We start from the raw sequence: 72,089 nt of genomic DNA, 5'->3' as shown, positions 1-72,089 counted from the left end.
GGCCGGCGCCGCCATTACTGTTGTCATTACCACATGGATTACAAACCAAACTTCCCTCCAAGTGTCTGCATGGGCGCAGCCATCTTGGATTCTGTCAGCTGATCATTTCCACCAATCTGTTCTCAGTATTGATAATCTGCATAATTGCCTAGCCAATCCCTTCCTTGCTGCAGGTATAAATACACTGTGCCTGAGCAAGGAAGGCGTCAGTGCTTTGGTTGTCAAACCTAGTTCCTGTTTGTCTCTCTCCTGTGATTGTCTTCCAGGTTCCAGCTCCTGTCTCAAGACTTCCACCATAGAGACCCGCACCAGCATTCCACCTGCGGTGTAGCCTGACTCTCCGATCCATTGTGGATTCATCTGTTTCCAGCTACAACATTACCTGCTTCCAGCCCAGCTTCCAGCAGAGTACAGCTTCTCTTAAAGGGCCGGTGTCCTTTCTACACTTTACCACTCTCCACCGGTATTATTATTTCTCCGTTCTCAAGTTCTACATTTCATTCATATTGCATCGCTCTCAAGCTTCATTTATTATTTAACTGGTTCCAGCCAGTATCCACTCCGTGCCAACATCTGTCTGGTTCCAACCAGAACCCACAGCAGCTATTTTATTTACAGCAGTCCAGCTTTCCCTGGAACACCAGCTGGTACGATCCTGGGCTTTCTTCATTGCTACAGTCAGGCCTGGTAAGGACTTTCCAACTCGCAGATAATAAGAACTGTCTCATACTACCAGAGCTCTGTGGCCCCTGCCACCCTGTAGTACCCAGGAACTGTATTATTTCTCTGCTGATTTTATGTTTCTTTTACTGCTACTGTGATGCATGGAGTTTGTCATAAATAAACATCATTGACTTTTATTCAAGTTGTCGTGGTCACGCCTTCGGGCGGTTCTTCTTCATGTTACTTACATGTCCAGGGGTCTGATACAACCTCCCAGGTTCCGGTACATCTCAGCCCCTACAACTGAGGCTGCCTCCCGTCAGCTCAGGCCCTCAGTTGTGACAATATATTTGTTATTAAAAGGATATGGATTCAATATATTACAATGTACAGTATACCTATAGTTACGTGATTACAATTTATACAGTAAACAGTTAATACATACAGTTACATACAGTTACAGGCCAGCATACAATACCATTATCTTTCTCATATAAATTTGTCTCTCCATATCACTCTCTCTCTCTGTAAAATCATGCAGGAACTCCATCTTCGTCTGAGACAAAACAGCAACTGACCTCCTGTGTGATCAGCAATGTGTTATCTAGTTTTTTGGGGGGAGGGGACTTTCTCATTCATGATGAGTCACTGGTTTGTTCGTGTGCTGAACAGGTTCAGCCTTGGGGACGTCTGAGGGGGCTGGCCTGAGCTTCCTGTCCACTACCTGTTTGGAATATCTATTGTTCTAACAAAAGTGATTTTAACTTACATACATTTAATCATAACTATTTGTTGCAATGTCCTACAACTTAATAACAAGTATCAAATGAATCTACACATTAATCTGGTTGCTTTATTAGTAAATATGACAGGTCTATCTTGCTTCGTTCAAATAATACACATACATGACATAACTTCATTATATAATTTTAAATCATCATGATATCTGGCGCTTGATATTATTATAATTATGTACTGTATGAAATAGGTGTCGAATCCATCTCTGTGGCATGTCCGTGTAAATGTGTGTGTTACCATATATTGCTGTGCTCGTTGCGCGTATTTGCAAGTATAGCGACTTATAATGTGTGTAGTTTGTATGTTCTTTCTATGTAATATTTTTTACTTCGACACTCCACCCTTTGGCAGTAAACAATAACTGCCATCAATTATTAACGTAAGAAAAAATATTTCAGACAATAATCGGTGACCTAGACACAAGTATGTATTCATTTTGCAAATCAGACACTTGTCTATATTTGGGGAAGACAGGGAGGAGGACGAGACATCCTCTATATGCACTCGGCAGTCACGGGACCACTGGTTGGGTGTGGGACAACATTCAACCTATAGAGTATGCTGGGACAGTGCTTTGGCCTATAATGTCTGATTTGCGACGAACATTTCACACATACATGTACCTACGTCTTTGTACACTGATGTTTGGATTCGATTGAGCTTCTGCTGGGTAGATGAAGAAGACACAAACAAATCGTGAAAGTGACATATAAAATTTTCATGATCTACATATTCCTATCATTTTCTGAACATTGTTTCCATTTCTGGAACGTATGCTAGGTCTGTTTAATAATTGAACAAGGGTTATAAGTAGTGTCCTTCCTAAATAACATAAACCTTCGGAGTTCGGGGAGAGCCACTCATAAACCTTTCTTCCACATATATTAATGAGCTCTTTATCTGCAATGTGTATATAGCCATTGTCTGATTGTTCCTGATTACCTCTGAACTCCATAACTACTAGACCTTTGATTTTTCTCTGACTTTAACAAACTGATCGGCTAATCCTGGGATCCTATAAGGAAATCACTCCTTCCTCCAGAACCAGTTCCAGTCCCACACTCGACTCCTCATAAAAAAACCTCGCAAAAATAGAATATCCTGAAAAAAAATGTTTGTCAGCGGGAAAGAGAGAAAAGAGAAATAGAACAAAACAACTCTTGTTCATAACAAATCAATTACAATGACTGGTCTTTCTGTGATCCTTTAGCTCGCTCAGGTAGTGTTCAACAGTGCCGCCTCTCAGTCTTCACGGAACAGAGTCTCTGGTGATACTTTTGCGATCTCACTCCATTTACGAGTTCCTTCCGGACTAACGACTTTCCTGCAATGGGAATCGTGGACCCAAGTCTCTCTCTCGGCTACTTTCACTGGGATAGTGCTGTCAACAAAACTTGGTATTGTCCTTCCCACCTGTCTAATAGGCAACCTGAGCGTAACAACAATCACACAGTCTCTTGGTTCACAATCAAGACAGTTAGTATTTGGCATACTAGCAATCAACAGTTTCAAGTTCTTTTGTCAAGTTCTCAAATGCTGGCTCATCTCAATAAGGTACTGTACTGTCACCTCATTGGTGTATTTCTGATCATTGTGCGGATCAATCATGACATGAGGTTGTCTTCCAAAAACAACCAAAAAAGACACAAATACCAAAACCAAAACAAATTTCGAAGAGGGTGATTCGTTGAGTGAAGATCTGGGAGTGGTTCCGATGCTACATAATACTAGTGGCAGTATCTATGATCACAATAGTACAATTTCAAGCTTTGCTCCTACTTCTAGCGGTACCATTATCTACACACAAATTTCTGCGCAATTTTTCTTTGCGGTAAACACAGCAGCATCCGTGGCGGCAGGAAATTCCTCTACCCAGTTTGAGAAAACATCAGTGCACACCAATACATAACAATAATTCCTAAAGGGTGTTAACTGTACAAAGTCGATTTGTATTTCCTGAAAAGATCCGTCTGCAGGAGGGATATGGGATGGCTCTGTTGGTATTGCTTTACCAATATTCTTCCTCAAGCAAGCAAGACAAGTCATTGCTCTCTTACCTGCATGAGAAGAGAATTGTGGCGCACACCAGTAGGCTCTCATCAGCCTGCACATACCCTCTTTGCCTAGATGAGTCAGACCGTGTGCCACCTCAGCTAGACTTGGAAGGTATGCTCTTGGGGCTACTGGCTTACCGTGTCCACCTGTCCACAGTCCTGAGGACTCCTGGCCATACCCCTTTGTCCTCCAGACTGCCTTTTCCTGTAGGGAACACAAATTTTTCATTTTAATTTACTATTGTGTGTTTGCAATGTAGAGTACCATGAGCATAACTCAAAAAAAAAAAAAACATCTCTAGAGGAGAGAAAGAAGAAAATGAAAAAGAAAATGTCAGGTTTGCCATTCACAAACAGGCATATCAGTGTCTATACAAAATTTCCCTTCACCAGTATTCCCATTCTCCACCCTTTGTGCATGACAAGGCACACTGCAGTAATACTGGTGTTATCGTGCTGTTGAGATATACTGGGTTTGGGCAGAACTCTGAAGGACCTAGGCATGTGGAGTTTGAACTGTAATTGGGTCCATGTATTGTACCACCCTGTGTGAACGCAAAAGATGAAGAGGAAACTGTAAAGAAACAGAATAGAGGTTGGTGACAGATGAGTTTGTAGAGGTGAAGATTTTATAAAAATTTGACAACTGGATTGGGCACTACGGGGAAGTGATTCTCTACTTGGTCTACTCCCCTTAAAAAAAATTCTGTGTTTATCGTATCGCTATTGGGACTATCCCAGCCATCAATCCAGTGTCCTGTCCATCCTAAGTTCATAGGGAACCCGGTATCTGTGGGATAATTTCCTCTAACTGTGATGGACATGCATCTAGAACATTAGAATGCGACATTAGTCTTTGTGGGTGTCTAACATACTTTGTACTTCCTGAGCGGGAGCACAGTATATGTATATCATATCTAACAAAATTAAGTTAATCAGGGGCCATTTCTGCTAGGAAAAAGAAGCAAAAGTTTAGAGGCCCCATCTTAACCCCAGCAAGTTTTGTCAAAGGGTAATGTTGCATTTATTTTGTTCTTCCCATTAGCCGAATCTGTGTTTTCTATATGGCTTATGATTCCTTATTATATGTCCCTTGGTCTCGTCTATGTGTTTAATAATGTGGCTTGTGTTTTCTGTCTAGGGGGTCTATATTGACTATGTGTCATACTACTCTTACAATCTCTGGCAAAATGCCCTTCCTACCTACAAGTGTAACATATTATTGACCATTAAGTATCTGGGGTTTGGACTGATGGGTCTTTCCTGAATGTGCCAGTATACTTACCGTCCTCAACCTCTCCACCTGTTGTTCTCTGCGCCTAGCACTATTCTTGTGATGTTCAATAGCACACTATCTAAGATTAGCTACTGTGACCCCTTTCCAATTTTGCAAAGAAGTCTGCACCCTGACACTCAATGCCTTATTGAGCCCGTCCATTTGCACAGAGACAGCCACCTCCCATTTGCCGAATTAGTGTTTACCAGTGGTCTTATCCAGATGGAGAGTTTTCTATTACTGCAAAAGACAAAAAAGTTTAACAAGCTTCTAGGTCATGCGAAGCATTCATTCAATCCTTCTCATCCCGTATTAAGGGTCTGTAGATGGTCCAACAAACATTTCCGAGCTCATCTTGACTAGGGGCATTACTAGGAATGAATACTTCTTATATAGTAACTGAAATAAATACCCTGGGGTTACCTTGTCTCTGTCCGCTTTCCTACTGGCAAATACTAATGTGCGGACAGGTTTTTCTCCATTTCTGACGTTACTTTCTTTATTATTATTTTTTTCGTTTTATTTTTGAGTTTTACTAAATATGTACACGAATGATACCATACTTACCTGTTCCACTGGTCTCAGCCACTTCCCTCACAGGCTACTGCTCTTCTTTTACCAGTTGGATACTCCTCTGGGTGCATGAGAAATGGCTGAAAACAATCAGGTCACCTTCTCCTCCTAAATAAAACTTCAACATTCATTAGTACATATATAGGTTACAGTCATATTTTTCATATTTTTATTATTTTCTATAGTTTGTATGCTGGCCGTAACTGCTTCCACATCTACATAAGGCGGTGTACTTGCATACTTTTTTTTTTTCTTCCTACTTGTTTATTGTTGCTACAAGTTCAAATAGTTCTTATATTTCCATTCTTGTCTTATATCACTTTGGTTAGACATACCACCTGCAATACCTTAGGATCAAACTCACCAACCCCTCTTGCTGCCACAGGTTTAAACACTTTGTATGTCTGATCCTTTGTTTTCTGGATTTTATCAGACATATTTTACTGCTTACATTCTGCAGTACCTCTGGTTCAAAGCTGCCCACCTTAGGGAAAGATACCCTATCATTGTCAGTCATACGTACCCATTCAGACAAAAAGTCTTCAGCGTGTGGACCATATACACATAATACTTTTTCCTTTCTGACCTTCTCGGTCCCGAGTCTGACCTTCTCAATCCCAACTCTTCTGCCTGAACCCTGGCTACCATACGTCCCTTAGTTGAGCAACTGGCTCCCATAATTTGCGGGTCTTGCCTTCTCGGCTAATCCCACAAATACCAAAATACTCAATATAAGGCGACGGTGAAAGTTCTCTGAGCGCTTTCACCCACTCTCGCCCACGCTGGCCATTACTACCATACACTGTTGATAGCGAAGGCAATGTACCCAACTTAGGGCCCCTAATTGACCTATATTTACTGGAAGTTTTTAGGAGTGACTTACCTTTTCCAGTAAATATCTGCCATTGGAGATTTTCCTGAGAGAGACCAGCGAAAACTCCCTATGCACTTTTTATACACAAATCACGCTTGCGTATGCTGTATACAGTGCTAATGATACCGCGATTTTACGCAAAAAGCTCATAAAAGGGATATCAAATTGCGCTATATATCGCACCCACAAACGTGCGGTCCAATCGCACAGCGTATAGATACTTGTTACTTATCTGCCGTACGACCACTGGAATCGAATCACAAGCTGCGAAACCTCAGCCGAAGCATATAAAAAAACGATATGGGTCACAACACAATTCCCTACCAAGCTCCTGTGTAAGTCTCCTCACGACTTACGTATTTCAATCTATACTAACGTGAGTCAGCCGCCTCACGCCGCCAAGCCTCCACTTACTTGGTGTACAACACTACGGGATCCCGAATTCCTGGGGTTCAATACGTTCACTCTTACGTTCGCTCACTCAAATACACTTTGGTTTTTCTGTATAGAAAATTTTAATTCATTCAGATTGGCAGCTTTACCCCCAGAGGCAATACAGTTTAAACAAAAGTTTTATACTAATCTGCTTTAGAAACCGGGTAGTTTTGTGCTATTGTAGCATGGCTACTGTCCCACCTTTAAACTAAATGACACTATTGTGTAATTTGTACTTAGCGCCAGCACTCTTACGCACTTTGCGTAAACACGCGACTGTGCGTGTCTCTTACGCAGCGTGCGCAGTCCAGTACTTTGTCCGAGACACGTGTACAAAACCCTGCATCCGCAATAAAACAAATCCCACAACTTCTATAAATGTGAGCAATACTAACTATAATCGCTTACTTAACACAACACCGTTTTTTCTGTATAAACCTTTACAACCAGGCCAGAACTGCATTTGTGTCTTTACACTTACTTCCTTAAACACTGTTTTTTTGTTTTTTTAACTATATAGCCACAAATGTATCCGGTTTCACACAGATCTATAATGAATGCAATAATCTATAATTTAAATGATATGATTCAGATTGGATAGCTATCCTGCAGAACATACACTGATATAAATATACAAATAACTATAATAATATTATATATATGTACCATGCACTAGCCTTCTATGTGACTAATTTACCCATTCAGTGCTTCTAATTTGCATATCAAAGCTATTTGCTTTTCCACTGCTAAGAAAAAGCAGTTACACAGGTTAATTTGCATTTCAATGGCTTATCCTATAGCAATCAGATTCTACAAGTCATGGAAGGAAAAAGAGAAAAAAAAACCCTTTCTTTCCTTTTTCTATCTGTGTGCAATTTCTTACCCCAAAGCATTTATCTCACCATTAACTCTCACTAGGCCCAATTGAAACTATTTGTAATTGACTATGGCATGGGTTAAATAAATGCATTGGTAACTCATAAATGGTGCTTGATGTGACCAAAGAAAATGATTGTTCTGAGCAGACTGAAAAGCAGCTATTTAGAAAATGACCTTCCTAAAATGGCCACTGCTCTTCCCCCTTCCACATCCATGAGGTTTACACAAAATGGTGAACAGGCCATGTGGTTAGTCCAAAATGGAGGACAGACCATGCGGCTTCCTTTGTCACAAAGAAATCACACATTATACAAGCACCAGAAGTTATTTTAGGCCTGAGTTTAAAAAAAAACTATATCAAGGCTATGCAGCAACTTTTAAATGTACTTTTCAACCTACTTAACAGATAAACAATCCAATCTGAATCAAACACAATAGGACTTATTTGAACTTTGTTTTTCAACAATAAAAATACATTTTAGCATTTTAAATATTATGAGAAACGCATTGTCCCTTGAAATTTCATATCATTGGCTTACTGATATTACAACAATACACACGGATATTATTTTCTCAGCTTTACGATGCGTCCACCACAAGCTGATCGACCACAGCGTCGTGTTTATAATGTACAGTGCATCATTAAGACCATGATATCCCGGACGAGCCCCCATCTGTGAATGCCAAATTGTTTTCTTACAAATATTTAAAATGCCCGCTCTAATATATATTGTAAACGCCTGCACCTCTTATTACCATGTGCCATGAATGTGCGCTATACATAGCAAAACACTGCATCCCATAAGAGAAAACAATACACCCACACATTATCTGAGTTCCAAAGCTCATTGATGTATATATTTATTATTAAAAGGATATGGATTCAATATATTACAATGTACAGTATACCTATAGTTACGTGATTACAATTTATACAGTAAGCAGTTAATACATACAGTTACATACAGTTACATACAGTTACAGGCCAGCATACAATACCATTATCTTTCTCATATAAATTTGTCTCTCCATATCACTCTCTCTCTCTCTGTAAAATCATACAGGAACTCCATCTTCGTCTGAGACAAAACAGCAACTGACCTCCTGTGTGATGAGCAATGTGTTATCTAGTTTTTTTGGGGGAGGGGACTTTCTTATTCATGATGAGTCACTGGTTTGTTCGTGTGCTGAACAGGTTCAGACTTGGAGACATCTGAGGGGGCTGGCCTGAGCTTCCTGTCCACTACCTGTTTGGAATATCTATTGTTCTAACAAAAGTGATTTTAGCTTACATACATTAAATCATAACTATTTGTTGCAATGTCCTACAACTTAATAACAAGTATCAAATGAATCTACACATTAATCTGGTTGCTTTAATAGTAAATATGGCAGGTCTATCTTGCTTCGTTCAAATAATACACATACATGACATTACTTCATTATATAATTTAAAATCATCATGATGTCTGGCGCTTGATATTATTATAATTATGTACTGTATGAAATAAGTGTCGAATTCATCTCTGTGGCATGTTCGTGTAAATGTGTGTGTTACCATATATTGCTGTGCTCGCTGCGCGTATTTGCAAGTATAGCGACTCATGTGTGTGTAGTTTATATGTTCTTTCTATGTAATATTTTTTACTTCGACAGTAACTACCTGGCTTAGGAGACCAGCAATGTTTCATACGACTGCAGATACTGTATATGACACTGGGAACCCATGTTCTTCTAGATTTCCTTTATATAGCATGTCGTTATTAATATACCATGAACTTGTATCTTTGGACTGGACTTCGTCTATTTGGCTTGATTCATGTTTGCAAGTAAAACAAAAAAGCAAGCAACTGGGCAAAAACATGTGCACTGCAGGTGGGGCAGAAGTAACATGTGTAGAGAGTTAGATTTAGGTGGTGGGTGTAAAAACAGAAATCTAAATTGTAGTGTGGATATAAAGCTGTCTGACATTTGTGGGCTACATACAAAAGCAGCCAGTGTTTACCCTGCACAGAAACAATATAAGTGTATTTGTTCCCCTTGCATGGCAGCGTGGTTTGCTCCAGATGCAAAATGACTTGCTTATTTTGTTTTACTTACAAACAGGAATCCGGCCCAGTGTACTGTGTGGTACCAATGCCAGTCCATCGTACACAGCAGTGCTGTCAGTCTATTGGGGTGTCAGAAGAGGGCTGAGTGGGAGAAGGAGGGGAGACTAGATGACGTAATAGTCTTGATGAAATACAGTATATAGTTAATGAGGAAGATCTCCACTCAGAGCAAAGTGCTTCCTCAGGCTACTGTGTATCTTATAACTATTGTGTTGTATTTTTATTGATGCCTTCAAAGGGGTTGTGGTCAGGATGCCAGCGGTCTGGATGCTGGCACTCAAAATTCCAGCATCACTTGGAATGCCGACGCCTGGATCCCAACAGCCAACATCCTGAATGCAAGTTTGCTGGGGACTCCTATGGTTAGGCCGCGGGGGGTTAGGGTTAGCGGGGAGAGTAAGTATACTTACCCGATCCTTAGGTCCATCACACGTATCGCAACCCTTAAAAGCAAGAGTATGTTTATTTTAGAAATGCGCGGCGAGTACTTTCGTGTTTTGTGTTTTGCTTTTTGATCTGGATCCCCGCTCGTGTTTTGGATCTGGCAGGGCCGGTTCTTGCCCTTTCGGCGCCCCGGGCAAAATTTAGGGGCGTGGCTTAACATGGGGGCGTGGTCAGTCACGCTTCCCATTTGTAGCGCTGCTGGGAAAAAAAATAAAAAAAAAATTATACTTACTGTACCCCGCTCCTGTTTCCAGACCCTGCAGACCGGCGCCGCTCTTCTCCTCGGATCTATGGGAGAGACGTCAGTCATGACGTCTCTCCCATAGCACAGCATAAGCGCTAGAGGTCAATTATGACCCCTAGCGTCTATGCCACAATGCTGTGCGGTGCGCGATGACGTCATTGCGCACCGCACACCAAAGGTCCTCTCCATGAAGGGAAACTAGACGCTTAGCGTCTGATTCCCTTCAGAGCGGGGGAGGACCAGCGCCACGAAGGGAAACCAGACGCATAGCGTCTGGTTCCCTTCTCACAGCGGGAGGGGGGGCACAGCGGGGGGACACTGCTGGGGCGCACACTGACAGTGGAGGATCTTGCCATGGTGCGGCGCCCTCCGGATGGCGCCGGCGCCCTCCGGAAGGCGGCGCCCCGGGCAAAAGTCATGCTTGCCCGTGGCAAGATCCGCCACTGGGATCTGGATTGGTTTTGCCAAAACCACCCTTTCGGGTTTTGGTTTTGGATCTGGATGATTTTTGAAAAAACACCATAGAAACAGCTAAATTCACAGAATTTGGGGGTAATTTTGATCCTACGGGGATATTCACCCCAATAACATTAATTTCCACTAATTTCCAGTCTATTCTGAACACCTCACAATATTGTTTTTAGGCCAAAAGGTTGCACCGAGGTGGCTTTATGACTAAGCTAAGCAACACAAGTGTGCGGCACAAACACCTGGCCCATCTAGGAGTGGCACTGCAGTTACAGACAGGAGGACAGTTTTACAAACTAGGCCCCAAAGAGCACATAATGCAAAGAAAAATAAGGAGGTGCAAGATGGAATTGTCCTTGGGCCCTCCCACCCACCCTTATGTTGTATGAACAGGACAGGCACAGTTTAATAAACCCATCATTTCAGCGACATGTGGTCCCCCTGGAAAAAGCTCGCCAAGTTCTCCGAATCATAGCTAGCTACAAACACACCACCTCCATATTTGATGACTTTTCACATTATGAGAAGAGGCAAGAGGAAGAGGACAGTGTCAGGAAGGTGATTAAAAATTAGAGAGGCACACGCAATCAGGAACAACACACAAGCTTTCACCTACACTCCTATATTGGTGTGGAACAGAAAAGACTTCAACCAAGCAAATATATAATTACCACATTTCTGGATAAACTGAAAAACTAGGGGCCAAAGCCTCCAAAATTGTACCCCAGTCTCCATTTTCAGGGATTAAGATAATCTCAGATGTAATGCTGGGATGCAAATAAACTGGTGCATACCACAGGATCAAGATTGGATATTTTCCCCACCACGGAGTCTGGAGACTTATTTTGTGAAAATCTCGAGGGTTTCTTTTTCCCCCATTTTTTTTATTGGCTTTTTTGTGGCAGATACCACTGTGTCTTGTTTATTTTATTCATACTGAGTACGACTGTGCAGTAAAGATTTTTTGTTATTGAGCACCTGCCCTAGTGGAGAATACCACTCTACAGTCCAAACTCATTTCATACTATAAGTAGGACTGTGGGAGAAAGCAATGCTAACCTCTGTGCCCACAGTATGCCTCAGCCTGGAGAGCCAGACGTCTTCCTGGCTGTAATCCACCATAAGACGCCATACTGGGCCTTATTCAGTAACTGTTTGTGCCTCACAAGAGCTCCTGGCCCATCTAGTGCTGCAGTGCAATGGAGAGCTGATGCAATGCAAAATCACTGAAACTCTGTTCTTCTAACACCGCAAGGTCTTGCGATAACCCTACACAGCCCTAAGGAAAAGAAGATTACTGTACAACAAATGCGCATCTTCTAAATAAATAATCCCAAAATGTGGAACATCAATAATAAATCAAAATTAAGGTTGAGTAATTGGAGCCATTCATTTGAGTGAGTCCCTAACTTGAAATAATTGAGAAGAACCTTTCTTTAATGCTCCTGCAGAAAATATCACGTTTACCTCTCCGGCAGTTGTGCTAGATTATGATTCAGTCTCTTCTGAGTCACACTGACTTTGGCTACAAATGTGGTGTCTTCCCACTTTATTTAAAAACACATTGGCAATTTCCACCTTTGCGGCTAGTTTTCACAAATCTGTTTGTGATGTTGAAGCTTGTTTCATATCTGCTCTAGGCTTTCATTTAAACCTAGGATCAAGTACAGCAGCACCCCTGGACTTATATAGCATAGGCAGCACCCTTGGGGAATTGCACAGCACAGCAGAAAGGCAACAGCACCCCTGGACTTAAACAGCAGTGGGGCAGCACTCCTGGACTGATGGAACAGAGGGGCAGTAACCCATATAGGGCAGCACCCCTGGAATGATGTGGCAAAGAAAAGACGTGCAACATGGAATTGTCCTTGGGCCCTCCCACCTACCCATATGTTGTTAAACAAGACATGCACACCTTAACAAACCAATCATTTCAGCGACAGGGTCTGCCACATGACTTTGGCTGAAAGGAATGGTTTGTTTGGGCCCCCACCAAAAAAGAAGCAAATCTCCCATTGCACAAACTGGCTCTACAGTGGCAAGATGTCGTCCTCATCCTCAGATTCCCCCCATCAGTGTTTACATCCTCATCCACACAGAGAAATAATATTCAAACAAACAAAACTACATAATTTAGGTGTCAGTGGACTGCTTACGCTATTACCCAAAGTTTCTGAACTTGACAATGACTTATGATGAATGTGCTGCACTTCACGTATAAGAGAGGATGTTCCTAGGTGGTTAACGTCCTTACCCCTACTTATTAAAGATTGACAAAGGCAACAGATGGCTTGACACCTGTTGTCCGCATTTGTAGAGAAATAATTCCACACCAAAGAGGTGGCTTTTTTGGTATTTTGCCCAGGCATGACAATGGGCTTTTTCATCCCATGGCCAACAACTGTCTCCACTGGTGCCTTATTCAAACAAACCACATTACCATCAGAATCCTTATCAACTTCCTCCACAGCGCCAGCTACCCATATCCTCCTCATCCTGGTGTACTTCTACAGTGACATCCTCAATCTCAATATCACTAACTTGCAGGGTGTGTACAAATGGTGGTAGGAGCCTCCTCTTCCCATACAGTGTTGTGAAGGTCAGGCCTAGACATCGCAACCACAGACAGTGCCAGCACTCCTGTAATTTTACAGCATACAAGACAGAGCCAGTGTACAGTACAATGATTTTCACTGTGCCTAGAATTATTACAGCATATAAGACAGGGCCACTGTAAATTGATTTTCACTGCACCCTAAAATTATTACAGCATACAAGAAAGGGCAAGTGTACATTTTCAGAGCTCCTCTGAATTTTTATAGCATACAGGGCCAGTGTAATGTTATTTGATCAGCAACACCCCTATATTTAACAGCATACAGCGGTGAGCTTTTTATTTTTAACAACTGCACCCCTGATTTTTTATAGCATACAGGGCCAGTGTAATGTTATTTGAACAGCAGCACCCCTATATGTTACAACATACAGCAGTGTGCTTTTAATTTTTTTGCCTTGTTCTGGTTTCCGAGTCTGGCGGGAAGACCTGTGCCGGACTCGTATCCGGGCCCGTCACAGGATGTTCGAGGGGGTTCGGTTCTAAGGCAACCGAACCCGCTCATGTCTAGTTTATATATTTTAAGCTTTTTTTTATACACTGCAAAATATATATATTAATTTAAAAAATGTCTATGTTTTATGGAACCAGCCTGGCTTGTGTGAGTGTCGTGTGTAAGTTCCATGCAACGTTGTATGGCAAGGGGAAGCCTGATTCTGCTGGATCTCTTGTCTGTTATTCTTTCAGACGGTCAACAATGTTAAGGTCGACACTCATTAGGTCGACCACTATTTTTTGACATGGACATGATCGACGTGGACAAATGGTTGACATATGAAAATGGTTGCCACATGAAAGGTCGACACATGAAAAGGTCGACGTGGCTTTTTAAAAAAATTATTCGATTTTTTACTTTTTCATACTTTACCATCCACATGGACTGCAATTGGGAATAGTAACCTGTGCCAAGCGCAGGAAGGTTCCTTGTCTGCAGCATGGTGAGTGAAGCGAGCCATGCAAGGGGACGCGGTACACTAATTGGGGTTCCTGGTCATGTTACGGAAAAAATGACACCAAAAACAGTAAAAAAAAATCCATGTTGACCATTTCACGTGTCAACCATTTTCATGTGTCGACCATTTGTCCATGTCGACCAATAGTGGTCGACCTAATGACTGTTGACCTTAACATTGTCGACCATTCATACCGGAACCCTCTTGTCTGCTATGGGCTTGTGCAAGTGCCTGTACTAATAATGGTGGCTGTGGCAGTTGGCGTACATTTGAGTGGCACAGACCCCCATGTTTGCTGGGCATAATCTGGTATTCACACAAGGCAGTATGTCAGGCTTCCACTGCCTGCAGCTATAGTGGTATGTGCCGATACAGCATACCATTAAGAGATTGGAAGCCGGTACACCATACTGCCTGAACACCCGACCACCATGCAGCCAATATTAATTAATACTGCACTGCTGAGCGCTGTACTCGGTAGCGCGGAAGATACCATGGGGCGAGGGCTGTTGGGAGTGCGACGTCACACCATGCGTTGTTCCCTGTCGTGTCCTATCTTGCAGCTGCCATGAAGAGGAGCATGCTGAGAGTAGCAGGAGGGAGATGACATGTGGCTGAGAGATGCAGGTGGGAGATGACGGTGTGGCTGAGAGACACAGGCGGGAGATGACGGTGTGGCTGAGAGACATGTGGTGGAGATGATGGTGTGGCTGAGAGACATGGAGAGGGGTTATGATGTGGCTGAAAGATGCAGGGAGGAGATGACATTGTGGCTGAGAGATGTGGGGAGGGGAGATGGTGTGGTTGAGAGATGCATGGAGAAGATATAGATGTGGCTGAGAGATGCGGGAATGAGAGATGGTGTTGCTGAGAGATGCAGGGAGGAGATGATGGTGTAGCTGAGAGACATTGGTAGGGGAGATGGTGTGGCTGAGAGCCACAGGGAGGAGATGACGGTGTGGCTGAGAGATGCGGACAGGAGATGATGGTTTGGATGAGACACATGTGGGGGAGATGATGGTGCGGCTGAAAGACATGGGGAGGGGAGATGGTGTGGATGAGACACATGTGGGGGAAATGATGGTGTTGCTGAGAGATGTGGGGAGGGGAGATGGTGTGGCTGAGAGATGCAGGGAAGAGATAACAGTGTGGCTGAGAGATATGGGGAGGGGAGATGGAGTGGCTGAGAGATGCAGTGGAGGGGAGATGATGGTATGACTGAGAGACGCAGGGATGAGATGATGGTGTGGCTGAGAGATAGGGGAAGGGGAGATGGTATGGCTGAGAAACGTGGGGAGGAAGATGGTGTGGCTGAGAGACCTGGGGAGGAGATGATGGTGTGGCTGAGAGACATGGGGAGGGGAGATGGTGTGGATGAGAAACATGTGGGGGAAATGATGGTGTTGCTGAGAGATGTGGGGAGGGGAGATGGTGTGGCTGAGAGATGCAGGGAAGAGATGACAGTGTGGCTGAGAGATATGGGGAGGGGAGATGGAGTGGCTGAGAGGTGCAGAGGAGGGGAGATGATGGTGTGACTGAGAGACGCAGGGATGAGATGATGGTGTGGCTGAGAGATAGGGGAAGGGGAGATGGTGTGGCTGAGAAACGTGGGGAGGAAGATGGTGTGGCTGAGAGACATGGGGAGGAGATGATGGTGTGGCTGAGAGACATGGGGAGGGGAGATGGTGTGGATGAGAAACATGTGGGGGAAATGATGGTGTTGCTGAGAGATGTAGGGAGGGGAGATGGTGTGGCTGAGAGATGCAGGGAAGAGATGACAGTGTGGCTGAGAGACATGGGGAGGGGAGATGGAGTGGCTGAGAGGTGCAGAGGAGGGGAGATGATGGTGTGACTGAGAGACGCAGGGATGAGATGAAGGTGTGGCTGAGAGATAGGGGAAGGGGAGACGGTGTGGCTGAGAAACATGGGGGAGGAAGATGGTGTGACTGAGAGACATGGGGAGGAGATGATGGTGTGGCTGAGAGACATGGGAGGGGAGATGGCGTGGCTGCGAGATGCAGGGAGATGATGGTGTGGCTGAGAGATAGGGGTAGGGGAGATGATGTGGCTGAGAAATGTGTGGAGGGGAGATGGTGTGGCTGAGAGACATAGGGAGGAGATGATAATGTGGTTGATAGACATGGGGAGGTTAGATGGTGTGGTTGAGAGATGCAGGGAGATGATGTGGCTGAGAGACACAGGGAGGATATGATGGTCTGGCTGAGAGACACAGGGAGGAGATGATGGTGTGGCTGAGAGATGCAGATGGGAGATGATGGTTTGGATGAGATACATGTGGGGGAGATGATGGTGTGGCTGAGAGACATGGGGAGGGGAGATGGTTTAGATGAGAAACGTGGGTGAAATTATGGTGTGGCTGAGAGATGTTGGGAAATGATGGTGTGGCTGAGAGACGCAGGGATATGATGGTGTGGCTGAGAGATGGGGGAGGGGAGATGGTGTGCCTGAGAAATGAAGGGAGGAGATGATGGTGTGGCTAAGAGACATAGGGAGGAGATTATTGTGTGGCTGAGAGACGCAGGGAGGAGATGATGGTGTGACTGAGAGACATGTGGAGGAGAGATGGTGTAGCTGAGAGACGCAGAGAGGAGATGATGGTGTGGCTGAGAGATGCAGGGAGGGGAGATGCTGTGGTAGAGAGATGCAGGGAGGAGCTGATGGTGTGGCTGAGAGATGCGGGGAGGGGAGATGTTGTTGTTGAGGGTTGCAGGGAAGGGAGATAGTGTGGCTGAGAGATGCAGGGGGGAGATAGTGTAGCTGAGAGACATGGGGAGGGGAGATGATGAGGCTGAGAGACACAGGGAGGGGAGATGGTGTGGCTGAGAGACACAGGGAGGGGAGATGGTGTGGCTTAGAGACACAGGGAGGGGAGATGGTGTGGCTGAGAGACACAGGGAGGAAATTATAGTATGGCTGAGAAACGTGGGGAGGAGAGATGGTGTGGATGAGAGACACAGGGAAGATGATGGTGTGGCTGAGAGTTGCAGGGGGTAGAAGGTGACACAGGTGGCATGAGTTTGGTTGAACCTCTGTTGTATGACAATAACTTTGGTTATATTCCTAAACAAACAGGATCGTGCGGACCATGTGATTTCCAACAAGAATAGTGAATACCGACTGAAGACACTGTCTGACCAGGGAGGATACATTTCTTCATAGATTGTGAGAAACCATCATATAGGTAAGGTGCATTAGGAATGGAAAGGAATGTACCCAGAGTGCAGAAAAATGGATAGGGTCTCAAGCTGACCCACCCGCATTTTCCATGGCCACACCCATTTTTTTACATGTACCTTCGGCGCGCACACAGTACCACTGAGAATTTCTTTCTATTTGCACCACTGCTGCAGACGCTGACCCAGGACACATATGAATCCATCATTCTGGAGGACTGATCATGCTGGATTACAGACACTTTCTGAAGACACCATTGGGTGAGCACATAACCGTTGGGCAGAATCCGCCGTCTGATTGTCGAAAAAAACATTTGTATGTGAAGCATCCTCCGTTCAGTTCCAGCTTCCCATTTCCCCCCAATTGGACATCAGTGTAGGATGCGTCTGGCACTTTGTGTATGAAGGCTATTAATAATGAGGATGTCTTAGAAAAGCTAGAGAATAATCCCCTAGCATATGTGAATATATCAACTTCAGCATGAGGAAATAATAAATACGGCCAGCGATGAATTAAGCCGCGCAGCATGTTTGTGAAAAGATCATGCCAACAAACTAAACAAAAAGACAGAATTGAGGAGACAGTAATCATCATTACAATGTAACCAGCCCGGTCTCCCAGCGTGAAAAGTCGCCGTCTGAACAAAGAGTTTGATGGGACTTGGAATTGATTAAGGGATTTGGTGGAAGCAAATCCTTTATGTAGAAAGGATTATAAAGCCGTAAAGTTCATCTTCATTTAGCAACAATCTAGACCTGAGAAGTAAAACTGCAGTGATATGTCAGAATATTGAATCAGAAGAGTTGTATCCAGCTAAGCAGAGGCTCCGGGTATTTACGGGTATTTATAAAGGCCCTCATTCCGAGTTGTTCGCTCGGTATTTTTCATCGCATCGCAGTGAAAATCCGCTTAGTACGCATGCGCAATGTTCGCACTGCGACTGCGCCAAGTAACTTTACTATGAAGAAAGTATTTTTACTCACGGCTTTTTCTTCGCTCCGGCGATCGTAATGTGATTGACAGGAAATGGGTGTTAGTGGGCGGAAACACGGCGTTTCAGGGGCATGTGGCTGAAAACGCTACCGTTTCCGGAAAAAACGCAGGAGTGGCCGGAGAAACGGTGGGAGTGCCTGGGCGAACGCTGGGTGTGTTTGTGACGTCAACCAGGAACGACAAGCACTGAACTGATCGCACAGGCAGAGTAAGTCTGGAGCTACTCTGAAACTGCTAAGTAGTTAGTAATCGCAATATTGCGAATACATCGTTCGCAATTTTAAGAAGCTAAGATTCACTCCCAGTAGGCGGCGGCTTAGCGTGTGTAACTCTGCTAAATTCGCCTTGCGACCGATCAACTCGGAATGAGGGCCAAAGATTCAGAGACTAATTCAGCATGGATCGCTATTCAAAGAAATCGCAAATTGAGCAATTATCGAACGACTGCGCATGCATAGCATTCGCATTGCGCACACATGAGGAGTAATAGTGACAGAAATTGCGTACAGATCGTAATCGCAATGTTTGACAGGAAGCCGGCATTTCTGGGCGGAAGCCTGCCATTTTCTGGGTGTGTCAAAAAAATCACAGGCGTGCCCAGGCGTTTTTGGAGAGGGTCTCTGACGTCAGCGCAGACCACTTCAGCCCGTCTCAGTCTCAGATTAGTGGCCGCCTCAGACCTACTCACATTTGCTCAGATGGCAAAGTTTTTCTGATGTTCTGGGAATTGCGTATATGCATCTGCGAGTAGATAGCGATCTGTGATGCATTCGTAATTTTGCACGGAGCGTTTTCTCTTTTCAGTTGGGGCGACGATTTTCTACTCGTAGACAACTACAATTTCACTGAATAGTGATCCTTGCTGAATTAGGCCCTCAGTTACTAATGCAACTAAAATATTGTTGTGCGTAATATATATATATATATATATATATATATATAAATATATATTAGTGATGAGCGGGTTCGGTTCCTCGGGTTCCGAACCCCACCGAACTTCACCCGTTTTACACGGTTCCGAGGCAGACTCGGATCTTCCCGCCTTGCTCGGTTAACCCGAGCGCGCCCGAGCGTCATCATCCCGCTGTCGGATTCTCGCGAGATTCGTATTCTATATAAGGAGCCGCGCATCGCTGCCATTTTCACTCGTGCATTGGAGATGATAGCGAGAGGACGTGCAGCGTTCTCTCAGTTTCTGTGTTCAGTGTGCTGCAAATATCTGTGCTCAGTGTGCTGCAAATATCTGTGCTCAGTGTGCTGAAAATATCTACATTCTCTGCTTGAAAAACGCTCCATATCTGTGCTGCATTGTAGTATAGAGTAGGAGGACAGTGCAGAATGTTGCTGTGACCACCAGTATATATATAGCAGTGCGGTCCAGTAGTCCACTGCTCTACCTACCTCTGTGTCGTCAAGTATACTATGCATCCATACCTGTGCTGCATTTTAGTTGTGCGCAGTATATAGTAGGAGGGGACAGTGCAGAATGATGCTGTGACCACCAGTATATATATAGCAGTGCGGTCCAGTAGTCCACTGCTCTACCTACCTCTGTGTCGTCAAGTATACTATGCATCCATACCTGTGCTGCAATTTAGTTGTGCGCAGTATATAGTAGGAGGGGACAGTGCAGAATGATGCTGTGACCACCAGTATATAATATATATAACAGTACGGTACAGTAGTCCACTGCTCTACCTACCTCTGTGTCGTCAAGTATACTATCCATCCATACCTGTGCTGCATTTTAGTTGTGCGCAGTATATAGTAGGAGGGGACAGTGCAGAATGTTGCTGTGACCACCAGTATATAATATATATAGCAGTACGGTACAGTAGTAAACTGCTCTACCTACCTCTGTGTTGTCAAGTATACTATGCATCCATACCTGTGCTGCATTTTAGTTGTGCGCACTATATAGTAGGAGGGGACAGTGCAGAATGTTGCTGTGACCACCAGTATATAATATATATAGCAGTACGGTACAGTAGTCCACTGCTCTACCTACCTCTGTGTCGTCAAGTATACTATCCATCCATACCTGTGCTGCATTTTAGTTGTGCGCAGTATATAGTAGGAGGGGACAGTGCAGAATGTTGCTGTGACCACCAGTATATAATATATATAGCAGTACGGTACAGTAGTGCAATGCTCTACCTACCTCTGTTTCGTTAAGTATACTATCCATCCATACCTGTGCTGCATTTTAGTTGTGCACACTTTATAGTAGGAGGGGAGAGTGCAGAATGTTGCTGTGACCACCAGTATATAATATATATAGCAGTACGGTACAATAGTCCACTGCTCTACCTACCTCTGTGTCGTCAAGTATACTATCCATCCATCCTGTGCTGCATTTTAGTTGTGCGCAGTATTGTTAGGGTCTCCTGCCCTGTGCTGCCACGTCGTCATGGCAACCGGGAGACAAGTGCTAGCGGAGTAACCTGAGCGCAGCTGATACTCCGGTTCGGGTCTTTTGCTGTGCAGTGGTTACAGGCTCTGTGCACGGCAGGGGATCCGGTGCTGGTTTTTGTGCTCACAGTCTGTGAGGTCTGAGTGGGGCGTGGACAGCACCTGCTTTATAAGGCCTCTTCTCAGGTTAAGCAGATGCTGCTGAATCTTTGTTGGTTAGTCAGTTCCTGAAAGTTAGCCAGTACTGTGTAGCTTTGTTTTTGTTGTTGCTTACTGCAAATAGGCCTGGGGATTTGGTACTACACTCTGCCAATCCAGACCTAGCAGTAAGACTGGAGTCAGTCATTTAACTTGCTGGGGTTCTTTTGCTACTCTGTGAACTTAGCAAGTTTGCGGCTGTATTCTCAGACTTGCCTGCCTAAATCCTGTCTCACTGTGCAAGGTGTTCAGGTGTCAGTTTAGTGGCAGTAAGCTGAACCTGTGCACTGCAAGTGAGGATTAGGATTGTGGAGACTCTCCTTGTGTCTATCATTCCATCTCTGACCAAGGAGTTTACTGCCACACCCGTTGGTAACCCTTTAGGGTTTTGCTGTTGCCCTTAGCAACAGCATTTCGGGTTCTCTACGTATTAAAACACAACATCTTGCTTTTTCCATCTGAGCATTACTAATACTAGGGAGACACCCAGTTTCTTAGCCTCTGGGCTTCTCTGTTCACTTTGTGTTTATTTTGTTACCCTATCACCTTCTGTGTACGTAATGTCATATTCCCCAGTCTGTCTGTGAGTTCATTTGTTTTGCATCCCTATCCGTTCAGACACCAGTACATTCCTGCAGGCACTGGTGTGCATAACAGTTCAAACACCAGTACATTCCTGCAGGCACTGGTGTGCATAACAGTTCAGACACCAGTACATTCCTGCAGGCACTGGTGTGCATAACATATTCAGCAGCCTAATACTCCTGTTGAAATTTTGTGGGAATATGGAGTATACCCCTCAAAATACGTTGCAACAGGTGGTCGATCAGGTGCAGGTCCTGACTCGACAATTTAATGATTTGTCCATTAAAATGCACACCTCCCAGGCCGCTGGCGAAGCTCCCGCAGCAGCAGCACCTTCAGGGGTTAAGGAGCCGAAAGTAAATCTCCCGGATCGTTTTTCTGGAGATCGCTCGCAGTTCTTTTGTTTCAAGGAGAGCTGCAAGCTATACTTCTGGCTTAGGCCTCAGTCTTCTGGGTCGGAGATTCAGCGGGTGGGCATAGTGATTTCCTTGCTACAAGGAGACCCACAGGTCTGGGCATATGGGTTGCAGCCTGACTGTCCGTCGCTTAAAAGTGTTGATGTTTTTTTACGGCACTGGGCATGTTGTATGATGACCCTGACAAGACGGCCTCAGCCGAGGCTCAGATTTCGATCCTTAAGCAAGGGCGAAGGCCAGTTGAGGTTTACTGTACGGAGTTTCGGAGGTTGGCCCATGATACCCAGTGGAATGACCCAGCCCTGAGACACCAGTACCGAAGAGGTCTTTCTAACCAGATAAAAGACCAACTGGTACAATATCCCTTGCCTGATAGCTTGGATCAGCTCATGCAGTTATCCATCCGGGTGGATAAACGGCTGAGAGAGCGTAGGCTTGAAAGGGAGACCGAGGTTTCCTTCTTTCCCAAGGGAACCTCAGACTCTGAGGAATTTTCAGAGGAGCCTATGCAGATTGGGGCTACCCGCCTCTCCTCGCGTGAGAAGACGCGGAGGAGACAGCAGGGGTTGTGTTTGTACTGTGGGAATAAAGGTCATGTGGTAGTATCATGCCCTGAAAAGCCGGAAAACTTCAGGGCCTGAGGGTGATGGGAAATATCCTGTCAGGCCAGAAGTCAGAATTTCCCAAGAAGACTTTTATCATTCCGGTGACCTTGAAGATCCTCGGTCAAACTGTCAAGACTGAGGCCTTTGTGGACAGTGGGGCCGACGGGGTTTTTATGGACCGCCAATTCGCCCTGAAACACTCTGTTCCCTTAGTACCCTTGGCATCGGAAATTGAGATTTGTGGGTTAAACGGGGAACCATTATCCCAAGGTAAAATTACCTCTTGCACTAGCCAGATTTCTTTGTTTATTGGAGCCACACACTCTGAAAAATTGTCCTTTTATGTGACTGTCTGTACTTTTGCCCCATTGGTGTTGGGGTTACCCTGGTTAAGGGCCCACAATCCTCAATTTGACTGGGTCTCTGGGGAGATTCTTAGTTGGGGTACTGATTGTTTCAGGAGTTGCTTGAGCCTTCCAGTCAGGCTCTCGCAGCTAAGTTTGCCAGGATTGCCAGGGTGTTATGCAGATTTTGCGGACGTGTTCTCCAAAAAAGTTGCAGAGGTACTACCTCCCCATCGCCCCTATGACTGTGCCATTGATTTGTTGCCAAATGCTAAGCTTCCCAAGAGCAGGTTGTACTCCCTGTCACGTCCTGAGACTCAGGCTATGGCAGAGTACATTCAGGAGAACTTGGCTAAGGGATTTATCAGACCTTCACAGTCTCCAGTTGGGTCGGGGTTCTTCTTCGTGGGTAAAAAGGACGGTTCGTTGCGACCCTGCATCGACTTCAGGGAATTTAACCGTATCACGATTAAAAACTCATACCCACTGCCTCTCATTTCGGTCTTGTTTGACCAGCTTCGTACTACCACCATTTTTTCTAAGATTGACCTACGCGGTGCGTACAATCTAATCCGAATAAGAGAGGGGGATGAATGGAAGACTGCCTTTAATACCCACTCAGGGCATTATGAATATTTGGTGATGCCTTTTGGGCTCTGTAATGCCCCGGCAGTCTTCCAGGATTTCATGAATGATGTACTCAGGGAATATTTGGATAGATTCTTAGTTGTATACTTAGATGACATCCTAATCTTCTCCCATTCCCTGGAGGAACATCGGAAGCATGTACGCTTAGTCCTCCAGAAACTCAGAGACCACCGGCTTGGGGCGAAGCTGGAGAAGTGCGAATTTGAAGTTCAGCAAATCGCATTTCTAGGATATATTATCTCCCCAGAAGGTTTCCAAATGGAGGGTTCCAAGGTACAGACAGTCCTGGATTGGGTGCAGCCCACTAGTTTGAAGGCGCTTCAGCGTTTCCTGGGCTTTGCGAATTTTTATAGACGATTTATCGCTGGATTTTCGTCTATAGTGGCGCCCTTGGTGGCACTCACTAAGAAAGGTGCAGATGTTGCTCACTGGTCTTGTGAGGCTAAAGCGGCTTTTGCCCGTCTCAAAAGGGCATTTGTATCGGCCAAGGTGCTGCGACACCCAGATCCAGAGCGTCCTTTTGTGGTGGAGGTGGATGCCTCTGAGATGGGTATTGGGGCAATGCTCTCTCAGATGGGAGTGTCTGATAATCGCCTTCATCCCTGTGCTTACTTTTCCCGTAAATTTTCACCTGCCGAGATGAATTATGACGTGGGTAACCGGGAATTGTTGGCTATTAAGGATGCACTCGAGGAGTGGAGACACTGGCTTGAGGGGGCTAAGTTTGTGGTCTCAATTCTCACCGACCATAAGAATTTGGCATATTTAGAGTCAGCGAAGCGTCTCAATGCCAGGCAGGCACGATGGGCTTTGTTTTTTGCTCGCTTTAATTTTTTGATAACATATCGCCCTGGGTCAAAAAACATCAAGGCTGATGCGCTCTCGCGGAGTTTTGCTCCAATCCAGGAGACCACCGAGGAGCCGTTGCCCATTGTGTCCCCATCATGTATTAAAGTGGGCATTACCCAGGACCTCTTATCATTAGTCCTTAGAGCACAGGAGCAGGCTCCTCCAGACCTTCCGGTAGGTCTTTTGTTTGTGCCTCCTAGGTTAAGACAGCGAGTGTTCCTGGAATTCCATGCCAAGAAGTCGGCAGATCACCCGGGTATTGCCAGAACTCGGGAGTTGCTATCTAGGGCGGTGTGGTGGCCCTCGGTGGCTAAGGATGTGGATCAGTGGGTTCAGGCATGTGACATCTGTGCCCGAAATAAGACTCCTAGAGGGGTTCCTGTTGGCCCATTACATCCACTCTCTATCCCATCTAAGCCATGGACCCACATTTCAATGGATTTTGTGGTGGACTTTCCCAAATCCTCGGGGATGACAGCCATCTGGGTTGTCGTTGACAGGTTTTCGAAGATGGCGCACTTCGTTCCACTGGTTGGGCTGCCATCGGCCAGACGCCTGTCTGAATTATTTATGCTGCATGTTGTGCGTCTCCACGGGTTGCCACTTGATGTGGTCTCTGACCACGGATCCCAGTTTGTGGCCAAATTCTGGAGGGCATTTTGTTCCGATCTCCAGATTTCTGTCAGCTTGTCGTCAGGCTACCATCCGCAGTCTAATGGGCAGACTGAAAGGGTGAACCAGTCCTTGGAGCAGTTCCTCAGGTGTTATGTCTCCAAGTGTCAGACTGACTGGGTTGCTCATCTGTCCATGGCGGAGTTTGCCTATAACAACGCGGCTCACTCTGCTACAGGGATCTCTCCCTTCCTTTGTGTGTATGGGCATCATCCTAAGGCCAATTCTTTTGACCCCCTGGACTCCACGCCTGGTGGTTCCTCTGTGGTTTCGGTCCTTAGAGGTATTTGGAGGAAAGCCCTTGTGTCTGTGTCATTAGTGACCAAAAGGGTTTTTGATAAGCGGAAAAGACCCTGCAGCTTCAAATTAGGAGACTTTGTCTGGTTGTCTACCAAGAATTTGAAGTTGAGACAGCCATCTCATAAGTTAGGCCCCCGGTTCATCGGCCCTTATAAGATCACCAGGGTTATCAATCCGGTGGCATTTCAGTTAGATCTGCCCCGTTCTTTGGGTATCAATAAAACATTTCATTGTTCCCTTTTAAAACGGGCGATTAGTAATCCTTCTTCCAGTGGAAGACCTTCCCCTCTTCTGATATGTGGCCAGAGGGAGTTTGTTGTTGAAAGGATTCTTGACTCCAAGATGGTTCGGGGTCGGCTGTCATTTTTGGTGCACTGGAAGGGGTATGGCCCGGAGGAGCGGTCGTGGGTGCGCAGTTGTGATCTTCATGCCCCCAGACTGATACGCTCTTTCTTCTCGCAGTTCCCCGATAAACCCGGTGGTAGGGGTTCTGTGACCCCTCGTCAGAGGGGGGGTACTGTTAGGGTCTCCTGCCCTGTGCTGCCACGTCGTCATGGCAACCGGGAGACAAGTGCTAGCGGAGTAACCTGAGCGCAGCTGATACTCCGGTTCGGGTCTTTTGCTGTGCAGTGGTTACAGGCTCTGTGCACGGCAGGGGATCCGGTGCTGGTTTTTGTGCTCACAGTCTGTGAGGTCTGAGTGGGGCGTGGACAGCACCTGCTATATAAGGCCTCTTCTCAGGTTAAGCAGATGCTGCTGAATCTTTGTTGGTTAGTCAGTTCCTGAAAGTTAGCCAGTACTGTGTAGCTTTGTATTTGTTGTTGCTTACTGCAAATAGGCCTGGGGATTTGGTACTACACTCTGCCAATCCAGACCTAGCAGTAAGACTGGAGTCAGTCGTTTAACTTGCTGGGGTTCTTTTGCTACTCTGTGAACTTAGCAAGTTTGCGGCTGTATTCTCAGACTTGCCTGCCTAAATCCTGTCTCACTGTGCAAGGTGTTCAGGTGTCAGTTTAGTGGCAGTAAGCTGAACCTGTGCACTGCAAGTGAGGATTAGGATTGTGGAGACTCTCCTTGTGTCTATCATTCCATCTCTGACCAAGGAGTTTACTGCCACACCCGTTGGTAACCCTTTAGGGTTTTGCTGTTGCCCTTAGCAACAGCATTTCGGGTTCTCTACGTATTAAAACACAACATCTTGCTTTTTCCATCTGAGCATTACTAATACTAGGGAGACACCCAGTTTCTTAGCCTCTGGGCTTCTCTGTTCACTTTGTGTTTATTTTGTTACCCTATCACCTTCTGTGTACGTAATGTCATATTCCCCAGTCTGTCTGTGAGTTCATTTGTTTTGCATCCCTATCCGTTCAGACACCAGTACATTCCTGCAGGCACTGGTGTGCATAACAGTTCAAACACCAGTACATTCCTGCAGGCACTGGTGTGCATAACAGTTCAGACACCAGCACATTCCTGCAGGCACTGGTGTGCATAACAAGTATATAGTAGGAGGGGACAGTGCAGAATGTTGCTGTGACCAGCAGTATATAATATATATAGCAGTACGTTACAGTAGTCCACTGCTCTACCTACCTCTTTGTCGTCAAGTATACTATGCATCCATACCTGTGCTGCATTTTAGTTGTGCGCAGTATATAGTAGGAGGGGACAGTGCAGAATGTTGCTGTGACCACCAGTATATAATATATATAGCAGTACGGTACAGTAGTCCACTGCTCTACCTCTGTGTCGTCAAGTATACTATGCATCCATACCTGTGCTGTATTTTAGTTGTGCACAGTATATAGTAGGAGGGGACAGTGCAGAATGTTGCTGTGACCACCAGTATATAATATATATAGCAGTACGGTACAGTAGTCCACTGCTCTACCTACCTCTGTGTCGTCAAGTATACTACAAAAGTTCAGTAAAATGACCCAAAAATCAAAATTAAAAGCGTCTGATGAGAAGCGTAAACTTGCCAATATGCCTTTTACGCCACGGAGTGGCAAGGAACAGCTGAGGCCCTGGCCTATGTTCATGGCTAGTGGTTCAGATTCAAATGAGGATGGAAGCACACATCCTCTCGCTAGAAAACTGCAGTGCCACTCCTAGATGGGCCAGGTGTTTGTGTCGTCCACTTGGGTCGCTTAGCTTAGCCATCCAGCGACCTCAGTGCAAATTTTAGGACTAAAAATAATATTGTGAGGTGTGAGGTGTTCAGAATAGACTGAAAATGAGTGGAAATTATGGTTATTGAGGTTAATAATACTATGGGATCAAAATTACCCCCAAATTCTATGATTTAAGCTGTTTTTGAGGGGTTTTTGTAAAAAAAACACCCGAATCCAAAACACACCCGAATCCGACACAAAAATTTCAGGGAGGTTTTGCCAAAATGCGTCCGAATCCAAAACATGGCGTGGAACCGAATCCAAAACAAAAACCCGAAAAATTTCCGGTGCACATCACTAATATATATATTATATACACAGTATATATAACACAAAAGAAGGTACCCAGTTGCGCTACGAAAAACAGAAGCAGCACCTCTAGAAGAAAGTCCTGTTAGTCAGGATCACAAAAGGTAACAGATAGAAAAACAAATCTGAGGGCGCTGGAAGTGTGGTACTGTTTGAACAATTGCTTATCATTAAAAACAGTTCTTAGTTATAAAAGATTTTATTCATGAAAATACAGAATAAAAACATATACAGTCTTTGTATACTTTCACATGGAGAAGTCTTCAATAGTATTCTCTTTTAACATTCAGTTTCTTTTGTAAATAATTCCATAGATTCCGGATCAACAGAACATCCCAACGCATTTCGTCCCTCAGTGGGACTTCATCAGGGGTATTAGATATGAACAATGAATACATGGACATTACCACTCCATAGGATCATACATGTGGTTCAACGTGACCATACATACCAAATGCTCAGGATTGAAATGAAGGAAACTTGAATGACACTTTATTTAGACCAATTTACATAGAAATGATACCTAATAAATGAAATGATGTATTAATAAAAGACTAATAAAATGTATAGAATGATGATTAGCTAGGTGGTAAAGGAGGGGATAATGCTGATACATACCAGACTATGGTGGTCATTCCGAGTTGTTCGCTCGTTGCCGATTTTCGCTATGCTGTGATTTGTTGCTAAATGCGCATGCGCATGGTACGCAGTGCGCGTGCGCTTAGTTATTTAACACAAAACGTAGCAGTTTTGCTGGTGTTCGTGCGGCGCTTTTCAGTCGCACTGCTGATCGGTGAATGATTGACAGGAAAGGGGTGTTTCTGGGTGGTAACTGAGCATATTCCGGGAGTGTGCTAAAAAACGCAGGCGTGTCAGGGAAAAACACGGGAGTGTCTGGAAAAACGGGGGAGTGGCTGGACGAACGCAGGGCGTGTTTGTGACGTCAAACCAGGAACTAAACGTACTGAGGTGATCGCAATCTGTGAGTAGGTCTGGAGCTACTCAGAAACTGCAGGGAATTATTTAGTAGCAATTCTGCTGATCTTTCATGCGCTATTCTGCTAAGCTAAGATACACTCCCAGAGGGCAGCGGCCTAGCGTTTGCAATGCTGCTAAAAGCAGCTAGCGAGCGTACAACTTGGAATGACCACCTATATATGGTATGGTGAAATACAAGATGGTACGGCTCCGTGATGTATAGGAGTCCTTATTAAAATATGACGTATCCCGCCACACAATTAAAGCTTCCCTATATTAATAGAGATCATTGGAATAGTATAAATAGATAATTAATTTGTATAGTTTCTATTTATACAGATATCTCTATAAGATCTGTATAAATAGAAACTATACCAATTATCTATTTATACTATTCCAATGATCTCTATTAATATAGGGAAGCTTTAATTGTGTGGCGGGATACGTCATATTTTAGAAAGGACTACTATACATCACGGAGACGTACCATCTTGTATTTCACCATACCATTAATAATCTGGTATGTATCATCATTATCCCCTCCTTTACCAGCTAGCTAATCCTCATTCTATACATTTTATTAGTCTTTTATTAATACATCATTTCATTTATTAGGTATCATTTCCATGTAAATTGGTCTAAATAAAGTGTCATTCAAGTTTCCTTCATTTCAATCCTGAGCATTTGGTATGTATGGTCACGTTGAACCACATGTATGATCCTATGGAGTGGTAATGTCCATGTAGTCATTGTTCATATCTAATACCCCTGATGAAGTCCCACTGAGGGACGAAATGCGTTGGGTTGTTCTGTTGTTCCGCAATCTATGGAATTATTTACAAAAGAAACTGAATGTTAAAAGAGAATACTATTGAAGACTTCTCCATGTGAAAGTATACAAAGACTGTATATGTTTTTATTCTGTATTTTCATGAATAAAATCTTTTATAACTAAGAACTGTTTTTAATGATAAGCAATTGTTCAAACAGTACCACACTTCCAGCGCCCTCAGATTTGTTTTTATATATATATATATATATATATACACTGCTCAAAAAAATAAATGAAACACTAAAATAACACATCCTAGATCTGAATGAATTAAATATTCTTATTAAATACTTTGTTCTTTACATTGTTGAATGTGCTGACAACAAAATCACACACAAATTATCAATGGAAATCAAATTTATTAACCCATGTAGGTCTAGATTTGGAGTCACACTCAAAATTAAAGTGGAAAAACACACTACAGGCTGATCCAACTTTGATGTAATGTCCTTAAAACAAGTCAAAATGAGGCTCAGTAGTGTGTGTGGCCTCCACGTGCCTGTATGACCTCCCTACAACGCCTGGGCATGCTCCTGATGAGGTGGCGGATGGTCTCCTGAGGGATCTCCTCCCATACCTGGACTAAAGCATCCGCCAACTCCTGGACAGTCTGTGGTGCGTTGGTGGATGGAGCGAGACATGATGTCCCAGATGTGCTCAATTGGATTCAGGTCTGGGGAACGGACGGGCCAGTCCATAGCATCAATGCCTTCGTCTTGCAGGAACTGCTGACACACTCCAGCCACATGAGGTCTAGCATTGTCTTGCATTAGAAGGAACCCAGGGCCAACCGCACCTGCATATGGTCTCACAAGGGGTCTGAGGATCTCATCTCGGTACCTAATGGCAGTCAGGCTACCTCTGGCGAGCACATGGAGGGCTGTGCGGCCCCCCAAAGAAATGCCACCCCACACCATTACTGACCCACTGCCAAACCGGTCATGCTGGAGGATGTTGCAGGCAGCAGAACGTTCTCCTTGGCGTCTCCAGACTCTGTCACGTCTGTCACATGTGCTCAGTGAGAACCTGCTTTCATCTGTGACGAGCACAGGGCGCCAGTGGCGAATTTGCCAATCTTGGTGTTCTCTGGCAAATGCCAAATGTCCTGCACGGTGTTGAGCTGTAAGCACAACCCCCACCTGTGGACGTCGGGCCCTCATACCACCCTCATGGAGTCTGTTTCTGATCGTTTGAGTAGACACATGCACATTTGTGGCTTGCTGGAGGTCATTTTGCAGGGCTCTGGCAGTGCTCCTCCTGTTCCTCCTTGCACAAAGGCGGAGGTAGCGGTCCTGCTGCTGGGTTGTTGGCCTCCTACGGCCTCCTCCACGTCTCCTGATGTACTGGCCTGTCTCCTGGTAGCGCCTCCATGCTCTGGACACTACGCTGACAGACACAGCAAACCTTCTTGCCACAGCTCGCATTGATGTGCCATCCTGGATGAGCTGCACTACCTGAGCCACTTGTGTGGGTTGTAGACTCCGTCTCATGCTAACACTAGAGTGAAAGCACCGCCAGCTTTCAAAAGTGACCAAAACATCAGCCAGAAAGCATAGGAGCTGAGAAGTGGTCTGTGGTCACCACCTGCAGAACAATTCCTTTATTGGGGGTGTCTTGCTAATTGCCTATAATTTCCACCTGTTGTCTATTCCATTTGCACAACAGCATGTGAAATTGATTGTCAATCAGTGTTGCTTCCTAAGTGGACAGTTTGATTTCACAGAAGTGTGATTGACTTGGAGTTACATTGTGTGTTTAAGTGTTCCCTTTATTTTTTTGAGCAGTGTATATATATATATATATATATATACATTTTTTACTTGCAGCTCAGTTCAAACTGTGTGGAGTCACAGGGCTTATAGATGCACATGAACAAAGCGCACTAGGGTAAAGCACAACGAACAGTCCAAACAATAGAATATCTGACAGTGAGTCCCACAATACACTATGTCATGTGTGGATTTTTTATCTGAGTATGGTGAGTATGTCGATACTTGCACACGTCACTGCCACAGGATGCCTATTAGACGGACCATCTCCTTGCATCTGTTAAGTCACCTCCCAGTCACCGCCCTGGAACATCCGTCACTTTTCAAAGACATTTCTGATTTTGTGCATCTCATTCTCAGCTGCGCAGTAGCAAAAAATCACTGAACTCTGTGAACACTGGAGCTGGGTCCGGATCTGGATCAGGTCGTGCTCTCCAGTCTCTATAAAGTACATCTGCTCTTTCAGATTCACTGCTTACACCATGTCATGAGATCCCAATTTGCAGTCACATTTGCTTTTTGGGCTACAGTAACTTGCCATAGTTCCCACACTAACCACGATATGCCTAAAAACACAAACCCTTGGTTGTGATTGATTAAAACTATTAAAGCATAATCCACTTGTATCCTGAACACAAAAAGCCTGACTGTGAGTTGGATGGAAGTAGAAATATGGACATGCCTTGCGTATTTTAGCATACTGCATCTGAGGCAGGAAAGAATACAGTGCATATACCTGATCAGGCATGCGCATATGGACAGGTATTGATAGAGCACACAGATGAATCCATCCATCAATGCACAACTCTTTCCATGTAAACTGGGACATCCTGTCTCTCTCCCTTGTGCCCCCTCTCTCTCTGTCTGCCCCTCCTTGAAGCCATCTATCCCTTTCGCTTGCCCCCTCCTCTCTTTCTCTCCCACTCGTCCCCTCACTCTCCCCCATCTCTCCCTGACACCCACTTTCTCTTCCTGACATGCTATCTCTCTCCCTGACACCGTCTCTCTCCTCACGCTTGCTTACCCTCTCTCTTCCTATTTGGCTCTCCCTCTTTCTCCCCCTGACACTCTATCCATCTCTCTTGCTCCCCTATCTCTCTGTCTCTCCCTCCCTGACACCCGCTCTTTTCTGCTTGCTCTACATCTCTCTCTCCCACTCTCTCCTCTCCCTGACACCCTATGTCTCTCTACCGCTCACTCCCCTTCCCTCTCTCTCTCTCTTGTGCACCCCCTCTTCCCTCTCTCCGTCTATCTCTCCCCCTCTCTCTTTTGTGCACCCCTCTCTCCCCTCACTCCCTCTTTCTCTCTCCCCTCTCCCCCTCTCTCTCTCTCCCTGACACCCTCTTTCTCCTCTCTCTCCCTGACATCATCTCTCTTGTACACTTGCTTTCCCACTCTCTCTCTCCTCTCCTTGACACCCTATGTCTCTCTACCGCTCACTCCCCTTCCTCTTTCTCTCTAGTGCACCCCCTCTCTACTCTTTCCCTCTTACTCTCTCTCTCTTGTGCACCCCTCTCTCCCCACACTCCCTCTTTCTCTCCCCCTTTCTCTCCGCCTCTCTCTCTCTCTCTCTCTGACACCCTCTTCTCTCTTCCTGACATCCTCTCTCTCACACACTTGTTTCCCCACTCTCTCCCTCTCTCTCTCTCTCTGCCCTCTATCTCCCCATGACACCCTGACTCTCTTCCTCTCCTGTTCCCCTCTCTCCTCTCTTCCTCTCCCCTCTCCCCCTCTCACACTCGCTCCCCCTCCCTTTTTCTCCCTCTATCTCTCCTCCCTCTATCTCTCCATGACACTGTCTTTCTCTCCATCTCTCTCTTGTTTTCCCCTCTCTCTCTCTTTCCCTCTCTTTATTTCCCCTTGACACTCTCTTATGCTCCTCTCTGTCTCTTCCGCTTGCTACCCCTCTCTCTCTCTCTCTCTCTGAGCTCTTCCTCCCCTCTCTAGCTTTCCCTCTCTTCCTCTCCGTCTTTCTCTTCCTGACATGCTCCCTCCATGACACACTCTACTTGTCTCCTGCTCCCTCTCTCCCTGACACATTGTCTACCTCTCTTGCTCGCCCCTCTCTCCCTCTTTCTCTCCCATTCTCTCTCCCTGAAACCCTCTTTCTCTCTTATCTCTCTCTCTCTGCTCTCTCAACCCCCTCCTCCCTCTCTCTCCATAACACCCTCTCTCTTTGTCTCTCGCGCTCCCCTTTCTCTCTCTCTCCCTGACATCTTCTTTCTTTCTCTATCTCACGTTTTGACGCCCTCTCTATTTCTCCCTGTCCCCCTCTCTCTCTCTCTAACTCCTCTCTTTTACCCTGACACCATTTCTCTCTCTCTCTCTGACACCCTATTTATCTAACGATGGCAGAGTTGATTATATTGGTGGTGCCCCCAAAACCTGTGTTGCCCTGGGATCCCCACTAGCCTTTATCCTGACCATATTGTCTCTAATATGAGGTGTAGATCACCCCGGTATCATGTACCATGGCTCTCATTTTACCACAATCACATTCTCCTGAAAGAATACTGAATGCTGAATGAAGGAAACTATTCTGTATCTTGAATCTGTTCCGTCCTGTACTGTGTATCATTTGTTTCTGAACCTCCCTGTGATTAACCTCCTACATTCATACTTTTACATCTGAGTTTACAAGAGAGCTTCAGTCACATCAAAGACCAGGGGGTGCGAGAATCAGGGGGTGAAAGATTTTTTTAAAAGTGCCAATCATTTACATGGCAGAACCAGGTTGATATTGCAATGTAAATGATTGCCACTTTTAAAAAAACCCAGGAAATCTTTCACAAAGTCTCTCACATCCTCATTCTCACTCTATTACATTGCCCCCAAATAAAAAAAAAAAGCATTGGAGCAAATTGATAACTAAAATCTCACCCCCAACGATTGTCAAGTCAAGGTCTACATTAACCCAGAACATACAACAAGGACCAACCGACACCTCTCTCCTGCTCGTTATCTAACCCAACACCTCAGTAACAATATAATGATCAGAAATCCATAATAATAAACAGATTTACTAAGGAACGGATTTGCCTGGGTTTAGAAACTGATGGGATCTGCCACCGATTGAAGGTGGGTTCATGGTTATTATCACTGTATTCACTAAAGGTCATAAACTGGTCATACGCTGAACCCAACACTAATCCCTGACAGGTTCTAGACTCTGCTCCCACAGCAATCCAACTGGAAATGGGGTGTAGCGAAATATCTATAACAGCGGCCTCTCTAATGTATCTGTCAACGAGATATGAGAGTGGAAATAGCCGCCCGTCCAGCATTCACCGGGACTCATCAACCTTCCCCTCTCCCCGCGCCAAGGTCCTGTATTGTCCATGACTTGCCCTGACTGGCTTCCCACAAGTAAAATGACCATGTTATATGTATAACAGTGTTTTACAATTAGAATATATCTTCAGATGAGGCCACTACTACTGAGCAGGAGATAGTGATTCTGCTGCTACATCCACTCTATGTCTTACAGGACTGATAACTGGGTTTTGTGGCCAGCACCTGTAACCCCAGCACCTGTAAACCCCCCCCAATGTGATCCCATCTCCCGTTGTGAGAAGTGACTGCGTAATGATCAGGAAACAAGGTGTGATAGAAGGTTTCTGTCTCACAGCAGTTCCCCCCCTTCTGTAGATAGAAAGTCCCGGCCTATAAAGATGAAAGGTCCCCAAACCGTTGTGTGAATGTCACCAGCTCACAGCAGCTGTTACTCTCCCTCCCTATAGACACAGCACGCCGCCGATACAGGAGCCATTAAGGCCTCATTTAAATGCATTAGGAAGGGGACAGGATTTTGCATTTGATAATCTTTTTGTGCCAGGCAACCTTATATTTATATTGGCTTTTTTATTGCTTTCTCCACGTTGTCGGTAAAAACGAGCACATCCTTCCTTTTATCTGTGCCTAGAAGTAAAACATATTGTAATAATGAAATAGGACGGCTCTCTGCTCACAGGTGGCGGAAAAGAGAATTACCTTCAGGAAAGGAATACATCACATCGCAGCCACAGACTGACTATACTGACCGGCTCTTTGTGTCGCTGGAGCAAAAATACACATATTGCAAGTACTGCAGCTGAGAACAGGGATTTGTAAATTAAAGAAAATGAAAAGAGAGGAACAGGAGTCATGAAAGAGCGAAAGAAATATCAGATGTAACATGTGCACCTGGGTAACACCGTGCTGTACTGCAGGGGGAGATGTAACATGTGCACCTGGGTAACACCGTGCTGTACTGCAGGGGACAGATGTAACATGTGCACCTGGGTAACACCATGCTGTACTGCAGGGGGGCAGATGTAACATGTGCACCTGGGTAACACCATGCTGTACTGCAGGGGGCAGATGTAACATGTGCACCTGGGTAACACCATGCTGTACTGCAGGGGGCAGATGTAACATGTGCACCTGGGTAACACCATGCTGTACTGCAGGGGGCAGATGTAACATGTGCACCTGGGTAACACCGTGCTGTACTGCAGGGGGAGATGTAACATGTGCACCTGGGTAACACCGTGCTGTACTGCAGGGGACAGATGTAACATGTGCACCTGGGTAACACCATGCTGTACTGCAGGGGGGCAGATGTAACATGTGCACCTGGGTAACACCATGCTGTACTGCAGGGGGCAGATGTAACATGTGCACCTGGGTAACACCGTGCTGTACTGCAGGGGGCAGATGTAACATGTGCACCTGGGTAACACCATGCTGCACTGCAGGGGGCATATGTAACATGTGCACCTGGGTAACACCGTGCTGTACTGCAGGGGGAGATGTAACATGTGCACCTGGGTAACACCGTGCTGTACTGCAGGGGACAGATGTAACATGTGCACCTGGGTAACACCATGCTGTACTGCAGGGGGCAGATGTAACCAGTGGCGGTTCTTGCCACGGGCAAGCAGGACTTTTGCCCGGGGCGCCGCCTTCCGGAGGGCGCTGGCGCCATCCGGAGGGCGCCGCACCGTGGCAAGATCCGCCACTGCTGCCCGCTGTGTCCCCCGTCCGCCTCCGCTGCCCGCTGCCGTCCCCGTCCTCGGAGCCTCCTGTGAAGGGAACTAGACGCTATGCGTCTAGTTTCCCTTCGTGGAGAGTAACTGCTGAGCGGTGCGCGATGACGTCATCGCGCACCGCACAGCAAAGGTCCTCTCCACGAAGGGAACTAGACGCATAGCGTCTAGTTTCTCTTCGTGGAGAGGACCTTTTGCTGTGCGGTGCGCGATGACGTCATCGCGCACCGCTCAGCATTCAAGCGGCGCTTTCAATGTACAGGGGGCGTGACTCACCACGCCCCCTGTATTAGGCCACACCCCTTTCCTGCCCGGGGCGCTCTGCGCCCTTGAACCGGCCCTGGATGTAACATGTGCACCTGGGTAACACCATGCTGTACTGCAGGGGGCAGATGTAACATGTGCACCTGGGTAACACCATGCTGCACTGCAGGGGGCATATGTAACATGTGCACATGGGTAACACCATGCTGTACTGCAGGGGGCAGATGTAACATGTGCACCTGGGTAACGTCATGCTGTACTGCAGGGGGCAGATGTAACATGTGCACCTGGGTAACACCATGCTGCACTGCAGGGGGCAGATGTAACATGTGCACCTGGGTAACACCATGCTGTACTGCAGGGGGCAGATGTAACATGTGCACCTGGGTAACGTCATGCTGTACTGCAGGGGGCAGATGTAACATGTGCACCTGGGTAACGTCATGCTGTACTGCAGGGGGCAGATGTAACATGTGCACCTGGGTAACACCATTCTGTACTGCAGGGGGCAGATGTAACATGTGCACCTGGGTAACGTCATGCTGCACTGCAGGGGGCAGATGTAACATGTGCACCTGGGTAACACCATGCTGCACTGCAGGGGGCAGATGTAACATGTGCACCTGGGTAACACCATGCTGTACTGCAGGGGGCAGATGTAACATGTGCACCTGGGTAACGTCATGCTGTACTGCAGGGGGCAGATATGTAACATGTGCACCTGGGTAACGTCATGCTGTACTGCAGGGGGCAGATGTAACATGTGCACCTGGGTAACACCATGCTGCACTGCAGGGGGCAGATGTAACATGTGCACCTGGGTAACACCATGCTGTACTGCAGGGGGCAGATGTAACATGTGCACCTGGGTAACGTCATGCTGTACTGCAGGGGGCAGATGTAACATGTGCACCTGGGTAACACCATGCTGTGCTGCAGGGGGCAGATGTAACATGTGCACCTGGGTAACACCATGCTGTGCTGCAGGAGGGCAGATGTAACATGTGCACCTGGGTAACACTATGCTGCACTGCAGGGAGCAGATGTAACATGTGCACCTGGGTAACACCATGCTGTACTGCAGGAGGCAGATGTAACATGTGCACCTGGGTAACACCGTGCTGTACTGCAGGAGGCAGATGTAACATGTGCACCTGGGTAACACCATGCTGTGCTGCAGGGGGCAGATGTAACATGTGCACCTGGGTAACACCATGCTGTGCTGCAGGGGGGCAGATGTAACATGTGCACCTGGGTAACACCATGCTGCGCTGCAGGGGGGCAGATGTAACATGTGCACCTGGGTAACACCATGCTGTACTGCAGGGGGCAGATGTAACATGTGCACCTGGGTAACACCATGCTGTATTGAAAGGGGAGATGTAACATGTGCACCTGGGTAACACCATGCTGCACTGCAGGGGGAAGATGTAACATGTGCACCTGGGTAACACCATGCTCCACTGCAGGGGGCAGATGTAACATGTGCACCTGGGTAACACCATGCTGTGCTGCAGGGGGCAGATGTAACATGTGTGCCTGGGTAACACCATGCTGCACTGCAGGGAGGCAGATGTAACATGTGCACCTGGGTAACACCATGCTGCACTGCAGGGGGAAGATGTAAGATGTGCAGCTGGGTAACACCATGCTGTACTGCAGGGGGCAGATGTAACATGTGCACCTGGGTAACACCATGCTGTACTGCAGGGGGCAGATGTAACATGTGCACCTGGGTAACACCATGCTGTACTGCAGGGGGCAGATGTAACATGTGCACATGGGTAACACCATGCTGTACTGCAGAGGGAAGATGTAAGATGTGCACCTGGGTAACACCATGCTGCACTGCAGGGGGCAGATGTAACATGTGCACATGGGTAACACCATGCTGTACTGCAGAGGGAAGATGTAAGATGTGCACCTGGGTAACACCATGCTGTACTGCAGGGGGGCAGATGTAACATGTGCACCTGGGTAACACCATGCTGTACTGCAGGGGGCAGATGTAACATGTGCACCTGGGTAACACCATGCTGCACTGCAGGGGGCAGATGTAACATGTGCACCTGGATAACACCATGCTGTACTGCAGGGGGCAGATGTAACATGTGCACCTGGGTAACACCATGCTGTACTGCAGGGGGCAGATGTAACATGTGCACCTGGGTAACACCATGCTGTACCGCAGGGGGCAGATGTAACATGTGCACCTGGTTAACACCATGCTATACTGCATGGGGCAGATGTAACATGTGCACCTGGGTAACACCATGCTGTACTGCAGGGGGCAGATGTAACATGTGCACCTGGGTAACACCATGCTGTACTGCAGGGGGGCAGATGTAACATGTGCACCTGGGAATCACCATGCTGCACTCAGGGGGCCGATGTAACATGTGCACCTGGGTAACACCATGCTGTGCTGCAGAGGGGCAGATGTAACATGTGCACCTGGGTAACACCATGCTGCACTGCAGGGGGCAGATGTAACATGTGCACCTGGGTAACACCATGCTGTACTGCAGGGGGCAGATGTAAGATGTGCACCTGGGTAACACCATGCTGCACTGCAGGGGGCAGATGTAACATGTGCACCTGGGTAACACCATGCTGTACTGCAGGGGGAAGATGTAAGATGTGCAGCTGGGTAACACCATGCTGTACTGCAGGGGGCAGATGTAACATGTGCACCTGGGTAACACCATGCTGTACTGCAGGGGGCAGATGTAAGATGTGCACCTGGGTAACACCATGCTGCACTGCAGGGGGCAGATGTAACATGTGCACATGGGTAACACCATGCTGTACTGCAGAGGGAAGATGTAAGATGTGCACCTGGGTAACACCATGCTGTACTACAGGGGGGTAGACGTAACATGTGCACCTGGGTAACACCATGCTGTACTGCAGGGGGGCAGATGTAAAATGTGCACCTGGGTAACACCATGCTGTACTGCAGGGGGCAGATGTAACATGTGCACCTGGGTAACACCATGCTGTACTGCAGGGGGCAGATGTAACATGTGCACCTGGGTAACACCATGCTGTACTGCAGGGGGGCAGATGTAACATGTGCACCTGGGTAACACCATGCTGTACTGCAGGGGGCAGATGTAACATGTGCACCTGGGTAACACCATGCTGTACTGCAGGGGGGCAGATGTAACATGTGCACCTGGGTAACACCATGCTGTACTGCAGGGGGGCAGATGTAACATGTGCACCTGGCTAACACCATGCTGTACTGCAGGGGGCAGATGTAACATGTGCACCTGGGTAACACCATGCTGTACTGCAGGGGGGCAGATGTAACATGTGCACCTGGGTAACACCATGCTGTACTGCAGGGGGCAGATGTAACATGTGCACCTGGGTGACACCATGCTGTACTGCAGGGGGCAGATGTAACATGTGCACCTGGGTAACACCATGCTGTACTGCAGGGGGCAGATGTAACATGTGCACCTGGGTAACACCATGCTGTACTGCAGGGGGCAGATGTAACATGTGCACCTGGGTAACACCATACTGTATTGCAGGGGGCAGATGTAACATGTGCACCTGGGTAACACCATGCTGTACTGCTGGGGGCAGATGTAACATGTGCACCTGGGTAACACCATGCTGTACTGCAGGGGGGCAGATGTAACATGTGCACCTGGGTAACACCATGCTGTACTGCAGGGGGGCAGATGTAACGTGTGCACCTGGGTAACACCATGCTGTACTGCAGGGGGGCAGATGTAATATGTGCACCTGGGTAACACCATGCTGTACTGCAGGGGGCAGATGTAACATGTGCACCTGGGTAACACCATGCTGTACTGCAGGGGGCAGATGTAACATGTGCACCTGGGTAACACCATGCTGTACTGCAGGGGGGCAGATGTAACATGTGCACCTGGGTAACACCATGCTGTACTGCAGGGGGCAGATGTAACATGTGCACCTGGGTAACACCATGCTGTACTGCAGGGGGGCAGATGTAACATGTGCACCTGGGTAACACCATGCTGTACTGCAGGGGGGCAGATGTAACATGTGCACCTGGCTAACACCATGCTGTACTGCAGGGGGCAGATGTAACATGTGCACCTGGGTAACACCATGCTGTACTGCAGGGGGGCAGATGTAACATGTGCACCTGGGTAACACCATGCTGTACTGCAGGGGGCAGATGTAACATGTGCACCTGGGTGACACCATGCTGTACTGCAGGGGGCAGATGTAACATGTGCACCTGGGTAACACCATGCTGTACTGCAGGGGGCAGATGTAACATGTGCACCTGGGTAACACCATGCTGTACTGCAGGGGGCAGATGTAACATGTGCACCTGGGTAACACCATACTGTATTGCAGGGGGCAGATGTAACATGTGCACCTGGGTAACACCATGCTGTACTGCAGGGGGCAGATGTAACATGTGCACCTGGGTAACACCATACTGTATTGCAGGGGGCAGATGTAACATGTGCACCTGGGTAACACCATACTGTATTGCAGGGGGCAGATGTAACATGTGCACCTGGGTAACACCATGGTGCACGGCAGGGGGGCAGATGTAACATGTGCACCTGGATAACACCATGCTGTACTGCAGGGGGCAGATGTAACATGTGCACCTGGGTAACACCATGCTGCACTGCAGGGGGGCAGATGTAACATGTGCACCTGGGTAACACCATGCTGTACTGCAGGGGGCAGATGTAACATGTGCACCTGGGTAACACCATGCTGTACTGCAGGGGGCAGATGTAACATGTGCACCTGGGTAACACCATACTGTATTGCAGGGGGCAGATGTAACATGTGCACCTGGGTAACACCATGCTGTACTGCTGGGGGCAGATGTAACATGTGCACCTGGGTAACACCATGCTGTACTGCAGGGGGGCAGATGTAACATGTGCACCTGGGTAACACCATGCTGTACTGCAGGGGGGCAGATGTAACGTGTGCACCTGGGTAACACCATGCTGTACTGCAGGGGGGCAGATGTAATATGTGCACCTGGGTAACACCTTGCTGTACTGCAGGGGGCAGATGTAACATGTGCACCTGGGTAACACCATGCTGTACTGCAGGGGGCAGATGTAACATGTGCACCGTGGTAACACCATGCTGTACTGCAGGGGGGCAGATGTAACATGTGCACCTGGGTAACACCATGCTGTACTGCAGGGGGCAGATGTAACATGTGCACCTGGGTAACACCATGCTGTACTGCAGGGGGGCAGATGTAACATGTGCACCTGGGTAACACCATGCTGTACTGCAGGGGGGCAGATGTAACATGTGCACCTGGCTAACACCATGCTGTACTGCAGGGGGCAGATGTAACATGTGCACCTGGGTAACACCATGCTGTACTGCAGGGGGGCAGATGTAACATGTGCACCTGGGTAACACCATGCTGTACTGCAGGGGGCAGATGTAACATGTGCACCTGGGTGACACCATGCTGTACTGCAGGGGGCAGATGTAACATGTGCACCTGGGTAACACCATGCTGTACTGCAGGGGGCAGATGTAACATGTGCACCTGGGTAACACCATGCTGTACTGCAGGGGGCAGATGTAACATGTGCACCTGGGTAACACCATACTGTATTGCAGGGGGCAGATGTAACATGTGCACCTGGGTAACACCATGCTGTACTGCAGGGGGCAGATGTAACATGTGCACCTGGGTAACACCATACTGTATTGCAGGGGGCAGATGTAACATGTGCACCTGGGTAACACCATACTGTATTGCAGGGGGCAGATGTAACATGTGCACCTGGGTAACACCATGGTGCACGGCAGGGGGGCAGATGTAACATGTGCACCTGGATAACACCATGCTGTATTGCAGGGGGCAGATGTAACATGTGCACCTGGGTAACACCATGCTGCACTGCAGGGGGGCAGATGTAACATGTGCACCTGGGTAACACCATGCTGTACTGCAGGGGGCAGATGTAACATGTGCACCTGGGTAACACCATACCCTCCAACTGTACCTATTTAATAGGTACAGTACCTTTTTTTATGGTCTGTACCGATTTTTGGCTCTCCAAACTTCCATTGAAAGAATAGGAAAAGGGGCGTGGCCACGCCCCCCTTTACCAGCGGCCACGCCTCTTTTTCGGATTTGTACCGATTTTTGGCCCTCATTCCGAGTTGATCGCTCGCAAGGCGAATTTAGCAGAGTTGCTCACGCTAAGCCTACGCCTACTGGGAGTGTATCTTAACTTCTTAAAATTGCGACCGATGTATTGGCAATATTGCGATTACACATCTCGTAGCAGTTTCTGAGTAGCTTCAGACTTACTCGGCATCTGCGATCAGTTCAGTGCTTGTCGTTCCTGGTTTGACGTCATAAACACACCCAGCGTTCGCCCAGACACTCCCCCGTTTCTCCGGCCACTCCTGCGTTTTTTCCGGAAACGGTAGCGTTTTTATCCACACGCCCCTAAAACGCTGTGTTTCCGCCCAGTAACACCCATTTCCTGTCAATCACACTACGTTCGCCGGAGCGAAGAAAAAGCTGTGAGTAAAAATACTATCTTCATTGTAAAATTACTTGGCGCAGTCGCAGTGCGAATATTGCGCATGCGTACTAAGCGGAATTTCACTGCGATGCGATGAAAATTACAGAGCGAACGACTCGGAATGAGGGCCTTTATGTGTAAAATGTTGGAGGGTATGTAACACCATGCTCCACTGCAGGGGGCAGATGTAACATGTGCACCTGGGTAACACCATGGTGCACGGCAGGGGGGCAGATGTAACATGTGCACCTGGATAACACCATACTGTACTGCAGGGGGCAGATGTAACATGTGCACCAGGGTAACACCATGCTGCGCTGCAGGGGGCAGATGTAACATGTGCACCTGGGTAACACCATGCTGTACTGCAGGGGGCAGATGTAACATGTGCACCTGGGTAACACCATGGTGCACGGCAGGGGGGCAGATACAAGATGTACACAGGGATTTATATTTGGAGTGGCGTGTCCAAATTAAACTCTAGATTGCCTTGTCATTAGGCCCGCCCCTAGCAAAAAAATTGCCGTAATTGGCTCAAATTTGCATAGAGGAGGGGCTAAAATGATGTGTTTCCATACAGACACATCTCTAGGTTCTGCCCCCTCCTTGAGGACACTAGTGTTCCCTACATTAATCTCCCCATTCTGCCCACTTCACTAGGAAGTGGGCGGGATGTGTGAAGGACGCCCACTCTTCCGGGGCTGCGAAAAATGTTGTGTCTCCCGCAGGATCTGGTAGAATAGGAAAGTAATACCCCTTTTCCACTAACTTAAAAAACACAGGTAAATGCACGGGGGCGCGCATTTACCCGTGTTTTTTGCAAGTGGAAAAGGGTCCCCCCGCAAAAACTCGGATCAAGTAACTACCTGGGTAGGACACGGGAATGATCTGGGTAGGGTTGTAGTATAATCGGGAACCGCGTCGATGCGACACGGCTCCCGTTTACACTGTATGGAAGGGCGGCGCTAGGAGATCATGTGATCTCACAGCGCCACCCCTGCCGCGTCACTAGCAGCGTCACCAACACGGCAATATGCCGGGCTGGTGACTGCTGATGGGAAAGGGGGCTGAGCACGGGCTGCAGCCGAGTAGCACCCGTGTCATTCTCCCGGCTGCGACCCGTGCTCATAGTTGGAAAAGGGGTATATGAGACATCTACAGTATACAGACTTGATTGATACAGACTTGACTTTAAGGACAGTTTGTTAATGTAACCAGCAGACGTTGCACATAATAGTACAGTAAGTCTGGCACGTCCATCAGGCTACAGTGCGCTTTGTTTCCGGATACGTAACCACTCTCCCTATGTGCTGACTAGAGACATTTGCTTTATATACTACAGTACACAAACCTTGCACATTGCTGACCTGGTGTACAGATCCTGTAGGTACATCCACACATCCCACATTTGGGAACTGCCCATTGTATGTTGCTAATTTACTGCTTGGATAAATGTTTCACCTGTCTAATTACAAATCTTGGTCACCATGCACCAGCAAGATCCCGGCCCGTCTGCCTAATGTATTAGAGGCGCAATCATTTATTAGGCAAAACCTGCGTCGTGTAGGCTACTACATTACCCCAGGGACTGTCTGACTATATCACAGTTTAATCATTGTAATCACATTGTTGGGATTGCAGCTCTAAAGTGCTTTCCAGATGCAATGTTCTTGCAAAGCATGAGCCTTCAACCTGTGGCCCTCCAGCTGCTGTGAAACTACACATCCCAGCATGCCCTGCCACAGTTTCGGTATTAAGGTATGCTAAAACTGAGGTAGGACATGCTGGGATGTATAGTTTCACAGCAGCTGGAGGGCTGCAGGTTGAAGACTGTACAGATGGAGATCCCTTTAGTGTAATGGAGTAGTAATGGACTCTCCATATCACTCCACAATCCAACTGCCCCTATTCCATGTAAGTGATCCAGTGCAGCCCAGAGCTCCAAAGATGCCAGTGAGTCACCATTACTATAAACGCAGTGAGTTGCAGCAGTGTGTAAAAAAATAATAATAATAATAAAATAAATAAATACAAAAAATGTGTATGTTCAGGGCCAGGCAGTGGCACTGTGTTACAATAATGCTCAGTAGGTGCTGTGTCACTGCATTAATATTATACATGCTGTAAGTCGATATTCATCACAACCAGTCATTGGAGGAGCGGGAGCAACAACCATGTACTAGTACTGTGGCTGCTACCAGTAATGATAGTACTACAACATCTACTAAAGTTGGTCCAGGTGACAGAAAGGTTAAGACAGGGCACCTGAAATCTAAATATTTCACAATGTTAAAGAAAATAGGTAGAGGTGTCACCTTAAATTTTAAATTTACAAATCAATGCCCCCCAAAAAAAGAAAAACACTAAATCTGAAGAACAATCTCTGTGTTCACAAATCCCTGAGGAGAGTCTGGGGATGTCCACATTAGCTATGTGTGAGCCTGATATTTCTGACATTGTAGTTGTAGAGAAACCTCCTTCCACCATTTCAGCACTCTCTGCAAATGTAGAGATTAACAGTATAAGTAAAGATGGTGATGATGATATAATAGAAATTGAGGATGCTAGTGTGGAAGTGGAACAGCATGAGGGAGATCTTTGTGTACTATCTGATGCTAATGAGGATGTTGATTAGTATCAATGGTGGCTCCAGGGGTGGGGCTGCTGCACAGTCCAAGATTGAAGTAGGGAAGCTACACCTACTGTAACCAACTGTTATCCCAAACTGATTCACTGGCAGTTGGTGTGGCTTCCCTATTTGAGCTTTGGACTGCCCCACCTCTGGAGCGCCCTTGATGAGGTTGTAGTTTGTTCAAGTCAGCCACCACTGGCAGCAGTTTTTGCCCATGATAAAAAATAGCCATTGTGATGTCTGGGCATAAAACCAAAAAATCCACCTCATATGTGTGGAATTATTTTACCCAAATTCCCCCAACGTTTGTGAAGGCATCTGTACCATTTGTGAGGCCAAACTTAGTAGAGGTAGGGATGTTAAACATCTAGGCACCTCCTCCCTGTTACGTCATTTGCAGCGAGTTAATAAAATTTATTTTACAAAATTATAATATTTTTTTTAATAATAAAAAGCAGTCCAATATATGCTGCCAGTAGCTTGGACCAGTCCATGCAACCTTCACACATCCTCATCATCAAGCTCCTCATTAATGATCGGGTGTAATCCTTCCCCAAAAATTTTTTGTGGGTGCCTAAACAAACCAAGCATTTCAGCCACAAAAGCGTCAGTCCCTGTTGCTGAAGTGCTTGATTTGTTAAACTGTGCATGTCCTTTGTAATATCCAACACAAGGGTCGGTGGGAGAGCCTAAGGACAAATCCATCTTGCACCACTTTTCTTTTCTGCCACAGCTGTGTGGCAATGTTTCACAGATGGGCTATAAACTGTCATGTGTTTGTGCCGCTGCTCTGTCGCTTAGTAACCAGCCAGCTTGCTGCAGACTTTGGCCAATATTGGTGAAAACAATGTTGTGAGCTGCGAGTTGGTCAAAATTTATTGAAAATGACTGGAAATTAATGTTATTGAGGTTAATAATACTATAAGAACAGAAATACCCAAATTTTGCTATTTTAGCTATTTTTAGAAAATACATATCCAAAACCAAAACACGAGGTAGCTTTGAAAAACCAAAACACTAAAGTGAATCCAGATCCAAAACTAAAACCAAAACACAGGGGTCAGTTCACATACCTACTTGCTACTGGACTGTTCGTTGACATCTACTGAGTGTGTACACTCAAGCCATACAACTGCCACCTGTACGCACATATTCCAACATGGACCTGGTCCACGTGCTGTGCATGCTTCAGTGTGGCCCACAGGAGACTGACAAAATCAGTAATGGAGGGGCCTATAGTCCACTAGAGATGAGCGGGTTCGGTTCCTCGGAATCCGAACCCGCCCGAACTTCAGTTTTTTTTACACGGGTCCGAGCGACTCGGATCTTCCCGCCTTGCTCGGTTAACCCGAGCGCGCCCGAACGTCATCATCACGCTGTCGGATTCTCGCGAGGCTCGGATTCTATCGCGAGACTCGGATTCTATATAAGGAGCCGCGCGTCGCCGACATTTTTCACACGTGCATTGAGATTCATAGGGAGAGGACGTGGCTGGCGTCCTCTCCGTTTATAGAGATTCGAGAAGAGAGTGAGACAGAGAGAGACACAGTAGTAATTTGGGGAGCATTAGGAGGAGTACTACTACTACTAGTACTTGCTGAAGTGATAGAGAGAGATAGTGTGACTGTATTATCTGACTTGTGGGGGAGACACTGACAGTGGGGAGCAGTTAGAGTCTGAGAGCAGGACTCAGGACTCAGGAGTACATATAACGTACAGTGCACACTTTTGCTGCCAGAGTGCCAGCCACACTGCCATTGTTTGTGACCACACTGACCACCAGTATAATATATATTGTGATTGTCTGCTTAGGACTCAGGAGTACTACTTGCAAGTTGCTGATAGTGTGACCAGTGACCTGACCACCAGTTTAATAATCACCACCAGTTTATGAGTTTAATATATATATATATATATATATATATATATAAAATTGTATATAATATATATATAATATTGTATACCACCTAGCACCTACCCGTGTTTTTTTTTTTTCTTTCTTCTTTTTACATACTACTATAGTAGCTTACTGTAGCAGTCTGCGGTGCTGCTGAGCTGACAGTGTCCAGCAGGTCCGTCATCAGTCATTACATAATAAATATATAATATATACCTGTCCGGCTGCAGTACTAGTGATATTATATATACATATATATTGATTTCATCTCATTATCATCCAGTCTATATTATCAGCAGACACAGTACGTTAGTCCACGGCTGTAGCTACCTCTGTGTCGGCACTCGGCAGTCCATCCATAATTGTATACCACCTACCCGTGGTTGTTTTTTTTTTCTTTCTTCTTTATACATACTACTATAGTAGCTTACTGTAGCAGTCTGCGGTGCTGCTGAGCTGACAGTGTCCAGCAGGTCCGTCATCAGTCATTACATAATAAATATATAATATATACCTGTCCGGCTGCAGTACTAGTGATATTATATATACATATATATTGATTTCATCTCATTATCATCCAGTCTATATTATCAGCAGACACAGTACGTTAGTCCACGGCTGTAGCTACCTCTGTGTCGGCACTCGGCAGTCCATCCATAATTGTATACCACCTACCCGTGGTTGTTTTTTTTTTCTTTCTTCTTTATACATACTACTATAGTAGCTTACTGTAGCAGTCTGCGGTGCTGCTGAGCTGACAGTGTCCAGCAGGTCCGTCATCAGTCATTACATAATAAATATATAATATATACCTGTCCGGCTGCAGTACTAGTGATATTATATATACATATATATTGATTTCATCTCATTATCATCCAGTCTATATTATCAGCAGACACAGTACGTTAGTCCACGGCTGTAGCTACCTCTGTGTCGGCACTCGGCAGTCCATCCATAATTGTATACCACCTACCCGTGGTTGTTTTTTTTTTCTTTCTTCTTTATACATACTACTATAGTAGCTTACTGTAGCAGTCTGCGGTGCTGCTGAGCTGACAGTGTCCAGCAGGTCCGTCATCAGTCATTACATAATAAATATATAATATATACCTGTCCGGCTGCAGTACTAGTGATATTATATATACATATATATTGATTTCATCTCATTATCATCCAGTCTATATTATCAGCAGACACAGTACGTTAGTCCACGGCTGTAGCTACCTCTGTGTCGGCACTCGGCAGTCCATCCATAATTGTATACCACCTACCCGTGGTTGTTTTTTTTTTTTCTTTCTTCTTTATACATACTACTATAGTAGCTTACTGTAGCAGTCTGCTTTGCTGCTGAGCTGACAGTGTCCAGCAGGTCCGTCATCAGTCATTACATAATAAATATATAATATATACCTGTCCGGCTGCAGTACTAGTGATATTATATATACATATATATTGATTTCATCTCATTATCATCCAGTCTATATTAGCAGCAGACACAGTACGGTAGTCCACGGCTGTAGCTACCTCTGTGTCGGCACTCGGCAGTCCATCCATAATTGTATACCACCTACCCGTGGTTGTTTTTTTTTTTCTTTCTTCTTTATACATACTACTATAGTAGCTTACTGTAGCAGTCTGCGGTGCTGCTGAGCTGACAGTGTCCAGCAGGTCCGTCATCAGTCATTACATAATAAATATATAATATATACCTGTCCGGCTGCAGTACTAGTGATATTATATATACATATATATTGATTTCATCTCATTATCATCCAGTCTATATTAGCAGCAGACACAGTACGGTAGTCCACGGCTGTAGCTACCTCTGTGTCGGCACTCGGCAGTCCATCCATAAGTATACTAGTATCCATCCATCTCCATTGTTTACCTGAGGTGCCTTTTAGTTGTGCCTATTAAAATATGGAGAACAAAAATGTTGAGGTTCCAAAATTAGGGAAAGATCAAGATCCACTTCCACCTCGTGCTGAAGCTGCTGCCACTAGTCATGGCCGAGACGATGAAATGCCAGCAACGTCGTCTGCCAAGGCCGATGCCCAATGTCATAGTACAGAGCATGTAAAATCCAAAACACCAAATATCAGTAAAAAAAGGACTCCAAAACCTAAAATAAAATTGTCGGAGGAGAAGCGTAAACTTGCCAATATGCCATTTACCACACGGAGTGGCAAGGAACGGCTGAGGCCCTGGCCTATGTTCATGGCTAGTGGTTCAGCTTCACATGAGGATGGAAGCACTCAGCCTCTCGCTAGAAAAATGAAAAAACTCAAGCTGGCAAAAGCACCGCAAAGAACTGTGCGTTCTTCGAAATCCCAAATCCACAAGGAGAGTCCAATTGTGTCGGTTGCGATGCCTGACCTTCCCAACACTGGACGTGAAGAGCATGCGCCTTCCACCATTTGCACGCCCCCTGCAAGTGCTGGAAGGAGCACCCGCAGTCCAGTTCCTGATAGTCAGATTGAAGATGTCAGTGTTGAAGTACACCAGGATTAGGAGGATATGGGTGTTGCTGGCGCTGGGGAGGAAATTGACCAGGAGGATTCTGATGGTGAGGTGGTTTGTTTAAGTCAGGCACCCGGGGAGACACCTGTTGTCCGTGGGAGGAATATGGCCATTGACATGCCTGGTGAAAATACCAAAAAAATCAGCTCTTCGGTGTGGAAGTATTTCAACAGAAATGCGGACAACAGGTGTCAAGCCGTGTGTTGCCTTTGTCAAGCTGTAATAAGTAGGGGTAAGGACGTTAACCACCTCGGAACATCCTCCCTTATACGTCACCTGCAGCGCATTCATAATAAGTCAGTGACAAGTTCAAAAACTTTGGGTGACAGCGGAAGCAGTCCACTGACCAGTAAATCCCTTCCTCTTGTAACCAAGCTCACGCAAACCACCCCACCAACTCCCTCAGTGTCAGTTTCCTCCTTACCCAGGAATGCCAATAGTCCTGCAGGCCATGTCACTGGCAATTCTGACGAGTCCTCTCCTGCCTGGGATTCCTCCGATGCATCCTTGAGTGTAATGCCTACTGCTGCTGGCGCTGCTGTTGTTGCTGCTGGGAGTCGATCGTCATCCCAGAGGGGAAGTCGTAAGCCCACTTGTACTACTTCCAGTAAGCAATTGACTGTCCAACAGTCCTTTGCGAGGAAGATGAAATATCACAGCAGTCATCCTGCTGCAAAGCGGATAACTGAGGCCTTGACAACTATGTTGGTGTTAGACGTGCGTCCGGTATCCGCCGTTAGTTCACAGGGAACTAGACAATTTCTTGAGGTAGTGTGCCCCCGTTACCAAATACCATCTAGGTTCCACTTCTCTAGGCAGGCGATACCGAGAATGTACACGGACGTCAGAAAAAGACTCACCAGTGTCCTAAAAAATTCAGTTGTACCCAATGTCCACTTAACCACGGACATGTGGATAAGTGGAGCAGGGCAGGGTCAGGACTATATGACTGTGACAGCCCACTGGGTAGATGTATGGACTCCCGCCGCAAGAACAGCAGCGGCGGCACCAGTAGCAGCATCTCGCAAACGCCAACTCTTTCCTAGGCAGGCTACGCTTTGTATCACCGCTTTCCAGAATACGCACACAGCTGAAAACCTCTTACGGCAACTGAGGAAGATCATCGCGGAATGGCTTACCCCAATTGGACTCTCCTGTGGATTTGTGGCATCGGACAACGCCAGGAATATTGTGTGTGCATTAAATATGGGCAAATTCCAGCACGTCCCATGTTTTGCACATACCTTGAATTTGGTGGTGCAGAATTTTTAAAAAAACGACAGGGGTGTTTAAGAGATGCTGTCGGTGGCCAGAAGAATTGCGGGACACTTTCGGCGTACAGGCACCACGTACAGAAGACTGGAGCACCACCAAAAACAACTGAACCTGCCCTGCCATCATCTGAAGCAAGAAGTGGTAACGAGGTGGAATTCAACCCTCTATATGCTTCAGAGGTTGGAGGAGCAGCAAAAGGCCATTCAAGCCTATACAATTCAGCACGATATAGGAGGTGGAATGCACCTGTCTCAAGCGCAGTGGAGAATGATTTCAACATTGTGCAAGGTTCTGATGCCCTTTGAACTTGCCACACGTGAAGTCAGTTCAGACACTGCCAGCCTGAGTCAGGTCATTCCCCTCATCAGGCTTTTGCAGAAGAAGCTGGAGACATTGAAGGAGGAGCTAACACAGAGCGATTCCGCTAGGCATGTGGGACTTGTGGATGGAGCCCTTAATTCGCTTAACAAGGATTCACGGGTGGTCAATCTGTTGAAATCAGAGCACTACATTTTGGCCACCATGCTCGATCCTAGATTTAAAGCCTACCTTGGATCTCTCTTTCCGGCAGACACAAGTCTGCTGGGGTTCAAAGACCTGCTGGTGAGAAAATTGTCAAGTCAAGCGGAACGCGACCTGTCAACATCTCCTCCTTCACATTCTCCCGCAACTGGGGGTGCGAGGAAAAGGCTCAGAATTCCGAGCCCACCCGCTGGCGGTGATGCAGGGCAGTCTGGAGCGACTGCTGATGCTGACATCTGGTCCGGACTGAAGGACCTGACAACGATTACGGACATGTCGTCTACTGTCACTGCATATGATTCTCTCACCATTGAAAGAATGGTGGAGGATTATATGAGTGACCGCATCCAAGTAGGCACGTCACACAGTCCGTACTTATACTGGCAGGAAAAAGAGGCAATTTGGAGGCCCTTGCACAAACTGGCTTTATTCTACCTAAGTTGCCCTCCCACAAGTGTGTACTCCGAAAGGATGTTTAGTGCCGCCGCTCACCTTGTCAGCAATCGGCGTACGAGGTTACATCCAGAAAATGTGGAGAAGATGATGTTCATTAAAATGAATTATAATCAATTCCTCCGTGGAGACATTGACCAGCAGCAATTGCCTCCACAAAGTACACAGGGAGCTGAGATGGTGGATTCCAGTGGGGACGAATTGATAATCTGTGAGGAGGGGGATGTACACGGTGATATATCGGAGGATGATGATGAGGTGGACATCTTGCCTCTGTAGAGCCAGTTTGTGCAAGGAGAGATTAATTGCTTCTTTTTTGGTGGGGGTCCAAACCAACCCGTCATTTCAGTCACAGTCGTGTGGCAGACCCTGTCACTGAAATGATGGGTTGGTTAAAGTGTGCATGTCCTGTTTATACAACATAAGGGTGGGTGGGAGGGCCCAAGGACAATTCCATCTTGCACCTCTTTTTTCTTTAATTTTTCTTTGCGTCATGTGCTGTTTGGGGAGTATTTTTTGGAAGGGCCATCCTGCGTGACACTGCAGTGCCACTCCTAGATGGGCCCGGTGTTTGTGTCGGCCACTTGGGTCGCTTATCTTACTCACACAGCTACCTCATTGCGCCTCTTTTTTTCTTTGCGTCATGTGCTGTTTGGGGAGGGTTTTTTGGAAGGGCCATCCTGCGTGACACTGCAGTGACACTCCTAGATGGGCCCGGTGTTTGTGTCGGCCACTAGGGTCGCTTATCTTACTCACACAGCTACCTCATTGCGCCTCTTTTTTTCTTTGCGTCATGTGCTGTTTGGGGAGGGTTTTTTGGAAGGGCCATCCTGCGTGACACTGCAGTGCCACTCCTAGATGGGCCTGGTGTTTGTGTCGGCCACTAGGGTCGCTTATCTTACTCACACAGCTACCTCATTGCGCCTCTTTTTTTCTTTGCGTCATGTGCTGTTTGGGGAGGGTTTTTTGGAAGGGCCATCCTGCGTGACACTGCAGTGCCACTCCTAGATGGGCCCGGTGTTTGTGTCGGCCACTAGGGTCGCTTATCTTACTCACACAGCTACCTCATTTCGCCTCTTTTTTTCTTTGCGTCATGTGCTGTTTGGGGAGGGTTTTTTGAAAGGGCCATCCTGCGTGACACTACAGTGCCACTCCTAGATGGGCCCGGTGTTTGTGTCGGCCACTAGGGTCGCTTATCTTACTCACACAGCTACCTCATTGCGCCTCTTTTTTTCTTTGCGTCATGTGCTGTTTGGGGAGGGTTTTTTGGAAGGGCCATCCTGCGTGACACTGCAGTGCCACTCCTAGATGGGCCCGGTGTTTGTGTCGGCCACTAGGGTCGCTTATCTTACTCACACAGCTACCTCATTGCGCCTCTTTTTTTCTTTGCGTCATGTGCTGTTTGGGGAGGGTTTTTTGGAAGGGACATCCTGCGTGACACTGCAGTGCCACTCCTAGATGGGCCCGGTGTTTGTGTCGGCCACTAGGGTCGCTTATCTTACTCACACAGCTACCTCATTGCGCCTCTTTTTTTCTTTGCGTCATGTGCTGTTTGGGGAGGGTTTTTTGGAAGGAACATCCTGCGTGACACTGCAGTGCCACTCCTAGATGGGCCCGGTGTTTGTGTCGGCCACTAGGGTCGCTTATCTTACTCACACAGCTACCTCATTGCGCCTCTTTTTTTCTTTGCGTCATGTGCTGTTTGGGGAGGGTTTTTTGGAAGGGACATCCTGCGTGACACTGCAGTGCCACTCCTAGATGGGCCCGGTGTTTGTGTCGGCCACTAGGGTCGCTTATCTTACTCACACAGCTACCTCATTGCGCCTCTTTTTTTCTTTGCGTCATGTGCTGTTTGGGGAGGGTTTTTTGGAAGGGCCATCCTGCGTGACACTGCAGTGCCACTCCTAGATGGGCCAGGTGTTTGTGTCGGCCACTAGGGTCGCTTATCTTACTCACACAGCTACCTCATTGCGCCTCTTTTTTTCTTTGCGTCATGTGCTGTTTGGGGAGGGTTTTTTGGAAGGGACATCCTGCGTGACACTGCAGTGCCACTCCTAGATGGGCCAGGTGTTTGTGTCGGCCACTAGGGTCGCTTAGCTTAGTCATCCAGCGACCTCGGTGCAAATTTTAGGACTAAAAATAATATTGTGAGGTGTGAGGTATTCAGAATAGACTGAAAATGAGTGGAAATTATGGTTTTTGAGGTTAATAATACTTTGGGATCAAAATGACCCCCCAAATTCTATGATTTAAGCTGTTTTTTAGTGTTTTTTAAAAAAAACACCCGAATCCAAAACACACCCGAATCCGACAAAAAAAAATCGGTGAGGTTTTGCCAAAACGCGGTCGAACCCAAAACACGGCCGCGGAACCGAACCCAAAACCAAAACACAAAACCCGAAAAATTTCAAGTGCACATCTCTATAGTCCACTATGAGTCTCAGAGGCCTCACAAATAACAATAATTAGTGCCATCTTTGGATCTTTAATAATGTGGTCAAGGGAGGGGGCTTGTATTGCACACCCTATTACTAAAGATATTAAGAGGTGCTATCATGCTGAGGCTTCTAACACTATGTGGGGGAAGAGAGATGCAGATGCACACTCCTAGCGCTAAGAACACTGATAGTAAAAATAATTCAAATAAACCCTCACAAATAACATGGAGTATAATTGAAGTTCTCAGCACACATTTGTGCAAATATGCGGACCCATGTACTGCGGCCAGGTGACCTCATCACATGGGTCCCTAACAGTCCTAATACTATCACATTCTATACATTTATCCAGGACTTAATAGTGCCCTTATCAATGTGTGATCTGAAATGCAGGAACCTTGCTAATTAAAACACCTGAGGGTGAATGGGAAGGGGTGCCAATACCAGAGGAAGGAAGCCTTGCCTTTCAGTGTACAATATATACACAAAATCTAGAGGAAAAAGGGGGGGGGGAAAGCTGGACTGCACATCCTATTACTATTCAATAATTAGCACCTCTGTCCCAGCTGTGAGACCTGCAGAACATGAACTGCTGGTGGTCCCTACGTCAGTCAGTAATCGATATAGATCTGTCCCCTGGCTAGGAGACCTGCTGAACATGTGCTGTTAGTGGTTCCTATTTCAGTAAGTGGTTCGTGTATCTGTGTAACAGCTGGGATGACTGGGGACAGCATGGACTTCAGTGGCCCAGACATCAGTAAGTGCATGCTTTATGAGTATGTGAAAGGGGCACTTCTACTGTGGGCATTATGTGTAAGGGACACTACAACTGTGGGCTTTATATGTAAGGGGCGCTACTACTGCAGGCATTATGTGTGTGAGTGGCTCTACTGTGGATATTATGTGCATAAGTGGTATTACTAATGTGGCTATTACAGTCTGTGTATAAGTGGCACTACTGCTGTGGGTATTAAGTTTAAGGGGCACTACTACTATTGGCATCATGTGTAAGAGGCACTACTACTGTGAGCATTATGTGTAAGCGCAGCTACTACTGTGGGCATTATGTGTAAGAGGCACTACTACTGTGAGCATTGTGTATAAGCGCAGCTACTACTGTGGGCATTATGTGTAAGGGGCACTACTACTGTGGGCATTATGTGTAAGGGGCACTACAACTGTTGGCATTATGTGTAAGGGGCACTACTACTGTGGGCATTATGTGTAAGGGGCACTACAACTGTTGGCATTATGTGTAAGGGGCACTACTACTGTGGGCATTATGTGTAAGGGGCACTACAACTGTTGGCATTATATGTAAGGGGCACTACTACTGCAGGCATTATGTGTGTGAGTGGTTCTACTGTGGATATTATGTGCATAAGTGGTATTACTAATGTGGGTATTACAGTCTGTGTATAAGTGGCACTACTGCTGTGGGTATTAAGTTTAAGGGGCACTACTACTATTGGCATCATGTGTAAGAGGCACTACTACTGTGGGCATTGTGTATAAGGGGCACTACTACTGTGGGCATTATGTGTAAGGGGCACTACTACTGTGGGCATTATGTGTAAGGGACACTACTACTGTGAGCATTGTGTATAAGCGAAGCTACTGCTGTGGACATTATGTGTAAGGGGCACTACTACTGTGGGCATTATGTGTAAGGGGCACTACTACTGTGGGTATTATGTGTAAGGGGCACTACTACTGTGGGCATTATGTGTAAGGGGCACTACTACTGTGGGCATTATGTGTAAGGGGCACTACTACTGTGGGCATTATGTGTAAGGGGCACTACTACTGTGAGCATTGTGTATAAGCGCAGCTACTGCTGTGGACATTATGTGTAAGGGGCACTACTACTGTGGGCATTATGTGTAAGGGGCACTACTACTGTGGGCATTATGTGTAAGGGGCACTACTACTGTGGGCATTATGTGTAAGGGGCACTACTACTGTGGGCATTATGTGTAAGGGGCACTACTACTGTGGGCATTATGTGTAAGGGGCACTACTACTGTGAGCATTGTGTATAAGCGCAGCTACTGCTGTGGACATTATGTGTAAGGGGCACTACTACTGTGGGCATTATGTGTAAGGGGCACTACTACTGTGGGCATTATGTGTAAGGGGCACTACTACTGTGGGCATTATGTGTAAGGGGCACTACTACTGTGGGCATTATGTGTAAGGGGCACTACTACTGTGGGTATTATGTGTAAGGAACACTACTACTGTGGGCATTATATGTATAAGGAGCACTACTACTGTGGGCATTATATGTATAAGGGGCACTACTACTGTGAGCATTGTGTATACCATGTGGTGTAACATGTGGCATAACATGTATAAGGGGTACTACTGTGTGGCATTACATGTATAAGGGGTACTACTGTGTAGTGTAATGTGAATAAAGGCCACTACTTTGTGTTGTAACGTAAATAAGGGGCACTACTATGTGGTGTCACATGAATCAGGGGCACTACACGCGGTGTAATGTGAACACCACTTTCTTGCAGTGCTGTCACTTTACGAGGTAGGGTGCAAATTTATATTTTGCATGGGTGCGCTGAACACCCTAGCCATGCAGCATTGGCATATCTATAATGGGTGCATATCCATGGGCTCCTGGATCCGGGGGAGGGGGGGCACACACTGCACCCATGTTTAATTAATTACCTTTCCGGAGTCTCACATCATCGGCGCTGCAGCAAAAACCTCAGACAAAATGGCCACCGCGTATGCGCAGTGGTGATTTGTCGCCGGAACATGGTGGGCACCATGTTTCCGGGGAACGGCGCATACACAGTAGACTCTGGCACAATGCCAAAGTCTATTGCATTATAGAGAGGAGGGGGCTCACCTGGAACCTGCATACAGGCCTCCTCCTCTGTTAATACGCCCCTGTCCGGCAGGTAACACATGCCTAATGGAACATACTGTGTGTCTCATATGATATATGTGGCCTTGTACAAGATTACAAATGGCAGCAGAGAAGAGGGAAGGGCAGACAGAAACACAAACTCCTCCCATTCATTATCAGCCAATGAAATAGGGGTATACTTAATTTGGATCCCCAGGGTGGTCGGCATTCAATACAGGGGCACCGTGGGAAAGTGATGTTGCTGAATGAGTCCCAGTGTGAAACTTGTTTAGTGTATTAGGCACCTTCTGAGACACTGGCACCCTCAGCCGCTGCTTAGGTTGCCTAGTGGTGTCTGATAATCACGTTTGTAGCAGGTTTATGTCTCATCGCTGCTCCCGTGCACAACGGCCCTCATTCCGAGTTGTTCGCTCTGTAATTTTCTGCGCATCACATCGATTTTCCGCTAATTGCGCATGCGCAATGTTCGCACTGCGACTGCGCCAAGTAAATTTGCTAAGAAGTTTGGTATTTTACTCACGGCATTACGAGGTTTTTTCTTCGTTCTGGTGATCGGAGTGTGATTGACAGGAAGTGGGTGTTTCTGGGCGGAAACTGGCCGTTTTATGGGAGTGTGTGAAAAAACGCTGCCGTTTCTGGGAAAAACGCGGGAGTGGCTGAAGAAACGGAGGAGTGTCTGGGCGAACGCTGGGTGTGTTTGTGACGTCAAACCAGGAACGACAAGCACTGAACTGATCGCACTGGAAGAGTAAGTCTCGAGCTACTCAAAAACTGCACAGAAAAATCTTTTCGCAATATTGCGAATACTTCGTTCGCAATTCTGCTAAGCTAAGATACACTCCCAGAGGGTGGCGGCTTAGCGTGTGTACTGCTGCGAAAAGCGGCTAGCGAGCGAACAACTCGGAATGAGGGCCAACATGTACTCGCACCACAGAACATGCATCCGCACCACATAACGGGGGTAATTCTGAGTTGATCGCAACAGCAAGTTTGTTAGCAATTGGGCAAACCCATGTGCACTGCAGGGGGGGGGGGCAGATATAACATTTGCAGAACATGCACCCGCACCACAGAACATACATCCGCACCACAGAACATACATCCGCACCACAGAACATGCACCCGCACCATAGAACATGCATCCACACCACAGAACATGCACCCGCACCACAGAACATGCACCCGCACCATAGAACATGCATCCACACCACAGAACATGCACCCGCACCATAGAACATGCATCTGCACCACAGAACATGCACCCACACCACAGAACATACATCCGCACCACAGAACATACATCCGCACCACAGAACATGCACCCGCACCATAGAACATGCATCCACACCACAGAACATGCACCCGCACCACAGAACATGCACCCGCACCACGTAACATGCACCCGCACCACAGAACATGCACCCGCACCACAGAACATGCATCCACACCACAGAACATGCACCCGCACCATAGAACATGCATCCACACCACAGAACATGCACCCGCACCATAGAACATACATCCACACCACAGAACATGCACCCGCACCATAGAACATGCATCCACACCACAGAACATGCACCCGCATCATAGAACATGCATCCACACCACAGAACATGCACCCGCACCATAGAACATGCATCCACACCACAGAACATGCACCCGCACCACAGAACATGCACCCTCACCATAGAACATACATCCACACCACAGAACATGCACACGCACCACAGAACATGCACCCGCACCATAGAACATGCATCCACACCACAGAACATGCACCCGCACCATAGAACATGCACCCGCACCACGTAACATGCACCCGCACCACAGAACATGCACCCGCACCACAGAACATGCACCCGCACAACAGAACATGCACCCGCACCACACAACATGCACCCGCACCACACAACATGCACCCACACCACAGTACATGCACCCGCACCACGTAACATGCACCCGCACCCCAGAACATGCATCTGCACCACAGAACATGCACCCGCACCACAGAACATGCATCTGCACCACAGAACATGCACCCGCACCACGTAACATGCACCTGCACCACAGAACATGCATCTGCACCACAAAACATGCACCCACACCACAGAACATGCACCCGCACCACAGAACATGCATCCGCACCACAGAACATGCATCCGCACCACAGAACATGCACACACACCCCACAGAACATGCACCTGCACCATAGAACATGCATCCACAACACAGAACATGCACCCGCACCATAGAACATGCACCCGCACCATAGAACATGCATCTGCACCACAGAACATGCACCCGCACCACAGAACATACATCCGCACCACAGAACATACATCCGCACCACAGAACACGCACCCGCACCATAGAACATGCATCTGCACCACAGAACATGCACCCGCACCACAGAACATACATCCGCACCACAGAACATACATCCGCACCACAGAACATGCACCCGCACCATAGAACATGCATCCACACCACAGAACATGCACCCGCACCACAGAACATGCACCCGCACCATAGAACATGCATCCACACCACAGAACATGCACCCGCACCATAGAACATGCATCTGCACCACAGAACATGCACCCACACCACAGAACATACATCCGCACCACAGAACATACATCCGCACCACAGAACATGCACCCGCACCATAGAACATGCATCCACACCACAGAACATGCACCCGCACCACAGAACATGCACCCGCACCACGTAACATGCACCCGCACCACAGAACATGCACCCGCACCACAGAACATGCATCCACACCACAGAACATGCACCCGCACCATAGAACATGCATCCACACCACAGAACATGCACCCGCACCATAGAACATACATCCACACCACAGAACATGCACCCGCACCATAGAACATGCATCCACACCACAGAACATGCACCCGCATCATAGAACATGCATCCACACCACAGAACATGCACCCGCACCATAGAACATGCATCCACACCACAGAACATGCACCCGCACCACAGAACATGCACCCTCACCATAGAACATACATCCACACCACAGAACATGCACACGCACCACAGAACATGCACCCGCACCATAGAACATGCATCCACACCACAGAACATGCACCCGCACCACAGAACATGCACCCGCACCACGTAACATGCACCCGCACCACAGAACATGCACCCGCACCACAGAACATGCATCCACACCACAGAACATGCACCCGCACCATAGAACATGCATCCACACCACAGAACATGCACCCGCACCACGTAACATGCACCCGCACCACAGAACATGCACCCGCACCACAGACAATGCATCCGCACCACAGAACATGCACACGCACCCCATAGCACATGCACCCGCACCACAGAACATGCACCCGCACCATAGAACATACATCCACACCACAGTACATGCACACGCACCCCACAAAACATGCACCCGCACCATAGAACATGCATCCACACCACAGAACATGCACCCGCACCATAGAACATGCATCCACACCACAAAACATGCACCCACACCACAGAATATGCACCCGCACCACAGAACATACATCCGCACCACAGAACATACATCCGCACCACAGAACATGCACCCGCACCATAGAACATGCATCCACACCACAGAACATGCACCCGCACCACGTAACATGCACCCGCACCACAGAACATGCACCCGCACCACAGAACATGCACCCGCACCATAGAACATGCATCCACACCACAGAACATGCACCCGCACCATAGAACATACATCCACACCACAGAACATGCACCCGCACCATAGAACATGCATCCACACCACAGAACATGCACCCGCATCATAGAACATGCATCCACAACACAGAACATGCACCCGCACCATAGAACATGCATCCACACCACAGAACATGCACCCGCACCACAGAATATGCACCCGCACCATAGAACATACATCCACACCACAGAACATGCACACGCACCACAGAACATGCACCCGCACCATAGAACATGCATCCACACCACAGAACATGCACCCGCACCACAGAACATACACCCGCACCACGTAACATGCACCCGCACCACAGAACATGCACCCGCACCACAGAACATGCATCCACACCACAGAACATGCACCCGCACCATAGAACATGCATCCACACCACAGAACATGCACCCGCACCACGTAACATGCACCCGCACCACAGAACATGCACCCGCACCACAGACCATGCATCCGCACCACAGAACATGCACACGCACCCCACAGCACATGCACCCGCACCACAGAACATGCACCCGCACCACAGAACATGCATCCGCACCTTAGAACATACATCCACACCACAGAACATGCACACGCACCCCACAAAACATGCACCCGCACCATAGAACATGCATTCACACCACAGAACATGCACCCGCACCATAGAACATGCATCCACACCACAAAACATGCACCCACACCACAGAACATGCACCCGCACCACAGAACATGCATCCGCACCACAGAACATACATCCGCACCACAGAACATGCACCCGCACCATAGAACATGCATCCACACCACAGAACATGCACCTGCACCACAGAACATGCACCCGCACCACGTAACATGCACCCGCACCACAGAACTTGCACCCGCACCACAGAATATGCATCCACACCACAGAACATGCACCCGCACCATAGAACATGCATCCACACCACAGAACATGCACCCGCACCATAGAACATACATCCACACCACAGAACATGCACCTGCACCATAGAACATGCATCCACACCACAGAACATGCACCCGCACCACGGAACATGCACCCGCACCACGTAACATGCACCCGCACCACAGAACATGCACCCGCACCACAGACCATGCATCCGCACCACAGAACATGCACACGCACCCCACAGAACATGCACCCGCACCACAGAACATGCACCCGCACCATAGAACATACATCCACACCACAGAACATGCACACGCACCCCACAGAACATGCACCCGCACCATAGAACATGCATCCACATCACAGAACATGCACCCGCACCATAGAACATGCATCCACACCACAAAACATGCACCCACACCACAGAACATGCACCCGCACCACGTAACATGCACCCGCACCACAGAACATGCACCCGCACCACAGACCATGCATCCGCACCACAGAACATGCACACGCACCCCACAGAACATGCACCCGCACCACAGAACCTGCACCCGCACCATAGAACATGCATCCACACCACAGAACATGCACCCGCACCACAGAACATGCATCCGCACCACAGAACATGCACCCGCACCACAGAACATGCATCCGCACCACAGAACATGCATCCGCACCACACAACATGCACCCGCACCACACAACATTCACCCGCACCACACAACATGCACCCGCAACACAGCAACTCGCGAGTCTAGTTTTAGGACAGGCACAGTATATAGGGGGAGGCTTCCAAATACAAAACACATACAATGCGGCCAGTCAGGCATGGGGAATATTTATTTCTCTCATTAATCTGCAGCCAGAGTTCCCCTGCTTTATAGAACCTTATGTTTCAGTTGTTGCGCATTACCGCTGACAATGAGACCGTCTCTATGGTTATTTCATCATTATTAAGTACAATGCTAACCCTATATACTGCCAACTAACAACAAAGGATGAAGCAAGTGCAGTAAATGACCTGTCAGGTCCTTACATGAGAGCTAACATCTTCCTCATGGTGGTGAAATGGGGGGGGTGGAGGGGTGCGGTGTCTTCATTCCTATAGAGATAATATTGGGCTGTTCTCTGGGCAGATACTGTATGCGGCAGCTGACGCGTCCAGGCTGCGGCAGCCTTCTTACTGCTAATTTGCGTGTCGGCCCACCTGCGTGACTACCTGTGTGTCTGCACGCCTACGAGCCACGTCGCCCGCTCTTTTCTGTCCGCAGCCACAAGCGTCATCATTACCACTGGCACTTGCACCTGCCACAAACCTGGGTGCAAAAGATCCACCTGACACAGGCAGTCCGTCAGTGTCACACTTGGGCCTGAAGGTCCCACCGAGGAAGTCCAGTGTTGGAGGCCCATGTTTGGGGATGTTACTCGTCTCCAGAAGGTGTGCGGCCGGTTCCCGCAGATGCTTGGATCATTTGGATTCATTCTGATAAATTGAGAATCTGTTTTAGAAGAAAACCTATTTCCGGGCATTGTGTCCAAAAGGAGAGTCTACCTAAAGGCTTCTCTGATCATACCCCGGACCTGGCCACTGTAAGCCCCCCACATGCTGTCTCATGTTCCGGCACCGATTTAGGGGTATTACAAACATTTTCATGTGTGTTTCAGCAGATAATCTGGTGGTAAGCGCAAGCTGTGATTGGATGACTTCATTTTCCTTTCCAGGAACCTGCGTTCTGCTCTAGGTGAGTGTAAGCTCTTGCTACGGCCGCGGAGATGCTGTGAACTCTGATGTCAGGCCTGGAAGGATGTCAGGGTTAAAGCGCCTCTTATATACGAGCACCAGCTAATCTCCTTCTTTTTTATACATGTGTCTACCGAGTGCTCTTTAATTCTTTGATGCAGAGACTGGGAGTATTCCAGCGCAGAGCACTAATAAAAAATGCATTAGTACAAACATGGCAGCCGGCCCAGACACGGGGGCTAACATGCTAGCCTCATATAACAGCAGCATATCAGCAACATGCTGGGAGCAGAGGGGACGTTTACACGTAGAACACAGAGCCAGCGGCAGGCCTCAGCGACGGGAGATTATTCCAGGACCGTCCTGTCAGTCTGAATGATACAATTCCACATTGCTGGCAATACCGCCAGTGGCTACAGTCCGGGCCCTCGCTGTAGCTGTATCATTTCGCATGGGAAGCTGGAATTCCAACGGCCCGCCATTGCAGTCATCTTACTTCGGGCCAAATTTATCAAGCCTTGGAGAGTGATAAATTGCAGGGTGATAAAGAATCAACCAATCAGCTCGTAGCTGCCATGTCACAGGCTGTGTTTGAAAAATGACAGTTAGGAGCTGATTGGTTGGTACTTTATCACCGTGCAATTTACCACTCTCCAAGGCTTGATAAATCTTGGCCTTTATCTTTCATTGTCTATACTACATTGCAGTTAGAAATGTTCTTGCACCATACAGTGCGCACTGTTGTACGACTTTGTGACACACGATGGTCTTGTTGGGAGATAAATGTTCTCTGACCTACATGCACTGTACCTACCATGCCTGAGTCATCTCTTACTTACTAACTCTTAGACCGCACAATGGGGGTCATTCCGAGTTGATCGCACGCTGCCGATTTTCGCAGCTCAGCAATCAGGTTACTACTGCACATGCGTATGCACCGCAATGCGCACGCGCATCATACGGGTACAAACAGCATCGTTGCTGTGCATTGCTTCTAGCGGCGATTCCATTCGCACAGCTGATCACTAGGAGATTGACAGGAAGAGGGCGTTTGTGGGTGTCAACTGACCGTTTTCTGGGACGGGTAGGGAAAACGCAGTCATGTCCAGGCGTTTGCAGGGCGGGTGTCTGACGTCAATTCCGGGACCGGACAGGCTGAAGTGATCGCAGCGGCTGAGTAAATTCTGAGCTACTCAGAAACTGCAAAAAACTTTTTCGTCCCGCTCGGCTGCACATGCGATCGCACACTTGCAAAGCGAAAATACACTCCCCAGTGGGCGGCGACTATACGTTTGCAAAGCTGCAAAAAGTAGCTAGCGAGCGATCAACTCGGAATGAGGGCCAATGGTCCTAATTCAGAGTTGATCGCAGCAGCAAATTTGTTAGCAGTTGGGCAAAACCATGGTGGTCATTCCGAGTTGTTCGCCAGCTGCTTTCATTCACTGTGCAGCAATGAGGCAAAAAAAAATGGCACTTCTGCGCATGCGTATGCGGCGCAATGTGCACGCGCGACGTACTATTACAACCAATGATGTATTTTCACACAGGGTGTAGCGAAAATTTTTAGTTGCACTGCTGGCCGCAGAGTGATTGACATGAAGAGGGCGTTTCTGGGTGTCAACTGACTGTTTTCAGGGAGTGTTCGAAAAAACGCAGGTGTGCCAGGAAAAACGCAGGCGTGGCCGGGAAAAACGCAGACATGGTTGGGCCAACGCAGGGCGTGTTTGTGACGTCAAAACAGGAACTGAACAGTCTGAAGTCATCGCAAGAGCTGAGTAGGTATTGAGCTGCTCAAAAACTGCACAAAAAAACTTTGCCGCTGCTCTGCGATCCTTTCGTTCGCACTTCTGCTAAGCTAAAATACACTCCCAGTGGGCGGCGGCATAGCGTTTGCACGGCTGCTAAAAACTGCTACCGAGCGAACAACTCGGTATGACCACCGATGTGCACTGCAGGGGGGGGGGGGGGGGGGGGCAGATGTAACATGTGCAGAGAGAGTTAGATTTGGGTGGGGTGTGGCAGATGTAACATGTGCAGAGAGAGTTAGATTTGGGTGGGGTGTGTTCAAACTGAAATCTAAATTGCAGTGTAAAAATAAAGCAGTCAGTATTTACCCTGCACAGAAACAAAATAACCCACCCAAATCTAACTCTTTCTGCACATGTTATATCTGCCCCCCCTGCAGTGCACATGGTTTTGCTCAACTGCTAACAAATTTGCTGCTACAGTCAGGTCTGAATTAGGCACAATAGGGGCGTGGTACAGGCGGCATGCTCAGAGCCGGATTAAGGGGGGGTCCCGGGGATACGTACCCCCGGGCCCCCCTTTCCAAAAGGGCCCCCTGCCACACCACAGATCGGATCTCTCTTCCGATCCAATCTGTGGTGCTGTAGAGATGTGCCCTGTGTTCCAGGGCACATCAGAGCGGCAAGGTGCAGGGGATCTGCGTCCCCTGCAGAGTACAGCGGTGACCTGTCAGTAAGCGGCAGGTGTCTGGTGCAGGGACCAGGTGTTTCCCTGCACCAGACAGGAAGTGGCGACGGGCAGCGGCGCTTCAAAGTTGGCGCCGTTTTGGCAGCCAATCTGAAGCGCTGGCGGCGGGAGTTCGAACCCGGCGCCATCCGCGAGCCAATCACGGCTCGCGGGGTGCCAGCTAATCAGAAGATGGCGCGGCGAGTCAATCGGTGCTCGCCGCGTCATAGGCCCCGCCCTCGGGATCTGAAGTCAGACGCCGGGCGGGAGCCGAAGAAGACGACCGCGCGGAAGAGCGCAGAAGACACCGGGCGGGAGCCGAAGAGGGAGGCCGCGCTGAAGAGCAGTGAAGAGCCGGACGGAGGGAGAAGAGCTCCGGTGGCCGCCGAAGAGGCCGGAAGACGCCGTGCTCCTGACGGAAGATGACCCGGACCAGGTGAGTCTGATCTCACCCCCCCCCCATCCTTTCCTCCCTAGACCTACAGGGATCGGACACTAGGCCCGTAGGTACAGTCAGGCCCTCCCGGCCTGTGGGTATGTAGTCGGGCCCTCTCGGCCCGTGGCCATTTATAGTCGGGCCCTCCCGGCCCAAGGGCATATGGTGGGCATTAGGCCCCGTTAATAGGTGTGCCCCTCTTCAATAGGGGCCCCACTGTCTAAAGTACCCCGGGCCCCCCATGGTCTTAATCCGGCTCTGGGCATGCTGACCATGCTGTTTTCCAGTGACGAGGTAAGTATCCCTAACCCTAACCATAAAGTCTGTGAAATACTGTCTGTCAGCAATCTATGGCCCTCATTGCGAGTTGTTCGCTCGGTAATTTTCTTCGCATCGCAGCGATTTTCCGCTAATTGCGCGTGCGCAATGTTCGCACTGCGACTGTGCCAAGTAAATTTACTAAGAAGTTTGGTATTTTACTCACGGCATTACGAGGTTTTTTCTTCGTTCTGGTGATCGTTGTGTGATTGACAGGAAGTGGGTGTTTCTGGGCGGAAACTGCCCGTTTTATGGGAGTGTGCGGAAAAAACGCTGCAGTTTCTGTGAAAAACGCGGGAGTGGCTGGAGAAACGGGGGAGTGTCTGGGCGAACGCTGGGTGTGTTTGTGACGTCAAACCAGGAACGACAAGCACTGAACTGATCGCACTGGAAGAGTAAGTCTCGAGCTACTCAGAAACTGCTTAGAAGTTTCTATTCTCAATTTTGAGAATCTTTCGTTCGCAATTTTGCTAAGCTAAGATTCACTCCCAGTAGGCGGCGGCTTAGCGTGTGCAAAGCTGCTAAAAGTAGCTAGCGAGCGAACAACTCGGAATGAGGGCCTATATGTTGATATTTACAATGTTGACATTATATCATGTTGACATTCAGCCCACGTCGACACAATCTGGACCTATGCCCATAAGCCAATGTGTTGGGATATAAATACCTCCCTCCCCTATCGCTGGCAGTCCTTCTGGCAGTAAGTACAGTATATACTATATACCCTTGCAGGCTGTGTACACTCCTGACTGTCAGGCAGTAAGTATATACTATATACCCTTGTAGGTTGTGTACACTCCTCCTGACTGTCAGACAGTAAGTATATACCATATACCCTTGCAGGCCGTGTACAAATTTTATTTTTCTCCCTCATGGAGAGGGTCAGGTAGGCAAGTATGGTACACTCCTGACTGTCAGGCAGTAAGTATATACTATATACCCTTGTAGGCTGTGTACACTCCTGACTGTCAGGCAGTAAGTATATACTATATACCAGAGGTTCTCAAACTCGGTCCTCAGAACCTCACACAGTGCATGTTTTGCAGGTCACCCAGCAGGTGCACAGGTGTATTAATTACTCACTAACACATTTTAAAATGTCCACAGGTGGAGCTAATTATTTCACTTGTGATTCTATGAGGAGACCTGGAAAACATGCACCGTGTGGGGTCCTGAGGACCGAGTTTGAGAATCTGTGCTATATACCCTTGCAGGCTGTGTACACTCCTGACTGTCAGGCAGTAAGTATATACTATATACCCTTGCAGGCTGTGTACACTCCTGACTGTCAGACACTCAGTAAGTATATACTGTATACCAGAGCCGGCCCTAACCAATATGATGCCCTAGGCAAGATTTTGGCTGGTGCCCCCTAGCGCCGCCACTAGTTCTGCAAGAGATGCCGGGCATGAGTCAGCTGGCAGCTCTGCTAACGTCGGGCGCCTTTTGTTTATGAAAATGCATCTTATTTGCATTACTATGTGGCTAGGATGCACAAGCAGCTTCTGCTGATTAGAATGATATGCAGCATGCCTATATTCTGTGTGTGACTGCGGCTGTATCTGCATACGAAATGCTACACACAGAATATAGCCATGCCGCATATCATTTTAATCAGCAGAAGCTGCTGGTGCCCCTAAGCATACCAAAGGCCCTAGGCATTTGCCTAGTTTGCCTATGCCTAAGGCCGGCTCTGCTGTATACCCTTGCAGGCTGTGTACACTCCTGTCTGCCAGGCAGTAAGTATATGTGATAGAGATGAGCGGGTTCGGTTTCTCTGAATCCGAACCCGCCAGAACTTCATGTTTTTTTTCACGGGTCCGAGCGACTCGGATCTTCCCGCCTTGCTCGGTTAACCCGAGCGCGCCCGAACGTCATCATGACGCTGTCGGATTCTCGCGAGGCTCGGATTCTATCGCGAGACTCGGATTCTATATAAGGAGCCGCGCGTCGCCGCCATTTTCACACGTGCATTGAGATTGATAGGGAGAGGACGTGGCTGGCGTCCTCTCCGTTTAGAATTAGAATAGATTAGAGAGACACTTGATTTACTAATTTTGGGGAGCATTAGGAGTACTCAGTAGTGTACAGTGCAGAGTTTTGCTGATAGTGACCAGTGACCACCACTTTTATTTATAATCCGTTCTCTGCCTGAAAAAAGCGATACACAGCACACAGTGACTCAGTCACATGCCATATCTGTGTGCACTGCTCAGGCTCAGGCCAGTGTGCTGCATCATCTATTATCTATATATAATATTATATATATCTGTCTGACTGCTCAGCTCACACAGCTTATAATTGTGGGGGAGACTGGGGAGCACTACTGCAGTGCCAGTTATAGGTTATAGCAGGAGCCAGGAGTACATAATATTATATTAAAATTAAACAGTGCACACTTTTGCTGCAGGAGTGCCACTGCCAGTGTGACTAGTGACCAGTGACCTGACCACCAGTATATAATATTAGTAGTATACTATCTCTTTATCAACCAGTCTATATTAGCAGCAGACACAGTACAGTGCGGTAGTTCACGGCTGTGGCTACCTCTGTGTCGGCACTCGGCAGCCCGTCCATAATTGTATATACCACCTAACCGTGGTTTTTTTTTCTTTCTTTATACATACATACTAGTTACGAGTATACTATCTCTTTATCAACCAGTCTATATATTAGCAGCAGACACAGTACAGTGCGGTAGTTCACGGCTGTGGCTACCTCTGTGTCGGCACTCGGCAGCCCGTCCATAATTGTATATACCACCTAACCGTGGTTTTTTTTTCTTTCTTTATACATACATACTAGTTACGAGTATACTATCTCTTTATCAACCAGTCTATATATTAGCAGCAGACACAGTACAGTGCGGTAGTTCACGGCTGTGGCTACCTCTGTGTCGGCACTCGGCAGCCCGTCCATAATTGTATATACCACCTAACCGTGGTTTTTTTTTCTTTCTTTATACATACATACTAGTTACGAGTATACTATCTCTTTATCAACCAGTCTATATATTAGCAGCAGACACAGTACAGTGCGGTAGTTCACGGCTGTGGCTACCTCTGTGTCGGCACTCGGCAGCCCGTCCATAATTGTATATACCACCTAACCGTGGTTTTTTTTTCTTTCTTTATACATACATACTAGTTACGAGTATACTATCTCTTTATCAACCAGTCTATATATTAGCAGCAGACACAGTACAGTGCGGTAGTTCACGGCTGTGGCTACCTCTGTGTCGGCACTCGGCAGCCCGTCCATAATTGTATATACCACCTAACCGTGGTTTTTTTTTCTTTCTTTATACATACATACTAGTTACGAGTATACTATCTCTTTATCAACCAGTCTATATATTAGCAGCAGACACAGTACAGTGCGGTAGTTCACGGCTGTGGCTACCTCTGTGTCGGCACTCGGCAGCCCGTCCATAATTGTATACTAGTATCCAATCCATCCATCTCCATTGTTTACCTGAGGTGCCTTTTAGTTGTGCCTATTAAAATATGGAGAATATGGAGAATTGTCAGCAATCGGCGTACGAGGTTACATCCAGAAAATGTGGAGAAGATGATGTTCATTAAAATGAATTATAATCAATTCCTCCGCGGAGACATTGACCAGCAGCAATTGCCTCCACAAAGTACACAGGGAGCTAAGATGGTGGATTCCAGTGGGGACGAATTGATAATCTGTGAGGAGGGGGATGTACACGGTGATATATCGGAGGGTGAAGATGAGGTGGACATCTTGCCTCTGTAGAGCCAGTTTGTGCAAGGAGAGATTAATTGCTTCTTTTTTGGGGGGGGTCCAAACCAACCCGTCATATCAGTCACAGTCGTGTGGCAGACCCTGTCACTGAAATGATGGGTTGGTTAAAGTGTGCATGTCCTGTTTTGTTTATACAACATAAGGGTGGGTGGGAGGGCCCAAGGACAATTCCATCTTGCACCTCTTTTTTCTTTTCTTTTTCTTTGCATCATGTGCTGATTGGGGAGGGTTTTTTGGAAGGGACATCCTGCGTGACACTGCAGTGCCACTCCTAGATGTGCCCGGTGTTTGTGTCGGCCACTAGGGTCGCTAATCTTACTCACACAGCTACCTCATTGCGCCTCTTTTTTTCTTTGCGTCATGTGCTGTTTGGGGAGGGTTTTTTGGAAGGGCCATCCTGCGTGACACTGCAGTGCCACTCCTAGATGGGCCCGGTGTTTGTGTCGGCCACTAGGGTCGCTAATCTTACTCACACAGCTACCTCATTGCGCCTCTTTTTTTCTTTGCGTCATGTGCTGTTTGGGGAGGGTTTTTTGGAAGGGACATCCTGCGTGACACT

Source organism: Pseudophryne corroboree, chromosome 1, assembly GCF_028390025.1.
Source record: "Pseudophryne corroboree isolate aPseCor3 chromosome 1, aPseCor3.hap2, whole genome shotgun sequence".
Lineage (NCBI taxonomy): Eukaryota > Metazoa > Chordata > Amphibia > Anura > Myobatrachidae > Pseudophryne > Pseudophryne corroboree.
This window is presented reverse-complemented; position numbering follows the sequence as displayed.